Below are 68389 nucleotides of genomic sequence, written 5' to 3' on the forward strand. Positions count from 1 at the left end.
AAACAAATAGGCCGGCAAAAAATGTTCAGTTGTTTATTGTAAAACAAGCTGTGCCTTTGCAAGCAACTGCTCTTATAAAAATAACAATACCAATTTGACAAAAAACAAACAAACATGTGCTCCACATAATAACATAAAGCAAAGTGTTGAGTGTGTGTATGTTCATCTATGTTTGTTTGCGTGTGTGCGTGTGTGTGTGTGTGTGTGTGTGTGTGTGTGTGTGTGTGCGCGCACCTGTGTTTGCATGTGTACGCTCAATTTAGTGGAGACTTGTGGCACATTTGCAGGATAAAGCTGTGGAGACTAACTTGAACAAACTCTTTTAACTCAACTCAAACCACAGTGGCAAAAGAATAAAGACCTGATGCGTGTTAACTGTATTCCCAGCACCAGAGAGTCACAGGCATCAGCCCAAGGATTGGTCTGTGATGTCACCATCATACGGAAGTCCTTCCGTCGGCTACACATACACATTTCCTCCGTGCGTGCCGCTGGCGTCACGTACATATCCTTAGCAGTTCTATTCCCAACAGTTATTAATTATTTTACTCAGGTGGTGGAAGGCCCCTCCCATCTCATCTTCTCCTCCTCTCTTTTTCCTCCCCCTTCTCTCTCTCCCTCTCCTCCTCTTCCTACACGGAGCTGACCCTCCCTGTGGTATCGTCATTCACGGTGTTGATCTGTCCCTGCTCTTGCTCTCTGGTCATCCTGCACCGACACAGGCAGGCCAGCAGCTTGTCTACGGCTCCTTTCCTCATGAAAACATACAGAACCAAGTCCACCAGAGGACTGAACTGGACGAAGATGAGACACAGGTTACGATCAAAAATTATTGAATGTGTTGCTGCTGCCAGGAACCAAATGATCGTGGGCAGGAACAGCAGTGTGTAGTTAAGCAGCACCAGAACCAAGACTCCCACGATTCGTCGTTTCTCCTCAGGGGGGACAGAGATGGAAGCAGACAGAGCTTTGAGGGTCCCAGCCAGGAAGAAGATGAGCAGGGGGAAGGGGAGGAGGAGGGAGATGGAAAGGAAGATGGATTCCCCCAATCCACTTAATCTCCACATCACAAAGTAGGTGACAATGAGGTGAACAATGGAGAAGGCCCAGACCATGAGGGAGACCACCAGAGAGAACTTGATGGTGCGTCTGAAGCGGTACCACAGTGGGCAGGCGATGACCAAATACCTGTAATGATACATAGATAGATAGATTTTTATTTTTATTTTATTTAACCTTTATTTAACCAGGCAAAATCAATTAAGAACATGTTCTTATTTACAAGATAGATAGATAGATAGATAGATAGATAGATAGATAGATAGACTCAGATGATGATGTTTGGAGTAGTTTTATGGTCATTTGTTTTGCCCTTTTTGGAACCAGGGTGAAATTTGTTTAACACAGAGCTGTGTTAGCAAACATTCTGTGTGTTGTGTGGACATACAAACCTACCGGTATTTTGAGTATAATGACCTAATTTACATTTTTGGGTGAACTCAATTTGGCTACACTGCCTGATGGTAATATCAAATAACCAAATATCCACAAACACACCAACCGTAATCATTACTAGAGTGATTCATGCTTTTCAAATGGAGCTATTGCAGTTAAAAGCTGCGTATATCTAGTGAAATTAATTTAATATTGCAAATTGCAATTTATTGCAAAAACAAATCAATTTTTTTCCAATATTGTTTAGACCTAATTAATAGATAGATAGATAGATAGATAGATAGATCGATAGATGTATCATAAACACACAAACACACACTGATGGTTAGCTACCTTTCCAAGGATACACACACCATGAAGCTGACACTAGCTGTTATCCCAATGTAGTAGATATGATAAGAGAAAACAAAGTTGATGTTTCCCCAGGGTGCTGCCTCCCGGACGACCAGGCAGCAGAGCTGGATGAGGTTGGAGACAAGGAGGTTGATGACGTAGATTGGAGCAACATGGCCATCTTGCACCTACAGGAAGAGGAATGGCTTGAAATAGTAGTAGTAGATAGTATTATAAGTCTTTCAGCAAAGTTTTTCAGTGTGACTAGGAGTGTAAACAAGGAAGTGGAGGTGATTCACAACTGCGCAACTGTTTTTCAAAGTCAGTTGGCTGTAGAGAAGATTTGCTCTAAATAATGGCGTCAATATCGGTCTTTTCCACTCACTGTGCTCTATGGAGTAATTTTATGGATATTTTTTCTCTTTTCAGAACTCTAAAGATTGTTCCCAAAAGACTTCAGTTTGTTTGGAGAACGCTGCTATGAAGTTGTGCTGTGTGCTGAGTTTCAACAGGCATGAGGGTGAGTAGATAATGACAGAATTTTCATTTTGAGGTGAACTATTCCTTTAATGAATAAAGGCTTGGATGAAACAATAAGCAATGAAACAATAAGCAGAACTTGACAGAATAAAGATGATTTAATAAAATGCTACACTGTAGTGCTTAACAGGGCCGACACGGTGGATCAGTGGTTAGCACTGTTTCCTCACAGGAGGAAGGACACAGGTTTGATTCCCTGCCCTGTTGTGAGGAGTTTGCATGTTTCCTCCTACATTTCAAAGTCATGCAAGTCAGGTGTATTAGACACTGAACTGCCTGTAGGTATGAATGTTCTAGGAAAGGCTCCGGTCCCCAGTGAATCAGAAAAGGGTTAAGCGGGTACAAAATGAATGAAGGTAGTGCCTTGCCTATAGATAATTAACAAAGACAGACAAATAAATCAATCATAATTCACATACCAGGGAATACAGAGCACAGATGGCCAGCAAGGTCAAAGGAAGGCCGATGGAGATGACAATCCATGCCGTCACATGTATGGCGTTTGAAGAGACAGGCTCCAGCGAGACACCATCGAGAGGCTTCAACTCAACAAAGTCATTGGTGTCGGACTCTAAGATGGTGTTGTTGTACCAAGATTCCATTCTTCAAAGTGAGACCTGTTGTTGGGGACAGCAGGTCAGGGAAAGGTGGAGGGTTTCTTAGCCTCTAACTCAACACTTCTCTCATTACCACCACTAATGCTACTACTACCAGAGACATAGTGGTCCCATATATAGCGTTCTTGTGGAACGAACTTAAGACATGAGGGGGGGAGGGGGGGGGGGGGGGGTTGTTTACCAATCTGCAATGCTATGGCATAATTAGAATCACCATGAATACATCATAAATACCAGAAAATGAAAAGCAAGAAAAATGTCGGATATCAAATCTCTAAAAGAGCATGTGGCCCCTCGGGCTGAATAGGCATTATGCTAGTCACTATTACTACTGTTACTACTGCAAATTATAATAACAGTAATAATGCAGTTAAACATTAATTAAAAGCAGAATTGAAAAACGAATGAAACAGCATATACAGCAGGACTATAAATAGGTCAAAAGAACAAACTACACGTAATCTTTCTATAACAACTGTGTTGTAAGAAGTGACCACATGAAATTTAATGTAGGCTAAATAATAAAACACAAACTTTACGGTTTGAAAGCTGCTGGACCACAACCTGAATGTGTTGCATCTGCCAAGGTCCGCTGTTTCTTCATCTGCATCCAAACAGTCAACCTTCAGCAGTTATAGTGTGAATAATCCCCCACAGCAGCTTCCTAGTTATCTACATCTGCTTCTAATGAACAGATAACAGCTTCTTTGCTAGGACTTGTCAGAGTTGACATGCATTTCCTGAAATACAAGAAAAGCTGATGACTGATTTCATCATATCCATCTTGCTCTGGTACTTGTACTAAACATCCACCTGTCATGTTTAGAAAGGAATTTTATTTCTTTACCTAGCACTTCTGTATCATACAGGATTACTCTGAGGTCACAGGAATATCTTTATTGATCTGTTTTTTGGCACTGTGGCTCTGACCATAGAAACTAATGCCTACCATACATTAGAAGACATTTACTCTGACACTGTCTCACATTTTACAACAATTTGTCTCAAGTCATGAGTTGTTAGTCCTAGAGAGCTACTCACATTTTAAGATTCTGGTAAGACTGAGAATCATGAAGCATCAAGTTAAAAGACTCCAGCAGGATTTTTCAGAGATTTGGAACTAATTCCTTGCTTGCATCACACAGGTTTTCAGTGCATGTGAAGGATTATACAGGCTCAAGACACTGATAATGGACTATGATGTTTGAGTGTGAATGAGGCTACAGCATCCCCCTCCTTCACCATCTACACACACACACACATAGCCTACAACAAACCACACATGCACAACACTCAAGAGAGAGAGATAAAGAGAGAGATAAACTCTCGTTTACTCCACAGCTCTACCAGTTTCTCCTCCAATTTGACGGTCCAACGGAACCGGGATTTACGCTTCCCCGCCAGCATCGGCGTCTTTCCTCCTCTGTCTGTCTGTAGAGCCTTGTCACCTGTCACCACAGGTGTGGATGTCAGCCAAAGACAGCGCTCCTATTGGCTGTTGACAGTGGAGCATTATAAATCGCGTCATTGATCATCACACACCTTCTGAGCAAAGACTAAAGACTTAAAGATAAACTAAGCAATTTTCAGACTACTAGAGGGTGACAGAAACCGCAACACATGTGTAAATGAACCCACAGCAAAGCTGCTGGACCATGGAAGCCCCAAAAGACAAACCTAGTGAAGGACTGTGCATAAAGGCCAATATAGCTAATGTACCTATGGAGAATTGTCACTAGTTACCAGACTTGCTTTGCCAGATATTCCTCCTGCTGAAGGTTACATGTCCCACAATGACAAGTGAAGAGGCAGGTAGCAAGTATATTAGTTGAACAAGTTTACTCGCTCGCTTCATCGATTCCGCCATTACGATAATTTTTTTTCAGGGATGGGATCGGGAGAGCGCCGCTTTCAAACAGTGAGGGAGGAGACAAGCTAGTTTTAAAAATAATGGTCGGGAGGAGCTTCGATTCGGTCCGAGTTTGACAGGTGAAAACAATAGGCCTGCCCGCATGTGTGGCTGTTTCTTTATATCATTATGTCTCAAAAAAATCTCCACATATCATACGTTAGCTTCAGGATTGGTTATAGGGTCTGAAATTTCTTATTGCAGGGTTAAGATAATATTAAACATGTTTGATTTTGTCATAAGAAATAGACTGCATTAAGACTAATAATAATAATAATGACAGGCTTTATTTAAAGATGCAAAATTACAAACAAGTAAACGTGGTTTACAAGATGAAGTAAAACATATGAGCAATAATTAAAAACATGAACAGTAAATGCAGAAGAATGGGCCTAGCTTTATCTTATCAGCAGGTCTTAGAGTCTAAGAGCCTGATGGAGGAAGCTCCATCTCCCTTAGCCTTCAATCTAGACTTGGAACAACTAAAAGAGCCTGAGGATCTCAGGCTGCCCATAAGGGGGTTAAAAGCTCAGAGATATACAGTAGCTATACACTTGTCCATAATGTGCCTTATTGGTGTTCAATAAGATTTTAAAATGAATCCTAAATTTCACTGGGAGCCAATAAAGTGAAGCTGAAAGGGAGGTAATGTGTGGTCTCTTTCCTCAGTTCCTGTTAAGAGTGCAGCATCATGGACTCACTGTAAGAGGGGTGTACACGGAATTACAATAGTCCAGATGTGACAAAATAAAAGCATGGAAAGGTAATTGTAGCAACCCCTCTTGGGCTAATCAGTGTAATTATGAAGATGCTAGAACGCAGGGATGAGATTCAATATTCCTCTAAATATGGTCAAAATCTAATCTGTGGACACTGTGAGATATCATGTGTGATGGATGGATGGACCAACCCGTGATAGATGGGTGGACGGACAAATAAACATGGAAAACAGACAGAGGCCGATCCGTGGTACCACCAACCGTCCCTGGACAAAAAATGATGCTCCCTTTAACTCTGCTCTCACTGATAACAACAGTTATCAGTGACTCTACTCTAGGTGGTGGAAGGCTCCTCCTATCTCTTCTCTTCACCTCCTCTTTTCCCTCTATTTCTTCCCCCTCCCTCCCCCTTCTCTCTCTCCCTCTCCTCCTCTTCCTACACGGAGCTGACCCTCTCTGTGGTATCATCATTCACGGTGTTGCTCTCTCCCTGCTCTTGCTCTCTGGTCATCCTGCACCGACACAGGCAGGCCAGCAGCTTGTCTACGGCTCCTTTCCTCATGAAAACATACAGAACCAAGTCCACCAGAGGACTGAACTGGATGAGGGCGAGACACAGGTTACGATCAAAAATTAATGAATGTGTTGCTGCCGCCAGGACCCAAATGATCATGGGCAGGAACAGCAGTGTGTAGTTAAGCAGCACCAGAACCAAGGCTCCCACGATTCGCCGTTTCTCCTCAGGGGGGACAGAGATGGAAGCAGACAGAGCTTTGAGGGTCCCAGCCAGGAAGAAGATGAGCAGGGGGAAGGGGAGGAGGAGGCAGGTGGAGAGGAGGATGGATGGGTCCATGATATTAGATAAAAGGTAGTTGAGAAAGAGCAGGATGAAGGGGAAGGCCCAGACCATGAAGGAGACCACCACAGAGACCTTGATGCTTCGTCGGAAGCGGTACCACAGTGGGCAGGTGATGACCAAATACCTGTAATACAGAAGATAGCTAGATCTTAGATCGATAGATAGATAGATAGATAGATAGATAGATAGATAGATAGATAGATAGATGGCTAGCTACCTTTCCAGGGCTACACACACCATGAAGCCAACACTGGCCATCAACCCAATCTCATAAATATTCATGGAAATGCCAACAATGTGTCCGCTGTGTAGAGTCACCGCGATAGCTAAGCAACACATCTGGATGAGGTCGGAGACAAGGAGGTTGATGACGTAGATTGGAGCAACATGGCCGTCTCGCACCTACAGGAACAGTGGTAGAAATAAATGGATGACTCAAGCAAGTAAAAATAAATGTCATTAACACAAATTAACTCCAAATCAAACCTTTCTAACAACAATGGGGTTACAGCTAGTTTGATGACAAACTATTAAAACTGTCAATTTCCAACAAGTGATTATGGCTATAGGATATAGCCTGCTAGTAAAACGGATCCATCACCTGCCAAATGTTTCCTCAGTGGGTTACAGTGAGCTCACACCGCCTTGAACCGTCCACAAACAAATGTGTAATTCCAAAATGATCGGATGACAGTTGTAGTCGGAAAGTTATCTCTACTGGATAGTTATTTTGTCTGATAAGTCGGCTCCAAATCGTCACACCAAAGCAACGGGTCGGTAGCCCATGCAAAAAAACGATGTATAAACACTGATATTACAATCACTACTCTGGTCATGCACTACATAGAATTATAATAAGCTAAAACAGAAATACTGGAAAGCGCAGTTAGAACAACAACAAAACCGTTAACCTTAACACATTGCTAAAACATTACTTGCAAGGTTTCATGGGACATAACCTCGAAACAACAAGGTGGTGCCAGTCCAAAAAGATCTTACTGCGACATGTTCAGTGGACTGCGCCAGCAATCTTTGGGTTAGGGTTGGAGGAAAAAGCAATAGTGCAGGTCCTTGCCTTTGTAAATATTTGCAAAGTACAACACTGAGCGGAGCAAGTTATGTGTTACTGACACGCAGACAAGCAGACATACAGACAGGGGCGAACACAAAACCCAGTGTAATGAATGTAGTGCTTGAAAACTACCTAATCACCTTTCACTGCCTATAAAGTTATAGTCAGACAACCAGATAGACATGTACACAGACAAATTAATAGATATCAATCATAATTCTCGCACCAGGGAGTACAGGGCACAGATGGCCAGCAAGGTCAAAGGAAGGCCGATAGAGATGACGACCCATGCCGTCACATGTAAGGCAGCTGGGAAGAAATGCTCCACCCCGACAAAAACTCCAGTGTCGTTCTTAAAGGCGTTGTACAAATCTTCCATTCTTCAGAGTGAGACCTGTTGTTGGGGAGAGCAGGTCAGGGAAAGGTGGAGGGTTTCTTAGCCTCTACTCAACACTTCTGTTACTACCTCCACTACTGCTACTGCTACCAGAGACACAGGGTTGTGTACGTTCTATGAAGTTATGGCGAGAGAAAAAGGGTTGTTTATATCTGAGAGATATTGGATATCAAATATGTAAGGGTGGTAATAGCACTGGAAACAGTGCCACCACCACTACTACTACTACTGCTGTTACTCTAAAGTTAGACCTTAATTAAAAGGCGTTAAAAGCAATAAAACAGGCATATACAACAGGATTAAATAGGTAAAAAGGACTTCTCATAATCCTGTCTATAAAAAATGTGTTCTAAGAAATGACTGCATAACATGTCATGTATGCTAAATAATAAAGCAAAATGTAATGTGTCAAAGCTGGTGGATCACAACCTGAATGTATTGAATCTGCCAACGTCCGCTGTTTCATCTGCATCCAGACAGCCTACCTTCAGCAGTTATGGTGTGAATAATCCCCCACAGCAGCTTCCTATTTATCTACTTCTGCTTCTAATGAACAGATAACAGCTTCTTGGTAGGTTGACATGACTTTCCTGCAATAAGATAAGAGTCCTCCTCCGGTACTTGCACTTAAACTGTACCTTTTCTCCCTGGCTCTCAGTTCTTTACCTAGCACTTCTGTATCATACAGGATTACTCTGAGGTCACAGAAATATGTTTATTAATCTATTGTGTTGACACTGTGGCTCTGACCACAGAAACTAAACTAAACTAAACTAAACTAAACTAACATATATGGACAATGGTTGAAGCAACAAAGTGAGACAAGAAGTCAAAAATCTATTTCAAACATTTCCTGGTAAATTTCCTGCTGATGCAACACTGTTGCAGAGTCCTCACAAAAAGCTGCTCTGTGTATCACTGCCTCAAGAAGAATTAGCCGCAATCAGAGATGTGGACTCGAGTCATTGTGACTTGGACTCGAGTCGATTCGAGTCACTGTTTTGATGACTTGCAACTTGACTTGACAGAAAATAAATTACTTGAGACTTGACTAGGAAGTTAAAGACTCGTGACTTAACTTGACTTGAGACATGATGACCCGAAAATGGTCAACGTTGTCAATGTTCACATTACAAGTGTCTGTAGTGTGTAACGTTACCCGGTATGCGAGCGCACACTGGGAATGGCATTGTCATGATTGGATGACGAACTTGTCAGTCAAGCTCCTCGCTACCTGACATTTTTTTCAACGAGAAGCACTAGTTAGTCGTTACACCCTCCCGCTCTAGACTATTTTGTATTTCTGGTGGTTACACACACACAGTATGATCAGATCTTTATACGGTCTATGGATCAGATCAGATCATCATCATCATGGCGGCCGTGACTGTGCCAAGAGTCGTCACCTTCGGATTCAAAAATTTCACATGTGAAGGAAAAAGTGAATTGCTGAATGCAAGACCTACTCATCAAAGATTTCTGACAGCCAGACTACGACATCAAACTTCGTTCGTCATTTGAAGACTCATTCAGATCGGTAAAAGAGATAAATAGAAGAAGCAGGAAATGAGGTAGCATGGGGAAAAACAGACTGCATGGGTAATTTCTTATCTCTAAAAATGTGTGAAATGTAGATCTTCCTGATTGAACTTTCCCAACAGCTTCTTTTAGTGCACTGAAGCAGCCCTTCATACACTGGGGCAATGCAGGAGCTTTTCCATCTTGTCACTATCCTGCAGTACGTGCAGGAATCTTGCCAGTTGTACACTGACAGTAGCTGTTGAGGGAGTGAAGAGTGTTACTCATTCACTCCCCCCTCCACCCAGGCTTCCCCAGCCGGTCCACTGATTACCTTCTCCAACCTTTAGGCTACTGCTGCCTTGTCCCATTCATATACCTTTATGGAACTGTGAAATAGGTCAACCAAAAAGATTTATTGCTCAATAGAGGTCAACAACAGGCTTGGCATTCCTGTTTTGACACACTTAGATTACTTCATTATGAGCAAGTATTTGTTGAGAACAGCTGTCAATTAATTACATAATATCAAACAATCAAGGCCTTAGAGTAAGACTTATGAGGGTTTTTAATTCTTATCTTCCTTGTCTTCCTCATCAGCCTAAAGTGAAGAGATAGAATAGGGCAAAAAAAAACGGGGTTGTTGCTCATGCTGTAGAAATGAAAACAACCAAATGCAGACAAGGCTATATCAAGTGTACTGTAGAGTAGCTGAGCTTGTCGATGAGTTTAGTAGAAAGCAGTTGTCACAGTTATCCCATCTTTTTTATTTAAAACTTATTTTTGATGGGCAATAAAAAAATAAGTCTGTGATATCTTGTAGGCAAAATGTAAAATGCACCTCCGTCTGGGATTGGCTGAACGAAAAGGAACCAGAACCACTTGTTGATTCCGGTGTTTGTTTGTTTTCTTGTCTGAGTATTTGGATAGCTGAATTTTTCGTTCCTGTGATAAAGAAATTATTATAAATGTGAAAAATACGTACATGAAAAGACAACATATGCAGAGGCACAAGCACATAAATGAAGATAGATATTTATGGGATATAAGACAACTGAGAAAATATGAGAATATGGAAAAATATGTAAATTTACAACATAAATACAGGAAGTGCAAAATGTGCATTGTTAGCGCTCTGTGATGTCCAATCATATACAGTACATATGTTCATATACATACAGGCCATGCATAAGTGCAGAAAACAATTCCTGATTCAGACTGCATAAAGTTATGCAAGTCTTACATGGATTTGAGCTGTTATATTCAGACTTGGACCATTGGATATACACATTGAGGATTTTGGGTGTGCTTTCACTTACGCTTTCACCTATACATTCAAAACCATGGCCTTTGTCCTTCACATCAGTATGGTGGGAAACTGGACCACGGACTTTCCTCCTTTTCATGTCATTTTGCTGAGGCATTGCCTTTAAATGCCATGCACCTTTAATTTAGTTTTGTTTATGATAGTGCACAAAGATTGAACTGGATGGAAATATACTGTAAATCTAAAAAAGATATAGACTATTCTGCATATTTGCTCATAAGAAATTGATTATTTCTTTTACATTAAAACATAACTTTTATATCAAAAGATGAGTTTCTTAATACTTTTTGGAACCCTTCCTGCGCCTTGCTAGTGCTGTCTCCTTTGAGGATCCCTTAAAAACTCTTAAGATATAAATGGCAAGACACATCTGGATTTGCTGTCATCAAATCAAAGTTGCACAGTGTAATTAATTTCAACAATTCATATATTGGTGTTTATTAGTATGCAGATTTCTTTTTTTACATCATGAAACCAATACAGTGTTACATGTGAAGGTGGCCACCTTGATTTACATATTCATATATCTTGCAGGAACCATATATCCTGCATGTAACTCCAGGGCTGGAGTTGGCAGAGTGGGGCACACACTTGAAAAACAACTGGAGCACTACTTCACCACCACTGATGTGCAGACGTGTATTATAAGAAACTATTAATCTCTGAAATGCATCCCATTTACAACTATGTACAGAATGTAAACATTTGCATGTGTTTGACAAGCTGTTCAATTTGGCAGAACTCCTTATTGAGGTATGTCCAGCAAAAGTGAGTGTACAAGGGCGCATGTTCAATATTTATCAGATCATACTCATAGATGGTGGTAGCACAGGTACATATGCATCCAGAAATACCAACTCTTAGAAATATGTGCAGATAACAAATTGTGCAAGCTGATGCATAGATTAGTACAGAGGACTTTTTTTTAGCTTTTATGTTTCCGGTTCTCTTTTGTATTTCCTGTTTGAGGGGGACTATCAAATATCCCTTAGCAGTACTCCAGGCAAATTGAAGAGGCAGACACTAACAGTAACCACTAACAAATGCAGCAATAAGTAAGGCACAGTCGACAAACACAACACAAGAGAACATACTATAAACTGTAGTGATTTTTTAAGCTTCTGAGATTTGCCTTCTCAGCTTATGTGTTTATTTTCTAAAGCCTTGAATTTAACATTGGCTCTGAGACGCCACACCTCTCACTTGAGGCTTCTAAATTCCCATTTTCATTGTCTCTGTTGGCGCCACCTATTGGTGTTAGTGTTTGTGGTGACTGCTGGGCTTTCACTTTAAACACATCCCACTTCTCAGGAACCAAACCTCTGTTAAAGAGCAGAGATGCCAGGTAGGAGAACAGCAATATGGTGGCAAAGGTAGACAGCATGCAGATGGTCCTGACTGGAGAATACTGAACATAAACACCATCCTCAAGAGTGCATCCTGGGAAGTGGAGGAGGGGTGGTAGCCCTAGCAATGGCTCTCCACACAGCAGTCTTAACAACAGCCCCACCAGGAAGCCCATAGCAGCCCCATAACCGTTGGAGATGTTGACGAAGAGGACGCAGACCAGTTGAGGGAACATCATAACGTAAGCGATTTCTCCCCCAAGAATCCAGAATGCCATGACACCGGTGTGCAGGAAGGTGAGTGATGTGCCGGCCAAGCCCACTAACACCACAGCAATACGGATCACCCACTGGATCTCACTCTCTGATGCCTAGAATGAAAGGAAATATAATGAGGAAGAAGCTGCATTTAATTGAGACATTTGTTTTTCACATCCTTCTAACCTCACTCTTCTTCTCTTATTGCTTTATGTTGTGTTATATTATGTTGTACTTTCAACTCTTCTTTTCCCCTCTCTCTTTCTACTACTTTTCCCCAATGCCCTGCTTCTCATTTCTATCTGTACTCTCCTCTACTTCTTTCCTTGTTCCTCCATATCCCTAAACATCTCCTGATATATTTACAAAGGGAAACAGCAGTTCTGCGATCTGTAATCTGTGTTTTTGAGATGGAAAAGATTGCAAAAACTGCTTGTTTTTCCTCACCTGAGGAGAGGAAGCTCTGGTGAGCTCCTACTAAGGTATCACTGTTTTATCTTCTAGTCTCTTAAGCACTGCAGCTTTAAAATTGAAAACTGCAAGTGAGAAAAAAGTAAACTCTTGAGGTGTATACACAATGTCCAAGGCACTCTAAATCCAGTAAGGAGGGAAGAGACTAAAAGCTTGAAATTTTAAAATGTTTTATTATCATGGCTTAGAGCCAACATGGCTCCACAATGAGCAAGTCACAATTTAAAAGTACTACAACCAATCAAAGACTAGCAATCAAGGCACATGCAAAACGTCTGTGTAAAGACAGCGAACTCACTCATTAGACCCACCCATAGTTATGGTACTGAAGCCTTTTTTGATTGAAGTACAAAGATTTTCAAACATTTTTTGTCAAAATAATTGAGAACATAAGGTTTCAGATCACTCCCTGTGATCAGGGCTATGGTTAGGATTATTTGTTACTGGGGCAGTTTCTGAGGAACTTAGCCATTTTAAATGCATTTCTGGCTTGGTTCTAACTGACACTGTATTTCACATTAATTATATCACCTGCCCCCTCGATGAGTTTTTCTCAAAACTTGTAAGAAATGTTCCTCCACTAGACTTACAGCTTTCCAGAATCAAAATTACATCTTTCAGACATTTCAGGCTGGTTCCAGAGCAATGCACATTACAGAGACTTTCCTCAATAAGGTCTCAAATTATATTCTTATCAACAGCAGATTTGGGTGACATGTCTGTTTTAATCCTTCTAGGTATTAGTGTGGCCTTTGACACCATAGAACACAATATCTGAATTGATCACCTGACTTCCTGGGTTGGTGACAAGGACACCACCAAGTGGTTCAGCTTATGTCTGTTTTACAGAACCTTCTCTGTTCAAATTGGAAATTCATAGAAGCAGACACTATCTGTGGGGTTACTCAAGGTTAATTTTTTAATTTTGTTTGGACCCTCTTGGTCACATAATCCATAGACACAAAAACCTTTTCGAGTGCTATTCTGACAATGTGCACCTATACCTGTTCCTGAAATCCAGAAATTCAGGTGGCCTAGCCACTCTTGAATAATGACTTGCTGATATAAAGGGTTGGATGTCTAATTTTTTCTTATGACTAAATAACAACAAATCAGAATAGTATTATTTGGTCTCCATAACAACAAAAATTGAAATCAAAAAGTACATGTCACTCTATAAGATCATGTACAGCTAATTGGTATCACATCACAGATTACCATTTAATTATGAATTATCCAGAATTCTTTACTTTGAACACTTTCAGAATTGACCTCTTAGCTCCTTATGAGCCTAAGCACAGCCTTAGATAACTGAGCAAAGGACTTCATTCCTAAATTGCAGAATCAGTATCCCCCTATCCACTGAGGGCCAAACCTGGTGCTTGAACTTAGTTGCAGAGTTCCTGACCCCTTTCCACTGGGTTGGACCAGGCAAAACAAAACAGGGTAGTCCAGGAACTCAAGCCCCACTACTTGGGCCTTCCAAATCCTCAGGGCCAAAGCTGCTAGCTGTGATGCTTATACATCATCACATTCTATATTTTTTTCAAATAGGGGGTGTTGCTTAGTAACGTCTGTAACTGAGTGCAGCCACTCCTACATTAATGAGCATCTACCTGTTAGAAACTAGGTATGTTAATTCTTAAATCTGCCTTGATTTCAGCTACTATCTTAAAAAAACAAAAACAAAAAAAATACATCTTGCTACACATAGAAAAATAAGACTGTTATGAGTTGGAAACAACTTTTTAGCCTGATACCGTATTAAAACCAACACTGGCCTTATTCAGCTGTCTAGTAAATGCCCCAGTTACTATCACTCGCTTTCCAAGTTTGACACACACGTAAAGGACTAATGTTAAAGGAATAAATGTTAAAGTAAAAAAAACTGCCTTTGCCTACGCAGGCAGTTTTTTTTTACTATAACGCCTTCAGTAGGCGTTTGAATCACTGCCCAGCGATGACACTTTGTTTTGTATGTGAATGATGTTAGCCTCATCCTGCAACCTTCTTCTTTTTTAAAACGTCCCACAAAGTAATTACAACTAATGTTAACGATTATACTGTACATTTAACAGCAGCATTGTCTGCCATGTTTGATGACGAGCAGTTGTGTAAGTTAGTTGTCATGGTTACGCTGGGACCATGTTCAGTAGTTTGTAGTAGTCTTCCAAAGAAAAGCGAAAGGCCAGACGAATTTGGATGAGGAAATGGTTGGAGAGACAGGCAAAGCGGGCTGTCCTTTCTTCAGCAAGAACCGGAGGTGAGAATTTAACTAGCAGATCTGTTTATTATAAAGTTGGTACGCTATCGCTAGCCTAGTGCTAAAAGTGCTGTAACAGACTGTTCTATGTTTGCTATGTGCTTCTGTATGCGAGGTTCTGTGTCCCTCTGAGTTGCCGTAGGGCAGGTTATAGTTGGCGGACTTCCACTGTTGAGCATGTGCTGTGAGTGTCACAATAAAACAGGAAGCAGTTGCAGCTGGACATGCTACAACGTGTCTCATCTCGTTTATTGTTTTTTTATTAAGTTACACAGTTAGGTGAACCCAGAACGCTCGGTTACATTGGTGGCAACGGGGGTCTTCTACGAGCCGCTGTTTGTGTTTCTTTGTACGTGTCGAGCCGTTATTCGCGCTGTTTTATTAGCTTAGCTGCCCAAGTATAGCTAGCTGGCTAACCCCACGCGGAGCTTCAAAGACGGTGCACAACTACATTACAGACATGTAGTGTGGAGACGAGGACCCTTCTAAACCCGGCATGGGGATGTTCGACAGACACTGGCCCGGCAGGGACATCAGGGTTGACCTGCCCACTCCCTTTGCTGGTGACGGGAGCCAGAGTTTCCTCAGCTGGGTGAGGCAGCTGGAGGTGGCTGTCAGCGTGACTACGGGAGGCAGCGCCGTCTGCAGTGGTGAGCTGGCGAGGATTCTCCCTACTTGCCTCAGCAAGTCGGCTTTTCTGCTATGGGACAGCCTTCCTGCTGCAGTCAAATTGGATTATACTGCTGTTAAAGAGAGACTCAGAGTGGCGTTTGGACAGAGACAGTTAATGGACCGCTTCAGGGCCAGCCTTTCGGCTCGGGTGCGCGCTCCTGGTGAGAGCTTGGAGGTGTATGCCGGCTGGTCGTGGAGGCGTTCCCGGACTACAGGGACGTTGCGCAGAGGGAGGAGAAGTTTCGGTGCTTTCTTGCCGGCCTGGACCCGACATTAAAGGCCAAGTGTCCGAGCAGGGTGCCACTGACCTGGAGGAGGCTGTGACTGTGGCAGAGTGATGTGAGAATGCCAGGGTGGCCCTGCAGAGGGACTGTGTGAGTACATGGTCGAGAATCCATCTGTGCGGCCTGTGTCACTCTCTGATGGCCTCCAGAGGGCTGTTGATAAATTAACAGAGGAAATGTATGTTATGAGAGTGGAGATGAAAGAGATGTATGATGAGAACCAGAGACTGAGGGCAGGGAACACTGACAGGAGGGAGCTAGGATTCCGCTCGCCCTCTGGAGGACACTGTACCTGCAGCTGTGGTGAGTGGGGATGTCAGTCTAGGGGCTCCCGTGATGGACACCGTGGTCGCTCTCCCGATTGTGGGCAGTTTCCCCCTCAGGGGGGCTACCTGTTACGTGGCCATCGCCCGGACCGGGGGGTGTCCCCCTCCTCTAAGCCGGGGCAGGAGCCCCCTGGCGGCCCCCTAGTCCGGGGTGGTGTGCCCAATGTGAAGAGGAGCCGAGGAAGCGCGTGTACGTTTCCTGTCGCAGCAGCAGGACGCTGACGGCAGCCATCAGGGAAATGGTCAGTAGCTGGTGTTGAGGCCCAAACGCCAGCCTCTCCGACTGAGGGCCCCTTACAGCATGACATTTCCAAGGACACTGCTAGTATGGACCGTGGTGACCACCCCACATCTTACGTTAGGGGTGTGGTGGAAGGCACTGAAGTCTCCATATTAACGGACTCAGGAGCCTCTGTGTCATTAATTAGTGCAGACTTCCGTATGTCAGTCCCCGCCCTGTGGAACCAGCCCCTGAGAAAGAACTATATTGACTCCCGTGCAGTAAATGGACAAATGTTGGATACGTTGGGCACCATTGAGGTTACCTTCCACCTGGGCCCCACCTGTTGGCAGCACACTTTCCATGTGCTGAGGGAATCCACCCAGAGTGGCCTGGACTTTCTGACCAAGAATCATGCGCTGCTGGACTTGGGGCGGGGCGTGTTACAGTTATGGGATGTTACAGTGCCCCTGCTTCGGGGTGGTGAGTTGGTTCCTGAATGCTGTAATGTGTCCCTCGCTGCTGTCATGACCATTCCCCCCCTGAGTGAGGCCCTGGTGTCAGTGAACGTTCTTTCCCCTGGTGGTGCTGGCTGGCTTGCCACAGACTTTGAGGGGTATCTGGAGGGTTCCGGAGACGGCAGGACTGGTGGTTGCTCACACAGTGCATAGTGTGAAAAAACAGTGTTACATTAGCCCGCATCCTCAATGCAGCCACACCACCAGCTTCTGCAGGCCCTGTCTCCCTGGACGAGTCACCTATCACAGTACAGCAGAGGGCGGAGCTGTCAGAACTGCTGCAGAGGTTTACTGGTGTTTTCAACCTGTCAGACAGAAATACAGGCAGGTGCACACTAGTTAAGCACCACATTAGGACTGGTGACCACCCTCCTGTCAAGCAGCGTGCCTACTGTGCGTCTCCTGAGAAATGAGCTGAGATTGAATGTCAGGTGGCTGGTCTGCTGGCTGATGGGGTTGTGGAGGAGAGTTGCAGCCCCTGGGCATCCCCAGTGGTACTAGTTAGGAAGAAAGGGGGAGAGTGGAGATTCTGCATTGACTATCGTCGTCTCAACTCTGTCACGATCAAAGATTCGCACCCCCTCCCATGAGTGGATGACAGCCTTGATGCCCTGGCTGGCTCGTCCTGGTTCAGCACACTTGACTTTTCAAATGGCTACTGGCAGGTGGAAGTGGCCGAGGAGGACCGAGAGAAAACAGCTTTTACAACGGGCAGGGGCTTGTACCAGTGGCGGGCCATGCCTATGGGTCTGACCAATTCTCCGGCCACCTTTCAGCGCATGATGGAGCTCTTCCAAAGGGTCCTGCCTTGGCACATCTGTATGGTGTACTTGGATGATATTCTGATCTACAGCCGCACATTCGAGGATCACCTCCTACACCTGGAGGAAGTCCTGTCCAGGATACAGCTGGCGGGACATCTGGACACATCTTCAGCTGGAATGCACACCGTTGCCTCTGTGGGGGCGCCGGACCGCTCTCTGTCCCCAGACGGGGCACGATTGGACCAGGTTTGTACCTATTCTCTCTGCAGCAGTGACTCTGAATTGTAGTCATTGCAGCATGAGGACTCAGACATTAGTGCTGTGTTGGCTTGGTTGGAGCGGGGTGCAACAAGACCTCCTAGGAGACTCCTCAGGGGGTCTTCAGCCAGCCTGGGGAAGCTATAGACTGAGTTTAACCTGAGTTTAATTGGTCATTGAGGGACTGCTGTGTCGGACAGTGCTGTCTGCACCCACGGGGGAGGGGCAAATTCAGGTTGTGGTCCCCTCGTCCATGGTGCCGGAGCTTCTTCAGCAGTTGCATGGGGGGCCACCGCTGCACATTTTTCGACTGAGCATCTGTGGGAAAAGGCCAGGCAATCCTACTACTGGCCCTTCATGCTGAGAGACATTAGACAGTGGTGTGAACAATGCAGAGCCTGTCAGACCCGCAGGTGTCCGGTCCCCAGGCAGAGGGCACCCATGGGGGGGTCCCAGGTTAGCCGCCCGATGCAAAGGGTGGCCGCAGACATCCTGGAGCTGCCGTTGACTTTCCCAGGGAATAGGTACATCTTGGTTGTGGAGGACTACTTCACTAAGTTTGTTACCCTGTATGCCCTGCCGAACCAGAAAGCTCACACGGTGGCTTGTTGCCTGTTTGAGGATTATGTGTTAGTGCATGGGGTCCCGGAAGTTCTGCACAGTGACCAGGGCCACCAGTTTGAAGCAGAGGTAATTCAGAGCCTATGCCAATGGTTGGGGATAAAAAAGACACGCACCACTGCCTACAACCCTAAGTCTGGTGGCATGGTGGAGCATCATAACAGGACTCTGATCAATCAGCTGGCCAAAATGTTGCTTTCTCATGGGGGCGAATGGGACACGTATGTGAAACAGGTTGCTTTTGCGTAACACCTCTAAACATGCCAGCACCCGGTTCACCCCCTTCTAACTCATGCACGGACGCGAGGCATGGGTTCCAGCCGACATGCTTGTGCCCTCTGGTGTTCTGGACTCCCGGGGCTCTGGATCCCCAACAGAGTATGCATTGTCCATAGCGGAGTCGGACTTCAGCACGGCCAGGCTTAACTCCGCAGAGGCTCATGAGAGACAGAAACTGTATCATGACGAGGGTAGTTGCCACTGTGCCTACGGAGTGGGCATGCTGGTGTGGCTGAATAACCCCACCGAGAGCCACACGAAGCTGGCGCCACATTGGAAGGGCCCCTATCAGGTCGTGTAGGTGCTGGCTTCTGGTGGTGAAGCTGCACTGACTGCCTTGGAGGCTTCGCTGGCCCCCTGGTGTCCCCAGGTTGGGGATCAGCCTCAGGTTGGAGGATCGGACAATGGACTAGGTGGGGATTCATTGGGGCTTAGGTCCATGCAGTCTCACAGGGGGCGAGTGGTGCGGCCTCCTTCGCACTTTCAGGACTTTGTCATGTTTTGAGTTTTCTGTGGTCTGGCCTTGCTGTGATATGGAGAGGGCAAACTTTTAGGTGTTTCTTTGTGGTTATGCAATGTTTTTTTGGGGGGATTGCATGTTATGTCGCAGTGAATTTATAGCTCACAATTTTTAGCTGCTTAAGGGGTTTGCAGTTCAAGACATTCAGTGTGAACGGTGGTTGCTCTGTTTTTACTGTTTTATTTCCCCCTTACGCTTGTTTTATACGTTTTGATGTTTCAGAACTTCTTTAATTTAGTATATAAAACAGAATCTATCTTCTACTCTATACTGACGTGTGGAAGGGGATGCCAGCCTCTCTGGTGTCTTTGGTCCTTTTAGTGCAGCATTTAGGTATAAATAAGGACAGTATAGTGGTTGCTGCCCATAGGAAGCTGTTGTAGTTACAGGTCAACTGGACCCAGGTAAGATAGTGGACGATTATCCAGGCTAGAGTTCCTGGGCCAAAGTTCTTGGGCTTTTGGCCTTCAGTGGAAAGGTGTTGTCTTTAATATCACTTCTAATGACCTGTTTCTACAGATGTACCTTTGTGTAATTATGTTTCTGTTTCCACTACTGTTCCACTGCTTTGGTTAGTTGGTATAACCTTACCCCTCCTCCCACACCCCTTACCCTAACCAAGGTCTGTATCCCACCCCAACACCAATGGCTATGTTTTTGTGTTTGCCACTGTTCCCTTTCTTGCTTGTGTTTTTTGTTTGTCTTAATTGTGATTCACTTTGCAAACTTCATTTAAATTAGCAATGCAAATAAAGTTGTTATTATGATTGATATGTTTTGTTCCTATTATTTTACAGCAGTTTGTTAAGAAAAGTGACATACGAAATTGGCACGCTTTGTGCACTGATATACAGGCAACTTTTTGGGCATCTCAAATGAGCAACAGTCGAAGGAATTGCATCAAAAGTATTGATTTGATTATATAGGAAAATCTTGTTGCTAGGAAATTTTTAAATTGTTTTTTGACCCCGTATCTCACCTGGTTGATAGCTACTATCAGCGTTGCCCACCTATATTACATAAAAGGTTCCCCCACCCTTCTGATCTATTCTTCCTCTATCTTGCCTTTCCTTTTTCTCCACCTCCTCCTCTTATCTCAATCTCTTCCCCCTCTCCCCCTCCTCCTCACCTGGGTCCTGAGGATCTTCTTATAGATGTTGGAGGAGAAGATGGAGGCTGCAGACAGCAAGGCAGAGTCAGTTGATGACATCACAGCGGCGGCAACAGCTCCGATGCCGATGACGGAGATGTAGGGTGGGGTTAGGTGGTGCAGGGTGATGGGTAAGATCAGACCCGTCTGACCTTGTTCAAGTGGAGACGGAGAGCCATACGAGGTCAGGTTCCAGTCTGATGTAAGGACAAGGACATATCAGCCAAACCAAAGCTTGACGTAATGCCAACGATTCGAACACAGCTCTCACTCCAAGTATATAGGCACCAAATGGCTCACAGCAACAGCCCAAGCACCATATTCTCCTCCAAATACACAAAACACATGTAGATAGTATTAGCAAATTTCCATGACCCCTTGATTATCTGCGAGAGGGTAAAAATCTGATCTACGGTTGTGAGACCAGGACGGAATTTGCATTGTTCCTCCTGGATCTGAGGTTCGACAGTCATCCAGAGTGTCCTTTCCAGCACCTTGGCATAGGGTTTCAAGGGGAGGCTGAGCAATGTGATTTCTTGATAGATGGAACACACCACCTGTCTGCCAATAAAAGGCACTGTTCCAGAAATTCACAGGATATTGAACTGACTTGTCAACCACAACAACCCAGCAATATCCAGAGCCTTTAGCATTTCAGGACTAATCTTGTCCACCACCAGTGGAATAATCTAGTCTGGGTGCAACAAAGATTCATGCTTATTTGGACCAAGTACTAATATTCAGTTTTGTCTGCATTAAGTAAGAGAAAACTGTTTGCTATCCAACCTTTGGTGTCACTGATAGGACAGAAATCTGAGGAGCCTCAACAGGCTTTGCTAATATGTAGAGTTGTGTCATCTGCATAGCAATGAAAGCCGATGCCATGTCTACAGATAATACCATCATCATGCGGTAGCATGTGTAGGGAGAAGAGGACATAGCACCAATCCCTGTGGAATGCCATATTTCCTCCATGAGACGTTTCATTACTTTTTTCCTAGTAGGAAAGGAGTAGGTTTTGGTTAACTGTATCAAAAGCGACACTGAGATCAGTAAGTATGAGAAAGAACTTGGAGTTACAATCAGCTGCTAAAAGAAGGTAATTTAGGACCCAACAAGAGCAGTCTCAGTGTTATGACTGGGTCTGATACCAGATACAATCATGGACCATAGCACCACAACTATACCTGTTGATGCAGCCACTGCTCCAATCAGCACAGGAGGGATTCCAAATGTGGGGATGAGGAAAGCTGCAGCGTAGCATCGCATCTTGGCCGTGGCTGAGGAAGAAGCTGATAAGGTCCTTTGGTGGAAGTCCTGAAAGCCGAGGTCTCCTATACTCTTAAAATGAAACAATGAATGAAACAAGGAAAAATAGATTTCTGGAGGCAATGATATATAGAAGTACATACCATCGGTCAAACTTGTGACAGGAAAGTCACCACTTTGAATCCTATGGCTGGCTTGGAAAATCTGAGCTGGGAAAGTGAGTTGGTATCGCTGTCCCATTCCTCAACAACTGCAATAAGACTGCCTTTGAGCAAGACACTTGACCCTCAGTTGTTCAGGTGGAACTGCTCTGTGGCTAACAGTGGAAGATTGCAGTTGTACTGGGCAGCTCTCTGATATGAATGCGTGTGACTACAAGGATGTGAAGCAAGGTGATGCTGACAGAGAACATGAATGCTCAGCAGAACCACTTCCTTTGTTTTTTTGTTGTTTGTTTTTAATGAAAGTTAAAAAAAAAAAAATCAATGTTGAATACTGCACTCAGTAGATCTGGGGGTATTCCTGCCCCTGGGATGAGATTTTTCAAAATACCCCAAAATCAAAAAAGAGTAGTCTGATTATTTGAATCACAACAGACATGGTCAGATTAGAAGTACAGATCAGGACACACTTTCCTCTAATGTGGTTGTTTTCTCAGTGCTGCCTACGTTTTGTTGGGACTGCAACTCTGTCATCAATCTGGAGCCTAGAAATGTTATCAGAGATGATCTGCCTAAGCAACACTAATGTTGATACATTATTATGGTAGGGTAATAGAGTAATAGAAGGGTAATAGAGTAATAGTTGAGTAATAGAGAGTACAGTGAATCATTATGCCCCTCAACATTGCAGTGTAGTAGTACAGGGGACTCGGTCTAGAAATATCTCAGCATTTTTTTCAGTCAAGGACTTGTGTTACCTGTTCTCATGTGTTTTAATTTTGTGCTATGAATCATTTTGTAAGTGTAGGAGTCGCCTTTGTCCATTGCTGCACATCTCACGTGGAATGGAGCTTTATGTGCTAACGGTTCCCATATAACAGGTTAGAAGTCTTGAAGGATATCATGCTTTTAATTACCTTACCAGCAGTAAAAAATTATCAATCCACCTCCAGGCTCTGTCTGCTTTCAGCGTACCGACCCAGGGAGCCTGGAAGGTGTTGTTGAAGGACGTCTTGGTGATGGCCAAGGAGGCGGGACTCATGAAGAGGAAGGGGACGCACAGCCACTGTGGAGAGAGTTGGAGTATCCAGCTCATGAGCAGATGTACATAGAAACAGGAAGGTAGGTAGATAGGTAAATAGATTTTCTTTAGATTGTTAATATTTTTTCACCTGAGCAAATTAGAAATTTACACCTTTGTGTTTTTATCATCATAGTTTAGCCATTGTTTCTTATGATTATGTACATATTGTGATTATGTACATACTGTTGTGTAAATAACCTAAATGAATGTACACTTATATACATGCAAATATAGACCAGTTATTCAAGTTCTAATTTTTTTTTTTTCAGTTTTAGGCATCCTAATATAAAACGATGATGCAACTTACCAAAAAAAAAGTCAGATATTTACCTAACTTTTTTTTGTTTTTCATAATTCAGATATTTATTTCGTCTGTGGGTTGTTTGCAGCCAAAAACAAATTCCCTGCGGTGCTAACACAAGCTTGGTTTATAAGCACATTAAATGGAATAACTCACCAAGCTGATAAAGATGAGGATGAGCTGTATGATGTCTGTGTAGGCCACAGAGTAGAGACCTCCCAGCAGTGTGTAGGTAATAGCCACTGCAGCAGAGATCCAGATGCTCACAGTGTAGGACAAATCCAGAATCACACTCATGGTAACACCTATGAAACACACACGCATATGAAACACACACAGGACATACACACATGGACACACACCCGGACACACACATGGACACACACCCGCACACACACCCGGACACACACAAGCATGCTCACACACAATGCACATGCGTATCTTTATACGTACACAGTCACGTATGTATTGATTGTTCACACTCAAAAACACATGCATACTCACATACACAAACACACCCATATGCACGTACAAATCCAGATGCATATTCTTACCTAAGCTTATCAGTGTTGATGTCACCCAAATAATTTCTGACATAAGCGGTGCCACAGACAGAACTCCACTCAGTACGTTTCCATACTTGATCTGGAAAGGGTCCATCATGGTCACATACTTTCTGTCTCTCATCGGCTCAGCAAAGAAGAAGCCACCTTAAAAGGGAATGTAAGAGAACTGCATTTCTGCTCTGTCCTTACAGTATTTAATTCTTGACTTCTTTTTTCATTCATCAATCCATCTCTTCATGTATCCATTCATTCCAGCCACCAAGCTTCATGTCCATTGATTGCGGATGGACTAGTGCAACATCCCACAATAAAAAATCTAAAGATGCATGCGGCAATTACTTGTGTGATTTTTTTTCCTGCTAGTCAGCATGACGCTTATTTTTTGACCCATTATCTGAGAGACAGTTAAAATATACAGTGTATGACAAATCCAGAATCACACTCGTGGTAACACCTATGAAACACACATGCATGATACACACAAAGGATACACACACATGGACACATGCTCATAAAACCTAAGGACACCAATGGTATAGCACTCTCATAATTTGCCTCGCAGATATACAGTAAAGTGCTGGATATTACAGATCTTTCTACAATTTAAAGCTAAACTGGACAACTTTGCATATTGGTAGCTTCAAATAGCAGCAAGAGGTAACTGAAAATCTCAAACTTCAATACCCAGAAATAATATAATGAGATGTTGATAAACTGCACACAGCGCTTTCATGTTTACCAACTTAGCCAGCTGTGATGCTTTATACCTTTATATTCATATAAATGAATGAGAGAGGCAAAAGATCTAACATTGGGGAGTTCAGAATTCTCTCAACAGAGAACTCTCTTGCCTTTGTCTAGGAGACATTATCAAGTTTTGATTCATCACTTCCTGTGGGCAGAGAAGTGTACATACTGCCAGTTGCATAAAGCTAGTTTAAGACTAGTCTAAGCTTTAGGCTGGTCTTAGATTCTCAGGTTGGAATAGTCTAATTAAGACTGTCTGTAATATTACAATTGACTTATTCTGAGGTAGGAATGTTAGCCACCTTCCCCCCCGGCTAATCTTGAGTTAAGCATTTTGTTTCTATGGCAACGAGTCGGCCTAAGTGTCAGAGTGGGACGTTTAAATACTGTAGCTGTTACATACAAGATGCCAAATCTTTGGTTTTTGGGAAGAGAAGAAGAGAGCGAGTCTTTAGAGACAGAAACAACCCATTAGAGATCTACAACAACCCAGAAGTAGTAGGAAGAGGTAAATATAAATGTCTATAGCAAGTTTGATTTAAAGTCACATTTAAGTCTAAGACCAGGTCTATCTTTATGCATCTGGCCCCAGACACCAGAATTTCAATTGGATGAATAGGGGAAATCTATGGGGTCACATTTATGGAGGATGGGACACTCTTCTCTATTGCAGCCCTTTCTGATTTAGGCTGATAAGATGGGTGTATTTTTACATAAAAATCTTGCCTAGTTCAGCTTTACTGAAACCAAATCAGAAATACTGTAGCCCACCCAACTCCTTTAAATTGATCCACCATGAATTAAGTACTCTACGTCTCTCTATGTGACCTCTACATACTCCTTGGTACCCAGCAAGCGACTGAAGAGCGATAGCCACGGGTTCAATGAAAAGCACAAGGAGAAATATTTTGACCAAAAGGTATTAGTCTAGACTGAAGCCAAGCTTAACTCTCTCTCGAAGACAGCTCATTGGCTCATTGTGACATCAATCTCTGTAATCTGCTCAAACATGAGCACCATTGTTTTTCACCTCCCTTTTATGTTTTACTTTTACATCTCTTGTCCAGATTTTATATCAATTGCTTTGCTTTCATTGGTTTTGCTCCTGATTGTTTTTTGTTTTGTTTTGTTTGCAATTGTGTGAAAAGTGTTCTATAAATGAAGATTGTTATTATTTGAACTTTATTATTATATTATTTGAAAGTTTACCACTTTTTGCTGCTAGTACTTTTTCCCACAGCGCAGCCAAGGGTACCACGAGTCAAATTCAGGTCAGGCAGTCAGTCAGTCAGTCACTCAGTCAGGCAGTCAGTCAGTCAGACAGGTAACGCTTAGTGAGATGATGCGCTTCGTCAGATGGCCTCTACAGGACGTTTTTGACTGTGAGATGCAGTGTTTCCCGTACAGAGGCACAAAATTAAAAGTTGGTCACTCTATAGAAATAGATCTAAATCGATCTCTAATGCACCTGATGTCGCATCACATCATGTCTGTAATTTGGAGATGTACAGACAGGAGACCAGCAGCATTGAACTCAATCCACAGAGTCTCCCGGTGTGAAAACAAAAGTGAAACTTACTGTAAGATTCCACAGTCAGTAACGGGGATTTGCAGACAGTAACTTGTCTTCTGCTGCCCTACAAACTTTAAGCATCGGTGACTTTAACGTTACCTTGTGGTTTTTAAGTAACGTTAGTGGAATTAGGTATTTTAACAGTGTTGCAGTGCTTCAGTGCAGAGAATTGAACATGCGCCGTGGGTCTGTACAGGATCTGTGCTTGTTTCCCTTCTTGTTGTGTTTTACTTGCTTTCAAGTATTTTTTCATGTAGTATTTTGAGATTTGCTTAATAATATCATATAATAATAATAATAATGATAATAACAACAACAACAACAACAATGATAATACTAGTAGTATAGGTCTTTATATGTCTTTATTTAACACCGCTGACAGCCTTTTGAATCCTGGCCCTGCTGTGTTCTTGCTCCAGAAATGTATGGGTTAAAACCAAATCAGGGTTTCTCAATTATTTGCATGTCACCGATTCCCAAATAGACACACATTAGGCTACAGACCCCCATTTGGTAGGATTTTGTCCCAAGGGCCTTCATATGGACAGACTAATGTTGTATATTTAGTAATATATTAGTGTATTGTATAACTGTCTACACCGTGCATGTGAAGTTAACTGGTGAGAATGAAACCAATCATAAGAATATTCATTAAGTGGGATAATTTTGTAGTTAATTAAAATATAGTGAAATTAAAGTATTCCTCTTGTTGCCGGGGACCCAGGGGTCCCTGGGGTCCCTGGGGGGTTTCACGGGGTCTCCTGCTTTAAGAACCACTGGGTTAAAAAGAGAATCTTACCCACGATGAAGGCCACAGTTGCTGCTAAGGGCATTACAGCCCATATTAGTCCGAAAGTCGGATCATACACTGCCTCTGCTGTGCCAATGATGAAGCTCCCTCCAACCCAGGTGGCTGCATGGTGCACACACACACACACACACACACACACACACACACATGCACACACACACACACACACACACATGCACACACAGACAAATTTTCACATTTTGCATTTGCAATTGAAATTCTCATCAGTTATACAAAATCAAGCTTATGAATATCAGGAAAAATAAGTGTAAACTCCCATCCAGTGAGTTTGCACTCAGTGTGTAGGCCTACAGTACTGCAACACCAAACGCCTTCTAAATGCAATGATACAACCCGAAAATATATAATCCATAATCAGGGCTGACTGATCGACTAAGGGTGTGATCACACCCACGGTTTCATTTTCAGCTGCAGTAGTGTTTGGTTGGAATGAAAGCCTGCAGACAATTTGGTCACAGTGTTACATGATGGAAAACCACTGACCTTGAAACTATTGTTCACATAAGTTTTCAGGTCGTAAATACTGGACCCAGATTTCTCTGATTGCCTTACCTGTTATAGTAGTATAGCCTATATCACCACAAAAAATACCTGTCCAGTAGGGAATCATAATTCACTTAAAATAAAACAAACAAAATGAACATTTGTCATCACATAGGCCTAAGTCATTTTGTGATCATAACTCTTAAAATGCCATGGCAGGACATTGCTACTTGTTGAATTTTTCATTTTCCCATCACTATAATCAGTAAGGTGATCAGGAGCAACCAAAGTACAGAAAACAGTAATCATGGCGTCTTGATGGGCTTCAAACCAGTGAACACATCCTCGAAAACAACTTAAGCACTCTCATGTTGTTCTGACAGTTATTCCCACAGAGAATGTGTGCAGCATAATAATATCCCAATTACCGCTGCACAGCCCAACACTGCATTTACTTGAAAATACTGTTCACTTCAGCTTTCTAAATAAAATGAACAAAATGAACAATTTTCATCATAAATCATCTTGTTGATTTTTTTGTTTGTGGTTGACATTGTTTGGTTTGGTAACATACACTCAAATGTATCATCACTAAGTGGATGTGTGTTAAATTGAAGAGGGTGATCAAGAGCAACTAAAGCCTAGAAAACCACAGTTATGGAGCATGAACACTTCCTCCAAGTTGCTTTGAACCATCAAGCCTTTCTCATGACTTTTCCCACGGGACTTGAATGCAGCATAATAATAACCAATTGCAGCCGCGTATAGCCGTGCCGCTCACCAGTTGTAGTAAAGATTCCCACTGCCAAGCTGATCCCACGGTTGCCCAGAAGGGCCATGTCTACGTGGTCCGCCTGCGTCCTGTTTCCATCCTTTTTGGATTTGATGGAAGCCCAGATGCCGATTCCAAGCACCAGCAGGTAGAAGAGGATAGTGACCACCAGGCCTGGGACGTTGAGAGCCATGCTAACCGGAGAGCAGAGTGGCTGTAGGGAAGAACCGGGCTTACTGGAGTCTGGAGGACCGGCTGAACCTGAATGACTAACTTGCGGATAGTAGAAGTCAGGGGAGTGGCAAAGAGGGCTTTGAGTGTGTGTGTGTGTGTGTGTGAGTGTGTGTGGGTGGGTGGGTGTGGGTGTGTGTGTATGTGTGTGGCCGGGGGCGGATGGTCGGGCTATAGGCGTGTGCTGACTGACGCGTGCGTAGCCTATAGGACATGATATGACTCGACCATCCTCAGTTTACGTCCGTGCACGGAAAAACAAATCAACCCCCTTCCCTCATAGATATGTCTGGTTTTGAATATGTAGGCTGTGTGCTGTTTGATTTTGTTTTGTGTCTAGCATTGCTTGTGATGTTTCTGTGGTAAAAAAAAAAAAACAGCAGTCCATGTTCAAGAAAGTGACAAAAACTGTTTGTTTCGCTGCACAATAGGAGGTGCCTGTGCGCTCCACCTTTACGCATGAATGTATCCAACAGGCCAAACTGAATATGTAGGCTGTATAGTTATATCATGACGCATATAGGCTAGTTATATCACTTGATACAAACCTGCATAACTACATAACGTCTCAACGTCATTTTCGGCAGGAAATTTTTTGCAAACTTTGCGCTCAGCCTTTGCGCACGAATGTGTCCAATAGGCCGAAATGACCGAGAGAAACGGATAGCCTATAGTTACATCATGATAAATATATGCGGTTATATATTCATTTACACAGAAAGGTGTACAAGAAAAGCCTGCAGCATCATGAAGGAGGACTCTCACCCCTTTCAAGGTCTATTCGACCCGCTGCCTGAGGAGTATCAAGTCCAGAACCACCAGGTTCAAAAACAGCTTTTTTTTTTCCACTGGGGGGGCATAGGCTTACATAAGCACCTCAGCACTCGGACGCTTTGATGTTTCTACACTTTAATCTTAAGTGTAGTTCCTAAGTTTGTTGCTCCTATTGTTCTATGCTTGTTTCTATTGCTTTGTTTTAATCTACTGTTTTTATGTTTTGCACTATGGCCCCGGGGGCACTATATTTCGTTCCTGCTTTTTGCATAACCTGTAAGGAGAGGAATGACAATAAAGTGAACTTGACTTGACTTATAGGTATGACCTAGAGAGGGCTGGAGTCTAGGGACATTCAACATTGATAGGTGAGACACTGGAATTAGGGAGAGTGAGACGGCAGATTCCACAGAAAGCAATTTATTCCAGCTTGTACATTCTCTTTGACTTCGTCAAATGGGTTCTGTATAAATTATTCAAACGGAGGATTCCATATTAACAATTCAATATATTCGCTCAACTTAACACAAATAAGTTATTTAAACTCAAATTCTCAGTTACAATCTTGCATTAAACAGAGTTAAACTAATTCCTAAACACACAAGCAATGTTATCAGTTAAACACTCGAATTTGCCATGAATGGAACTATACAAACACATAATATTTTCACAAACTAATAAGGAATGGAATAATAACTCAATAATCTAAAGAGTGAGCAATACACAACAATATACCCAATATATTATTCACTTCAAACGCACTAAAGCAAGGACAACGGGAAGACAAGACTGGACAGGTGGAGGCAAACAGAACAATGTCTGTCAATATCTTTGCCTTTTTTTTATGCTGGTTTAATTGCAGCCAAAAAAATCCTTATCACAAGATGGATACCCCCACATACTCTATCTATTAATCAATGGATATCTTCCTTTCATAATTTATTGTCAATTGCATCTGCAAATAATGCTAAAGGAGAAACATTAGAGGCTATTAAAAGAGCTGCTGACCTGGTGATATCCTTTATTTGATGTAGATATGTGTATGTTCTTGTACGAGGAAGGGCGAGACTGAGGGTGTACATGCCTAGTTTTGTGTACAATTATGATATGTTATACTAATATGTGTATGAATAGATGAACTTCCACAATTGCAGATAAGCAACACTATCTGTATTATTTGTGAAACGGCAAGAGGGTGTGGGAGGCGGAGTGGGCAAGGGGATGGCTCCTAGAATTAAGAAATAAAGTTTGACTGCCGGCCGCTGCAAAAATGTAACTACATCTATTTGGGGCTCAGGTCTCCTTGATTTCCATGACAGAGCGGTTGGTGATTCAGTTAGGCTAATGGCACTGATGATAAACGTAGCTACTGATATCGGAGAAGTTCATTTTAATAACCTATGAGCTATTCAAATGTTTAACTGACGGAGACTTGATGCGCTGCTGCAGACTAATGATCTGAGGATAAAATGGCCAGACGTGGAGCTAAATAAATCCCACTATTAATATAATATCACTGTGTGGTGTTGGACATATGTGAGTTAAAACTAAATGCACCCGTATAGACACTTAGCCTTCTTATTTCCTTTATAAGAAACTTCCTCAAATGCTGCCTTCAAATGCTCTTCCTAAAATCCTAATTCCGGTTTCTTAAAGTCACAATGAAACGGCATTTTGAGAGCATCTCGCTTCCCTAATGTGATGTATTGAAACAGGATGTTGGGTCGGGGCATAACATGGGGGAGGATCATTCAAAAGTGTAAACCAAATGCCGACTGGTACAGCATGAAGTCTCCATTAAAGATACCTTACACTGTTTTCCAGGAAGTAAAAGTAATGGATTTTTTAAATATAAAAATACAAGAAAATTACAATTTTATAAATTTTTTCACAAGATGCAACTCATTATTACAATGTTGGGCACCTCTGCTTCAGCTCCCTATGTTATTCTCTCTTCACAAAGCCATGAAATGCTGGAATATGCTAAGTATGGCTAGCAATTTTTTATTTGTTTTCATTGCAGCTTCAAAACCCATCAGAATCCACCTCAACAAGTCAAGTCCTATAGGCATTCACTCTTACAGTCAAAAAACCTTCACCTCCCACTGTGTCATAAAAAAGTAATCGGATTACTTTTTTGTGGTAACGAGTAACTTGACGCGTTAGTTTTGCAATGTAATCAGTTATTAGTTACTTTCTCAAACTTACATTTCGCTCCTTTTATTTTTCTTTCAAATGGTTAACTATTTACTGAACACAATAACTAATGACTGTGAAAATGTACAGTATATATATATATAATAAGACTATGGTAGTAGTAGTATTACTTGCATTAATTTGCATTATTTGCACTGTCACTATAGTTATAGCCTACATTACCTTTAATAAAGTGCTATCTTATCTATCTTATCTTATCTTACCTTATAAACTGCAGAACTTGGAAATATTCACATTACTTTGAACTGATCAAAGAAAAGTGTAAGAACATTATTGTTCACTGTAAGCTTAGTTTTCACTATCATACCTAAGATTTGAATTGAAAGTTTGTGAGTGCAGTCTGCCGTTTATTTTGAGATCAGACCTGATCAGTTGGTTTCCTCTGTGATCTGCCTCTTTACTGTGGAACCAGAAAGCTGCCTTGATGTTTTCTTTAGACAACAGTAGATTGATGATTTCTATACAATAAGTGTGATGACATCAGCAGAAGACGTATTTTAAAGGCATGATTTTAAATGAGTAACGTGAAAGTACTCTAACGAGTTACTTTTAATAAAGACTAACTTAGTAACGTAACTAGTTACTATTTAGGGGAAGTAACGAAGTAAAGTAACTAGTTAGTTTCAAAAGTAACTTTCCCCAACACTGGTCATACCTCAAGAGGTAAATTTTCAATTCGATAGGGATCACAGTTTGGAATAAATGTAGCAGATCAACCCCCTACTTGAATGCATTTAAAATAAAAATAAAAGAGGCTTTAATTTCTGACAGCTGCTAATGCTCGTAATACATTTGATCGCTTACCTAATATCTTGGAGATTAATATGATTTACTAGGTTTTGTAATGGAGTATCTTCCACCTTTGCTCTAGTAGCCTTGAACACCCTGCACACTCCACCCAGTCTTCATGTTTATCTGAGCAGTCACGTGGACAGGAACCTTGATTGAATGTGGATGTGAAGAGTAGAGTAGAGGAGGGTTCAGTTACTGCTAAACAATTATGTTCATGAGGTTGGCAGGAGAGTATCTAGTCTAGTTCATTTATATAGCCCTTTATTACAAGCATATCACATCATATAACATGTCATATACATACTACATACAATATATTTACGCATTGTTTACTACATGCTGTACTACATCATATACCATATTACACACAAACACAATTCCCGGTGGGGTGCTCACTTTAAGGGCCGGAAAGAGAGAGAGAGCGAGAGAGGGAGAGAGAGAGAGAGAAAGAGAGAGAGATGAGTGGGCGATGCCCCCACCCCTTGCTAACGGAGCATCAGATGAGCCAATCAGACAGCAGTATAAGTACAGAAGCATTAACGAGATAATTACCTCAGAATTCTGAGAAAAGTTTTCATGGGAAAAAAAAAAAATTCTGCTCTGTTTTTCTGAATTAATGAGATATCTCAAAATCCCAAGAGAAGCTCTCATTCCTACTTGCAAACATGTCCCGCCTGTTTAATTTAATCCAGTTTTATTTTGCTTTTGGTTTGCAACAATGGGAGATACTCGTGTCTTTAAGTAATATAGATGGTATTGCAACCGTAGGCTACTCCACGCAGGTGAGAGCTTCTCGCAGGATTTTGAGGTATCTCGTTAATTCAGAAAAACAGAGCAGAATTTTTTTTCCATGAAAACTTTTCTCAGAATTCTGAGATAATTATCTCGTTAATTCAGAAAAACAGGGCAATTTTTTTTTCTCAAGTGAATGCATTACGCTTCTGTAGGAAATGAATCCTTCCAAAAGAGAGTGGGGCAGGCCAGGACAGGCCCGTGAAGCTGAGGCATGCCTCGAAAAAACCCCAAATTACTGACCTTTTCTGTAGTGCAAGCACCAACAGCATTTGAGCTCAGTGCCTCTCTCCTACACTTTCCCCCATCCTGAAGGGAGGTAAAGGACACTGGCCTCAGTGCCTCTCTCTACATGCCCACCCCTTTAATTGTTTATAGTTTATTATTATTAGACATTAGTTTATTATAATTTATTGCTACCTGGTGTTTGTTAATTTAAATATTTATTGTTGAAAGTTACTAAATTAAAGTGATAAAAATGTCAATGGCAATCCCTGACTGATTTCATCTGTATTGATATAGATGAAATCGCCTTTTAAAATATAGCCCTTTATCATGATGCACTAAATGCACAATATAGCAGCCTGTATCTGTTGTGGTCTCCTCACAGTGGTGGTCTGCTGGCGACAAACCGTATGTAGTACTAATTTATATATACTGTATAAATATTGACACTAAGTCTTGCTGTATTTATGTATGCATCAGTGGGGTGAGGATGGTGTGGAATATTCACAGGCTGGATGTGGGCCAGTCTGGCCCAAAAAGTCCAGGGCCATTTTCTTGTCCCAGTCTGTCCCTGCCTGCATGTCTTTGGACTGTGGGAGGAAACCCATGCAAAGACAGGAAGAACATGCAAACAGAAAGGACCGGGGAGGAGATTCGGGGAGGGGGGGCATCTCCCTCACCACAGACTCCAGCCTGAAACTGAAATAACCACAAGGACGCTGACTGTCGCCATGCAGTTGCGTTACCACAAATAAAGCAAAGCCATCTTTGCCATGAACAGACAAATGGAATGGTTTATCATAATCAGGCTGCCCAAGGACTGGTCCAGATAGTAAAACTTCCTTCAGTTTGCAGAACGCATCCTCACACTGTGGTGTTCATGTGATAGAGTCACTAGGTGAAACGTCAAATCATGAAGAGGAGAAGTTACAGCAGAATACTCTGGCACCCACTGTCTGCTAACCCAAGCACCCACTTGACCCTCCAGACTTTGGTAGGCCAAGGCAGAGAAGAAACAGCAGAGCCTGTCGTCCATCAGGCTACGTTTCCACTGAGAGACAACATGTAAAATAAATAAAGTACAATACCTCCTTTTTGGCCAGCTGCAGTTTTTTCTAAGGGCGAATTCTCACCGAATAAACAATATTAAATGTTAATATATAAACAGGTTGTTTGATATTAAATATATGAATGAATAGTTTTTAGTCCAATAGCCATTACAGAATAAGCCGGGAAATTACAGAAAATAATTTCAGCACAGGGAAGAATTAGTTCTTTGTAATCTATTATGTAATTATAAGTTAATTTCATTATGAATTATTTAATTGTTAGTTAAATCTACAGAGTTAATATGTGTTTCAGTGTGATAGTGTGATTGGATTTCTCACTTTAAACGATCCGCTGGGTTCACTTGGTAGTGCTCTCTCAGACCACCTCTTGGACCAGGGGGTTTGTTTGGCGCACATCTGAGTTCAGCTGCAGCATTCTCACCTAGCAAGAAAATATGCAGAGTAGTGAACAGTTTAAAGAACAATTTTCCCTTTTTAGGTTGCTTAATTTAATTATCAGAGGAGGATAGATGCTGAAAGCTATCCAGTATTTCACAAGGGAAAAAAAGAAAAACTTAGATCCTCAGAAATAGACATAATAATAAATTTATATAAAACAAATATGTTTTTTCCTATCCTAAAAATGATCTTGCCACTTCCCAAAATGATCTTGTTACACCCTGGGGGGTCCCCACCTCCACCAGGTTGAGAACCACTGATCTAGTCCATGCATACTGTTCACCCTCATATGTGAATGCAAAAATTAACACACTGTCTGGATGCACAGGCACAGAGAAGAAGGCAGAGCAATGGTCAGCGGAGGAAAAAGTACTTTAAAGTTTACTTAAGTAAAACCATAGAAGTATTAGCAGTAAAATGTGCTTAAGACTGGTCATTTTCAGAGTGTTAAATTATTGAGGCATTAACCTGTAAGAAGTATTTTAATGTTGTAGGTCTAACTGCTCCATATACTGTTGGTGAGTTCAAACTCTAACAATACAACATTATGAGCTTATTGTATATTTTGCATGTAAAACCTTATTCTGTAAACTAACTAGTAACTCCAGCCATCAGATAAATATAGTGGAGGAAAAATATAAAGTCTCACAAAATGGGGGCGGCTGTGGCTCAGGAGGTAGAGCGGGTCGTCCACTAATCATAAGGCCGGTGGTTCGATCCCCGGCTCCTCCAGTCCGCATGTCGAAGTGTCCTTGGGCAAGATACTGAACCCCAAATTGCTCCTGATGGTTGCGCCAGCACCCTGCGTGGTAGCTTGCCGCCATTGGTGTGTGAATGGGTGAATGTAGGCATATTGTAAAGCGCTATATAAAAAAATGCAGTCCAAAATAGAAAGACTCCAGTAAAGTTCCTCAAAACTTTAGAAAACTAAAGACTCAGTACCTCAAAACTTTACTCAAGTACAGAACTTGAGTAAATGTACTTAGTTACTCTCCTCCTCTGGCAAAGGTCAATTACTGAGAACCAGCAGCACTCAGGCAGAACACAGCAGCAGACAGTAGCAGGTTTTAGCCACAACAGCAGCAGGAGAAATAACACAATCATTGACCTTGAGGAGATCCTGCATGAAGCACCAACTTTGTTTATCTTCCTTCCTCACAGGCCAGACAGGCATCTTGCAAAGGCTCTGGGGTTTATCAACACACCCTGACTGAGCTTCAATTACCAGCCAAATTCCTCCTATTTTTGTGTGGATATTGCTTTTCAACAGGGAGAGGCTTGTGGGAATCGAGTTTAATAATCACAGGGTCAACCTCCATAAGTCCTACATAATTTCAATGAGTAGCCCACAAGCATTCAGCAACAGCTCGCATGCCTTTGATTGGATTTTCACAAAACTTAAAGGACTGATGTGTGTCATTGCTCCATCCTGGCATTTTTTAAATTACACTGATTGGCCTAAGGGGGGCGCTACAAGACCATAGACCATTGTAGTAAAGATCCCTATTTTCTTTTCTTTTTCCACTTCCTTTCCTCACCTACCTCACTTCCTTTCCTCGCCTTTCCTCATCATTAATTGGCTCTTGACCACACCCTTTGTCACCCCTCATTTACCTGATTGAGTTCACCTGATCATTCCTTATTTGAAGACTGCACTCCCTCTCACCTTCGTATGGGGTGGCAGTTTTGGTAAGGGGTTTCTTACTCTTTAGTTCTTATCCTTAGTTCCTTGTTAGTTTAACTGGAAACTTTATTTATTATTACTTGAAGATGGACATGCAAGCCTAATTTGACCTATTTGTGTTAAGTTTTTAATCTTGTATTTGTTTTCTTTCAGATTCAAGCCCATGTGTGTTTTTTCTTCCTTTCATGCTCAAATGCAATTCTTTGATTTGGAGAAATTAAACCTTTATTCAGAGGACTTACGTTTCCTGGCTTCTTTCAATGCATTCTGATCCGATGCCCATGACGATAGACAACTTTTTATTCTGAACCTCCTACTTTACAACCATTGAGCCACCAGGACGCCCCTGTTCAGCATTACACTGATCAGCCCAAGGGGGGGCACTACATCTTGTGTTTGCACAGCCATGTGTCACGCACAACATCCCAGACTCCACTGATCTGATTTTGACAAAACTTTGGGAAATGATGCATCTCACCGCTGCATTCATTCAAAAATACACTGATTGGCCGAAGGGGGAACAACAATTACAGCTCAAACTGTGTACCATTACATGAATGAAATGCGAATTCTGTTTTTTAGGTGGGTTTTCACCTTAAGTGTTAACAGAAGAGAAAAGTCAAGGAAGCAAATGTGGGTCCAAATGTGTTTTTGTGGTGGTGGCACACCACTGCTGAGTGAAGAGAGATGAAATACTGCACAATACTGTAGGACAACTAACACAAAGAGAGAAAACTGCAGATTTTAGACTTCTCCACTTTATTGTCACTCATTGTATTCAGAGGTCAAACAATGAGACAAAAAATGTATATACTGCAAATATCACACGGCAAATGAATACAAATATTATTATTACAAAATAAATATCTTCCCATTTCTACAAAGGGTCGTGTAACCGCTATGAATTTTGACTTTAGGGTCATAGTCAGGAAAATAATTCATTTTCAGAACGTGTTAAAGATAAAATACAGAACAGAAATAGAATAGAAATTGCTCAACCCAAATATACATTTTCACAGTCCTAGGTGTAAACAGTAACAAGCAACACTGACTTCTCCAGGTATGAACTTCTCTATCATCCTCATGAGGAATGAAGTACACTGTGTCTGATGATGATACGATGTTGTCTACAGTTTGCTGTTGGGGTTTTGAGGAATCCCATTCCCGCCACTCAATTAACTAAAAAAAATGAATTCTCAGATCTCTGAATTTCTCTCATAATTCTGACTTTGTATCTCGGAATTCTGATTTTTTTTTTTTTAAAGAATCTAAGACATTCTAAGACAAAGTCAGAATTAGGAGGAAAAAAATCCTAATTCTGAGATATTAAGTTAGCATTGGGGGAAAAAAAGACCTCACAATTCAGTCGTTTTTTATTTTATTCAGTGACGGGAATGGGCTTCCATAGGGTTTCTAAAAGTATAGGACTAACAAATGAAGATATGCAAATTTTCTCTTTCCCTTCTGTTTGTTTACTCTGACAACGTTCAGACACCCAGTCGATTCTGCGCTTCCCACTTGCAGTTTCATACATGCTGCGGGATGGCAAAGGGGCAGCAGGGTGGCCTATAGGGGGCCCTGGAGGTTAAAGTCCTGTAACTGGAGCATCGCAGGTTTGATCCCCGCAGCAGACAATATGCCCATCTTTGTTGGAGTGTTCTTGAGTGAGACACTGAATGTACCCAGTAAGGATTTATTTCGAGTTACGGGTGTTCGGCTACTTTAGTGTCTTTAAACCAAACATCGACCAGTAAGCCCGGGAATCTCCAAGGAAAGCCAATCGACCGACACTCTCCTCACTCCTACCGTTCTTCAGAAACCCAATGTGCTCAATCCTACATCCAAAGATCTAGGCAGATCTACAAAGAGGTCTTGGTACAGCAGGAGAGGGTTAAGTCATGGATTGTGTGGTTCTTGACTATTTTTTACCCTTTATTATGTCTTCTCATCCTCTTTCATCTGACTTTTCCCTCTCCTCTCCTCTCCTCTCCTTATTTTTTTTTTTACCCAAGCTTGATTCAGTCCTTGATTTCTTCCTCTGCTATGGCCTCGTCGTCCGGCCTTATCCCATCTCCATCTCCATCATCACTCCCCATCTCTGGTCCGGGGCTTGGCGGCAGCAGCTCCACGTCTTTGGAGCTGGTGGTGCTGGCGGCTCTGGCGATCCTGGTGAGCGTCTGTTCGTACGGCGAGGGCAGGTAGACCATGAGGAACACGCCGTCCGTCACGTCCTGCTCCGAGCTGGAGCTGGGGAGCTGGTGCTGCCCCCTGCTGCGCCGGAGGGAGGACAGCAGCTCGCAGTTCCTCTCCGGGTCCTGCAGGTCCTCCAGGGCGATCACGTTGGCCAAGCCCAGCTTGCCGTCGAAGCTGAAGCCTCGCCTGCGGCGCCAGACCAGGAAACTGAGGACGCTGAGGAAGAGGAGGAGGAAGGAGACGGTTGCGATGACGATGTAGGTGATGGATCCTGCGCTGAAGATGGCCTCCCCCGAACCGCTCCTCTGGTGGCCCTGGAGATAAAAAAAAAAATCAGATTGGAGAATTATGTGTAATGATTCGATGTTTCTTGAAATTTCAAATTTGTATTTTAGATATTTAGCTGACAGTCCTATCCAGTGCAACATACTATAAGCACAAACTGCAGAATAAATCAACATTCATGAATCACTACAACTGCAAGTAGCCTGGTAGGGGAGACTGGGGTTGGTTTGCACCCATTAGCTGTCATAAAAAATGGAACATTGTTATATTTGCTCTCTTCACTTGCATTAATCAATTCTGTTTTGTGTTTTAGGAAATCCATCACTTTATTTATACAGCACTTAAGAAGAAAGCTTTACAGAATAATTTAAAGAACAAAGAATAGCAGATATGGCTTCAACATTTTTTTGTCGTTGCGCTCATGATAGAAACCTGTAAAATCAGATTTGGACAGTGGGTTTGTCATTTAGTTTGTCAAGTCTAGTGCACTTCCCATTAAAGATGTTTGGCTGGATTAGGTAAGATTAGAGAGTTACTAATGCTGAGGTGAGGACAACTTTTCACATGTTGAAACAAAAATAAAAGTACATACCTCCACTAAACATATTACAGAATTGTGTTTACAATTTCCCATTTGGCAGACACTTTTTTCCAAAGCTCAGGCTGCAGGATAGAGCTGACCAGTTGAAAATATGTGTTGTTTATAACAGAGTCCATGGCTCTGTGCCCAAATATCTTTCTACCCATTTCCCCTGTGTATGAAATACTCCTGATCTTGCCACCAGGGGGGAGCGCTACCAACTTTGTTGCTTTCAGGTTCAAGACTTGCATAAAGAAACTTTCCTGTACTCAGCTGCCAACCTTTGGAATAATCTTCTGACTTACTTAAAACAAATTAGTGCAGCAAATTCATTTAAAACTGCTCAGTTGTAGGGGAGAATGTAGTTCTTAGTGCTATTTTTGCTGTGATTGTCTCTTGAACATGATGTACAGTTACTGTATTGTGTAGAGGCAGGCAACTTTAATTCTTGTCAAATTTGCCAACTTAAATGAAAATGAAGATTTCAATGATGATGATGATGTTGATGATGATATAAGCTATATTTATGGTAACACCACCCCGACTCTTCTGTAATCCTCTAGGTAGCCTATTCTCAAGATGTCCTTTTTAAATGAAGCATCCTCCTGTAGCCTACTTTCATAATAATAATAATAATAATAATAATGATAATGATAATGATAATAATAATAATGATAATAATAAACGTTATTTGTATAGCACCTTTCATACAAGAAATGCAAAGTGCTTTACAACAAAGAAATTACATGCACCAAGTGCTTCACATAAAACTTGATAATGATAGTGAAAATAAGATAAAGAGGAGAATAGAATGCATCTTCACATGAAAATAGACATAGAAGGAGAATAACATAAGATGGAAAATAAAACCCACTGAATAATAATAGTAAAAATATGAGTCCATAACATAAGATGGAAAATAAAACCCACTGAATAATAATAATAAAAATAAAGTTAAAAGATAGAGTACATTCTTATTGATTAGTAGGCGAAATAAATTAGTAAATCAATCAAATAGGCTAAAGTTTGGAATCAGCAATATTTTGATATAAAAGTTGAAAAATGATTGAATCTAAGAGAAAAGTGTATCAACAAAGTTTGTTGTTCCCTCATAAAGATGCACGTGGGAAACTACAAATAAACAAGACAAGAGTCTAACGGCCCCGCAACGCTTAATTTTTTGGAAGCGTCTCTGCCGGGACTCGAACTCCGGTCTCCCACTTCAGAGTCTGCGGTCTAACTCCCTACGGGCACGAGACCAATAAAGTGGTGAACAGGGCACCGACCGACTGGCCCTCCACGGAGCCCCTGCTGTCGCGGGGCTAAAAACAAATCCAAAAACAAAGGAATATGAATATCCCTAACCCGTTATGTCCCTAACCCTAACCTAAAGGGCAAACAGCTCACACAACTCAGATTAAACTACCGAAACGTGTCGTGAATCTTGGGTCAGATTAATGAGGCAGGTCCTTCAGAAATGATATTCACACTCAAAAGCATGAAAAGAAGTAAAACTATGAAAAATAATAATTTTAATTGCAAAGAGCGTGGATTGGTATGACTATAATATTCTTATAGGAAATAGGATTAGGCTACTATAGTTGCTTATAGTTGATTTTTTTTAATGTCACCTGCACATCTATATTTTTGTCATGCATTCATGTTTAGAGCCTATGCCTTATATGTTGTGGTCAGTGCTCTGCTGTGGATGTGCATGCCGTAGGCTTAAGTCCAAATTTTGTTTTATAATGGAGAGAAATGATGAAGCAAAAAACAAACAAACAAAAAAAAAAACAAGGGAGCATTCAGGATATGATTTATATTTATTTAAAGATATGGCTTCCAAATTTCTGGCAATTGTTGGTGCAAATTTGCTGGCCATTATAATAAATAAAACCTGCAACATGAAATTTGAACTTACTTTGGCGCTTGCCATACCTTGCTATATCATCGGTTTTATAGCCTATGGCCCAAGTCCTATTGATGAGATGTTTAGTGCATGTAGTCCAAATAAAGAAAAAAAAAATATTTGGAAACCATGTTTGCTATTCTTTGCCCTTTAAATTATTCTGTAAAGTTTTCTTCTGAAAAGTAGCCTATACTACATAAAGTTCATTATTATTATTATTATTATTATTATTATTATTATTATTATTATTATCATCATCATCATATTCCTTTAAAAAACAAGGGTGCTTTCAGGAGGATGTGTCGGGTTTTTTTTGTTTTTGTATGGCTGATATTAGGCTATATGGCTTCCAAATACATTTCTGGAAATTTCTAGTAGGTTTTCCTCTCCATTATCATGATAAAAACCTGCATCTTAATAACATAGGGCTATGTGCGCGTTCACCTGCTGGTGCGGGACAGAGAAATACATCAGTAAAAAGTTGATTCGCTGAGTACACGGTGTACTGTTAGTGAATAAATGTCCTGGAGCAGTAGCTATATTGTGCGGATCAACTTTTCACTGAAAACCTACAACTTGCCATATAGGCTACCTGTCCGCACCCGTTAGATGAACTCACCGGTGCCTGTCTGTCGGTGGAGGGGAGAGCCGAGGGTCCAGACGCCCAGTCCAGAGAGTCCCTGCCTGCCGGGCCAAACTTCATCCAGCTGCTCTCCAGCAAAGACCGCATGATGGGAAGACCGAAGCCCGGCCGGAGCGACGGGCCAGCGGGGCTGAGAGCGCACAGAGGAACGGTGAACGATGAGGAGGAGAGAAAGAGGAGAGACGGATGTGGACGGAGGGGGATGAGGAGGCTGGCAGCGCAGGTTCAGACTGACGGCAGGGGCTGAAATAATCACCCTGAAATAAATGTGAGAAGAAGGAGGGGGGGGGAGAGAGAGAAAGAAATGAGGGCAGCAGACAGTCCGTGTGTCCAGCGGAGGGAGGAGAGACGTCACTGGTCCTGCTGGGAGGATTTACAGCTGCTGCTGCCCTATAAAGTGTCACCGTGACACGATGTGCTGCTGCTGCTGCCGCCCGCTGGGAGCCTCAACAGCTGGCTGGGGCCTGGAGGTGCGTGTGTGTGTGTGTGTGTGAGTGTGAGTGAGAGAGAGAGAGAGAGAGAGAGAGAGAGAGAGAGAGAGAGAGAGAGAGAGAGAGTGTCACAGAGTATGTGTGTATGTGTGTGAGAGAGCTTGTGTATGTGTCTGTGTGAGTGTTTGTGAGAGAGAGAGTGTCACAGAGTATGTCTGAGAGAGAGAGAGAGAGAGAGAGAGAGAGAGAGAGAGAGAGAGAGAGAGAACTGAAAACTATTTGTTAATGTCTGCAATGTTACTGCAGTGAAGCACTGTATTGCTTTGGCAACATACACACAGAAAAGTGTAAAAAATAAAGGTGCAAACTGGAACCGAAAATGGTTCTTGGGAGTGCTGCCATAGAAGAACCATTTCTGGTTCCACAAAGAACTTTCAGACCAAGGTTCTTTAAAGCAGTGCTTCTCAACCTTTTTCATATCAAGGACCCTAATGTAGTCCACATTAGAGCCACGGACCCCCATTTGATGAGATTTTGTCTCTCGGACCCAAATCTGAGAATATATTTATCATTATTGGATATGATTTTGTCCAGAATTCCAGGACTATCTGTATTGTAGGTAGAGAGATAACTGTGAAACTATGATCAAAACAGTCATTCTTCTACATTCTCTAATTGTGTTAACTTATAAATGAAATAATGCTGAAGTTTAACAATTCATCAATTTCCTGGGGACCTCCTGGAACCCCCTCAGGGACCACTGGTGGTCCCCGGACCCCACGTTGAGAACCACTGCTTCAAAGAACCATTTCTGCTCTCCTTTGCGTAGACACCTGCATTGTGTTTTTGTTTGCAATTGCACAATATAAACTATGGAGGGGTTTGCTTATTTTCCACATTTATGCCATCACTCACCATCCAATAACTAAGAAGAAAGGTCTTGAAAGGTTCTTAGTGGAACCAGTAATGGTTCTTATATGGCAGCACTCCCAAGAACCATTTTTGTTTGCTGCAAACTGGCCTGATTGGAAGAATTTCAGTATGTTTTTTCCAGTTGTGACACGTTTCCTGGAGTTAGTGTGAAAATGCCTGGAAAAAAACTAAGGATTTTGGAAAATACAATAAAATTCATTTATTTATTTGTCACAAAAAGGCAGTGGAAAAAAACGTTGCCCAAAGTGTCAGAGAAACATGAAACAGAAAAGGTAGGAAACCGTATAATGCACAATACATCTGTTTCTTGTGCATTATATGGTTTCCCACCTTTTCTATTTCAAATTTATTTAATTGTAATATTGTCTTCATTAAACATGTTTGATCATTTATATACATATAAAAAGGAAAACTTGAACTTCTATAATCGGACTCCTTTAAACCCTGCCACAGCTACATATCCCAGAAGACACTGTGTTGAGTTCTTAGTAGCTACACATCTCTACAGGTGATGGATATAAACTTGAGAAATGACCAGATAAAGCTGATGATAGACTGATGGATCCTGATTTCTCTGACTTCCTCAATTTTGACCTAAGAAGTTGTTTTGCGGGACTGTTTTCAGAGCTCAGAAATGTGAATGGAGTGCTGAGGTGACCGAAAGAGGCATCGAAATCTCATACTGTAGATCTGATGTTGTAAAAGAGTAAAACAAAACAAACATATAAGATAAACTGCTTTATTGTACAACACAGAGCAGAGAGGCCTGCTGCAAAAGCGCATTGAAATATACCAATGAATAAACCCATACAGTAGGTGAGAGATATACAACTGTAAGACAGAGCTGAGGAGAAAAGGGGAGCAGCCCGAACACGTTAGAAACGTCATGAATAATGATACAGATGCTTTTTTTTTTTTTTTTTTAAATATCAAAAGCAGAAAAAAATACACTTTTAGAAATCACAGTCACAACAGTAGTGAATAGCTGACCAGGCTGATGCTTCTTCACCAAGACTCCAGCCAGCCAAGGAAAGCATTTAGCCATATGATGACCTACATGACTATCTCTCTATAGAGCCTGGCTTGTATTCAATTCAGTCCATTCAGTAGTTTAACAAACCGCATGATAAAACATCAGACAAATACGTCTCTCAAACAAGCTTACACTTCATACATCCTCTCTAAACAGCACAGATGCTCAAACTATCAAGGGACTATCTTCTGAGATAGATGAGCGTATCATTATTACCAAGATTGGGTAGGAACAACAAATTTTGCCTAGTTGAATTGAAAGTTTACACGGTCATTTTTGCGTTGAATGAATTTCATCACAGTCTGGGCCCTTGAAACCTGTTAAAACCCAGTTGTCCATCCTCAAAAATACACGGACGACAGTGATAAAATCCTCATCCATGCACATTTTGCAAAATGTGTTTTTTTTTTTTAAGGCAGCTATGAATACAATAGTTTTCGATCAAAAGATTATAACCAGTAAAATGTACCAAGGCATCTGTAAACAACATCTAAACAGCAAACTCTCCAATTAATTGATAATCGATTGATTGTAAGCTTTTGTCATTTGGCCGGGAGAGATTCCCCTGTAGCTAACTGGTAGTTTCTTGGTTTCCATAATGTGATTCCAGCTTGTTCCAGCAGTATATGTTCTTATGAAGCCCACTATCATGTGATCTTCAAACACTTAGCCCACTTTTTAAATTGTGTCAAATATCTGGGTCATGTATAGTCTTTCCCTCAGTGTGAAACAAATGGACAATGTAGTGTTTTGCCTCGTGTCAAAGCCGCTTTACCTACTCCTACGCAGCAAGCTAAACAGTCAGACAGTTATTTAACAAGCCGGTCAGGCTGTCTCTCAGCCGGCCAGCCAGTTACTCATCCGTCAATAAAAGTATTTCTGATCAAAAGTTTACAACCACTAAAATTCACCTCAGCATTTTTAAACTTGTACTCAATACGTTCTCCTTTGTCAAGATCCTTCTGAGCAGCAGGTCAGTCACTCTCCACTTCACCTCCAGTAATATAATATAATCCCCTCCACTGCACATCAAGACACCAGACTGTTAATTATTTTACTGTAAAATAATAAGAGAAGCGCTCTCACTAATTCTCCTGCACGCAGACAGGGAAAGAGCTCTCAGGACGGCGAATCAGAAAGCAATCAGGTCTGTTATGGGATGTCCTCCCGCACAGCCGAGCACAAAGCTAAAACCACAGAAAGTTCAAACAGATTTTCTCATAAGATCATTCTGATGATGCAACACGTGGCACTGGATTTGAAAAAAAAAAAAAAGAAAAAAAAGGGCACTCATATATTGAGTTATTCGGCCTCGCAGACCCCAGCACATCAAATCTGCTTAGATTGAAGATGAAGTTGTGCTCGTGATGATCTTCAGCGTGCCACTGTGCACACAATCACTACAGTCACCATTCAATCCTGTCTTAATCTCAGCCCTACTAAAATGTATAATATACATTAGTAGTAAAACTCAGAAGTACAGACAAAAGCCATAAGATTTATCTCATCTTTGGAGGTCAGCGTAATAAAATATCCATTATATCAAAAACACCCAACTTCATATATATATATACACATAAACTAATTCAAAAAGATTGAATGCATAATAATCATCAGCATGGCTCAATGAAAGCCAGGCAGAGGATAGTGCAACGAAAAGTAGAAAACCTCTTTCTCCCAGCTGTTGGTAGAGAAGCATTGTGCGCCACTGACACATCAGCATGGCAGGAGCTGACAGCTTTTTTTTAGATGAGAAATGCCGTCGTGGACTTAACGCCAAATAAATCCTTCCCTTTCCTGGTGCTGATCACACTGATGGGCCACGACATCTGTGTGCTGTCCGTTCGCCGTCCAACAGAAGGGAATAAGGACAAACGGGGACGGGTCAGGGACGCATGGATGGGTTTAGGAGGACGGGGCGGCGAGACAGCGGAGACCAGACAGGACAGGGTGGCGGGACAGATACTAATGCTGCTTTTCACATGGCGGAAAGTCGGAAGTCCCTACTTCCTACTGGGAAAACTGAGATGGAACGGACTTTCAAGTCGGAATTCCAAGTAGGAAACTCGGGCAAGATTTCTCAACCGCGAGGTTTCTGAGATTGCAGCTATCTGACGTCACGTCAACATGGCGCCATACGCTGTAAAACGCTACACAGAATTACTTTTTAACATGTTTATAATCCTCTAAATACACTTAACTTTGATTTTTAGTAATGCGTGACCTCAAATCCATCAAAACACCTGTATGGTAAATGGTTAAACATATAAATCTGAAATGTAAATCTGGATTTACAGTTGCTAGCGTTCGATGCTAACTAGCTAGCTAACGTTGACAAATACCAGTAACATAACATGAATAGATAGAAAGGACACTTCCTTCACAGTAATTTTCTTTGGTCACCTAACATGGCTTCCACAGAGTTTTGATAAGTCATGCAAATGAACATTATTGTTTCATGTGTGGACAGAACATGAGATTCAGGGAGTTAGAATGTTCACCACAACTGACACTGGAATGTTCATCCAAATGATGCTGTTGCCATGGTAACGCATCGGCGTTCTGAGCATAGAGATATAACGCGTTGTTATATCTCTATGGTTCTGAGTCTCATGCACCAAATCAACACTGGTTTCCGTGACAACATTATAAAACATTCTATGGCAGCCATTGTAAAGTGAACCAGACAAATGACCATTCAAGAGAGTAGACATGAATGGGAATGGCCGTTCTATCAATTCAAATTCTATGGCTGTACCACTGGAAGGCATGGATGTTGGATGTTGGATGTTGGATGTTTGAATTACGACCTACCAGGGAATTTCCACATTTTCACTTTGAATGTACCGCAGCAGAAGACAGTAGCGTTCTGGTTCTCAACCGGTATCCTCTAGTCAAACCAGTCTGCTTTGAGATTTTGCTCAAGTGTAAAAGAAAAAAAAAAAAGATTTCATGAAATTTGCCTGTGGTCATACTTTTCCCCCCACTAAAGTGAATTCCTCTTGGCCACTTCATCCACTTAGTAAATTGTGTCAAATATTTAGGTCATGCAGTTTTTCCTCCACTGTCAAACAAGTCAACAATGTAGCACATCACGTCCGTCAAAGCCACTTTATCGTCTCCCAGCCAGCCAGCCAGCCAGCCAGCCAGCCAGCCAGCCAGCCAGCCAGTCAGCCAGCCAGCCAGCCAGCCAGCCGGTCACTCAGGACAGACTGGGCTGGTCAGGGTCAGGAACGAGGCCAGGAGGATGGGATGGCCAGACGGATACTAAGACGGCACAGTAGTGATTCACAATGGTGTTCTGCTCAAATATAAGGGAAAAAGTTAAATGAAATTAGACTGCAAATATAACTTTTTGTCTCACCTGCCAAGGGCTCATAAGCTAAAAAAATTTTACCTGTCAAGAATAATTTTTACCAGACAAAATAATTCATCAAAATGTTTCATAGAAATATGTCACCCTACCGGTTTTCATTGTTATTTTGTGTATAGAATCAGGCAGCCAATCGAGAGCCTGCTTTGTACAAGGCTGTTATTTGATCTGCTGATGTTCAGAGAGTGTACGGTGTTCAGCAGGGACAAAGTTTATGAATAAGCAAAGATCAAAGACGATATAAAACCAAATGTTATGTTATGCTGGCTAATGTGGCGGGGGAGCCTTATTGATTTATCCACCGGCTTTTGTCATTTGGTGGGTGGGAATTTTGGACCCTGCCTGCACACTTTACCATATCAAATTTCAATAAATCAATAGCTATCTCTTTTCTGTAATATTTAAGGAAAATTGTGACTTGCCTAAACATGCTGTTTTGAGCTGCCACTGGTGGTTTGGAGCGGTTTGAGTTATGTTGTTGCAACAAAATGCGAGCAATCAGCCAGGCTTCCCTGGAATGGCATCTGAAATTGCAGGTTTGGCACAATTTCAGAGAGAGAGGGAGAGAGAGAGAGGGAGAGAGAGAGAGAGAGAGAGAGAGATAGAGCAAACACTGGTCATGGCATCTGAGAGAGAGCTGGTAAAGAGGAGTGAGCGAGCAAATGAACGAAGCAGAAGAAAAAGGGAGTGTGCCAGCGGAGAGTGAGTGAGTGCAAATGAAAGGGAAAAGCCCTCAGCAGCTGTGGAGCTGGATAAATAAAAAGAAACGAGTAAATCTCCTTAGCAGCTCCAGATGCCCGGCCCTCTCCAGCCTGCCTGGTGTCCTCAATATGGTCCAGGCTGGTAAAGTTAGTCAGTTAAAGACTCCCCTCTTTCATTCAGTCATTCAATCATAATCTCTCCTAAAACTCACTGCAGCATGAATGGAGGTCAGTCCAGATTCAGCTGATTCTGTTGTCTAATTACAAACCAGGAAACAGAGCGTAACTGTACTGAACTTCCTTTGCATGTGCTGTTTTAAAAAAAACAACAAAAAAAACATTGTAGTCTTTACAACATAAATAAAAGTCAGTTCAGATTCAGCTCATTTGATATTTATAAATTTGCTAATTATAGGATGCGATCACACATGCAGTTGGTTTTCTTTGGTCTAAACCACAGTTGAAAACTTTGTTGCATTGTTGTATTTGGTTCATCTGGCCAGGTGAGAACAATGGCATTGTTTGTTGGAAATTAACACCAGGCACCAACCAAAAGATGGCAGATTTTGGCTGATGGTTGATGGCAAGTTTTGTTTAAGTCTACAGAAGATCTATTGTCTTCAAAGATCCAATTCAGCAAGTAAAAATGTCTGGTGACTGACATGACTGACTGGTGAAATATTTGGATTCACCTGCCACTGTGGCAGGAACGGCTAAAAGTCCATTTCTCACCCTGGATGGGAGAAAGAGGAGGATGACATGCAACAGAGGTCCATGAGTGGGATTCAAACTTGTGACGTTGTGAACACATGGCACATGCCCTGACGTCTTAACAGCTCAAACAGCATTACACACTGGCTTCTATTAGAAACACTACTGTTGCTAGTTGGAAGCGGTGGAAAGCCTTTCCTCCCCACTTTGTGATTACTAACACAGACCACCGATGGACACTTTCATCCAAAGTGCCATACTGTACCATGAATACATGCATATTTAGCATGGGTGGCCCCAGTGGGAATCAAGCCCAAAACCCTGACAGTGTTAGTGCCTTGCTCTTACCAGTATTGATGTGCAAATCTCAGGGCAACAAAAAACAAAAAAATAACTTCATATGGCACAATATCGGATAGTATCAGCACATATAAATTGGTAAGATTTGAAAAATAATTAAAAAAAATATATGCTCAATATGATAAATGTGAAATATTTTTAAATGATAAAGCATTTACATAAATAAATCTACATCAATAGTACATAAACAACAAATATAACATATATAGTAAAGCATGGGCCAACATGAAAATACACATATGGTATTTTGGTGAAAATAAATACATGACAGATCCATTTTGGTAAAACGCTCATCCCAGCAGGTTCACCTAAGACTGAATGAGAGACAAAGAGATTCACTTGAAGGCGAATGAGTGAATGAGGGTGAACAGTTTTTAAAGCTGGATATAGCAAAGCATGGCAGAGACAAACAATCAAGTTACAATCAAACCGAACGCTAGCGCTAACACAGATTCTCATCAAAGTTCTCATCGTACTTCCCTTCCTCAAATAACACCAAGTCTCCGCTGGCCATGCTGCGGCCTGGCTGGACCGCGGCTTCGCCAGTAACAGGATAAAGGAGTGATGGTTATTGATCCTGATTGGAATGTTTCCTGTCGCATTTGGAAAAAACACAAGACAGCGTTTTTGTTTTAATAATTAGTGAGATCAAATTCGCATTCACAACTTAAAGTGGTAATTTGCGAGATTCTTGAGTTTTGATTTTGGCGACATCTTTGTCACTCAGCCTCACTGTGGTGTTTCTGCACTGCACTTCCCACAGATCACCTGTCAATCAAACGGTGTGGGTGGGGCTTGGATTTTCTGTTGATGCAGTTTGAGTTTCTCTTTTCTTTGTCTGTTCAGCCATGGTGGCTATCGCTGCTCATGCTAACTACCCAGTTCTTCTTCTTCTGTTTATTCCAAACTACCAGACAGCGGGTGTTTAGAACAGCAAATGGAAAAGATTTAATGAACTGGATATAGGTTGACAGTGCTATAGCAATCGGTAGAAAAACAGAAATATATTTATATAAAAACGTCAAAACATGCCATTGAGAGAAGAACACTGTCATTTCTTTTCACTGTTCTCTCACACTGGTGCCAAAAATAAACGTGGATTCTGGGTGCGCTCATGGATTCATTATTTTCATTTTCCAAACATTTTCTGGCTTGTTGGCCAGACTGGCCATCCCACCGCTGGCACCCAGCCAGGCTAAACACAGCTACTGGAGACAAGGCATACACGTCCCACAGAGGGCATGTTGGCCAATGATATGCAACAGTTCCCAGTTGCCCCAGCATTGCTGCTTTAATGGTATAGGAACATCTCGTTGTCGGGAAACATCTGAATACAATTTTGACCCTGGCTTTCACTTTGCTGCCTGTTGCTTGCCCGTCTCTGTTTTGGTCAACATAGACAGGCAAGCAACAGCTCTCTTCTTTGGTGGTTCAAAAACAATCAGAAACACTTTGGCAGATCTAACCTATTCTGTCCTATTCGTGTTGCCATAGCTGAATATACTGATGTGATGGGAGGAGCCAACTTGATAACCACTATGAACTACCTGCACCCAGCCAGGTTTCCATGAAGGTGCCCACCCTGGTTTAACAAAACAAATCACACATCACAACACAGCATTATTGTAATGACAGTACTGCTTGTGGTAACATGCTGATCATGGACCAAGACAGCCCAGTGTTTCCCGCCCAGGTCAACTGACAGCTCGCAGAGTCAATTTCTGTTTAGGATTAATTTCGCTGCCGTGATGCATAAAGCTGGCGGATCTTGCTGCTGCACTTCTCAAACAACAAAGATTTAATGCTGCTAAGTGCCAAAAGCGTGTTAGTGAACTACAATGACCATAATTCATTGCACCTATGGCGCAGCACATCAGTGCTCCTTGGAGAAGCGGTGAGTCTGCCGACACAAACTGAACGGAGAGACGGTTTGAAACGAATCACACGGAAGTGTAATAGTCAGCTAATGTTGCAATGCCATCAGATTATACTAGATTCAAAGACTTTAATGCCTGAAAAAATATGAGTTACCTGGCTCGCTAAATGAAAGGTCAATAACAAGGCATCAATAACCCCCCACCCCCCCCCCCCACCCCCCTCCCTCCTGCTGTTGAAGTAAACTGACAACCTGTGGGAAACACTGCAGCTTTTATTATCTTCTAATACCGAGGGAGAGTTAAATGATCCCGGACCTCTGGATGTTTGCAGATGTTTGCATGTGGGTGCAGACATAAATGTGCATGCGCATGTGTATGTGCTTTCCTGTGTGTATGCATGTATTTGCGTATGTGCAAATGCATGACTTCCACCCAGGAGCAAGAGGCAGGAATGGCACATCCACAAGCAATCAATCATTTTCATTATACACAGAATCCTTCATAGACCAATGAAATCCTTCGTTCTTCCCTCCACATCTTTCATCAGCGAATCAAATCATTCAATGCGATGTCAAACAATGCCATAGTCATCCCATCCCACCTCCTTTCCTTGCCGATCAATCAAACATTCCACTGCTGTCACATGACGATGCCAGAGTCTACCAATTAAATTCTCCCATTCTCCTTCGCATCCCCTCATCGGCCAATCAAAATCCTTCATCCTTCCACCGAGCGGCCACGCTCTCACACAACGGTGTCAAACGATTTCCACCGTACCGATCAAATCCCTCTGCATCCGTTCGCGTCCCTCACCGACCGACCGCGGCCTTCGCCGGCGCTTCCACGCAAACCTCGCGATGACGTCACGCGATGATGTCGTAGAGCCTGCCGATGCGGCCCAGCCACTCGCGCAGCGCCTGGCGGACGCGGGCGTCGGTCACGTGGCAGGAGAGCTGGCTGAGGCACGGGTAGAGCGCCGGCTGCAGCGCCAGGAAGGAGGGGTCCGACAGGAGGAGGACCTGATTGAGGAGAGTCAAGACCATGTTGGTCCACGCCTGGATGGGGGGGGAGAAGATTTTGACAACTGAATACACAAAACACACATAGTTGTCAACACACACAGATATTTGTATTACTACGCTTGTGAGGTCCTTCACTGATGACATTTATTTCCTAACCTCAAAGTGTATCCTTTACCTTAATCTGTAATTAATCCAGTGGTGGAATGTAACTAAGGGCATTTACTCAAGTACTGTACTTAAGTACAATTTAGAGGTACTTGTACTTTCCATTTCATGCTACTTTATACTTCTACTCCACTACATTTCAGAGGGAAATATTGTACTTTTTACTCCACTACATTTATTTGATAACTTAAATTACTTTGCAGATTTAGATTATTAATACAAATTATAAATCAACTAATAAATTATGATATATTTTTATAGGTTAAGCTACCCAGCAGCATATAAAGTAATTAACATGTATTAATTAACATTAATGCAACATTAAAGCGATGAACACATTTATGCATCAATAATTATAGTCCAGTAACATGATATATATGATTCTGAAATGGTCCATTCTGCATAATGACTACTTTTACTTTTGCTACTTGAAGTATATTTTGATGCTAATACTTTTGTACTTTGTTTTATGTAAGATTTTGAATGCAGGACTTTTACTTGTAACAAAGTATTTTTACACTGTGGTATTGCTACTTTTACTTAAGTCAAAGATCTGAATACTTCTTCCACCACTGAATTAATCCTATTCTAATCTTAAACCTAAACCCAAATCCTAATCCTAAACTAACCTTAATTTTAACCCTTACCCTTTACCTAAACCTGGTCCTAATTTGAACTTTAACCCTAAACCCGAGTCCTAATGCAAAACTACCCCCTTCAAGAAGTGAGGAGAAGCAAAATGTCTTCACTTTGAAGGATTTTCCTCATCTTACTATCCTTGTGAGGACATTTGGACATACCTGTATCTGAGCCTCAGAGTCCCTCAGGGAGATGCTGTGAGAGCTGATGGTGGAGCCGGAGCGCGGCCTCTTCTCCTGCCTCAGGACCTCGGGCCCTGCGCTGACAGAGTGTCTGAGGGGGGGCCCCTGCTGGTCCACCAGCTGCTGGGGCCTCTGGGGGGGCCTCTGCGGCTCCACGGGGCCCCTCCGCTCCCCCACGCCGCCTCCTGCTCCTCCTGCCCTCCCCTGCTCCTTCATGAAGAGGTTGACGTGGCTTTGCTGCGGCTGCTGCTGCTGCTGTTTCCTGCGCTTGTACTCCATCATCAGCTTGCTGATGGTTTTGTCCGCCGCGATGGTGTACAGTTTGTTCCCGGCACTTTCCCACCACTCCTTTCTCCTCCCCGGTCCGGCCCCTCCGACCACAGCGGCACCTCCAGCGCCTCCAGCACCTCCTCCTACTGCGCTTCCTCCTACACCAGAGTCTCTCCTCTCGCTTCCGGTCCGGAAGTGGTGCGGCAGGCTGCCTGTGCAACTAGATAGATAGATAGATAGATTGACAGATAGATTGATAGATTGATTGATTTGATTAGATAGACTGGCTTCTTTCTAGCCCTCTCTCAATAGCATTAATATTACCAGTCTGGAGATTTGGTAATAATCACCTCAGGGCCGCAGCAATTTTATCCCATCAGGAACAAACATGTCAGTGATTTTCTCTAACTACCCCAGCATATACACTCTATTAGGTACAGCTGCTCGTTAATGCAAATAGCCTGCTCCTCGAAACAGTGAATCATGAGGCAGCAACTCAATATAAAAAGCATGCAGACATGGTGAAGTGGTTTAGGTTTTTGTTCGACCGAACATCAGAATGGGCGAGATGCGTGATCTAAGAGACTTTGTCTCACTGTTGGTTCAGCAGCTCAGAAACAGCTGAGACACTACAGTCTGTAGAGTTTACAGAGAAAACAGCTTGTTAATGAGAGAGGTCAGAGGTCAGAGGTCAGAGCAGAATGGGAAGACTGGTTCAAGCTGACAGAAAGGCCACAAATGTTCCAATAACTTTACAACAGTGGAGTGCAGAAGGGCATCTCACAACACACAAGTTGTTGGCCTTTATGATAAATGGGCTACAGCAACAGATGACCAGCCTTTACTAGATACTGTAGGTGTACCTAATAAAGTAGCTGGTGAGTATATATATATATAGATATATATATCTATATATATATACCCCGGTCTGAAACTACATACTATATTTTGACTTATATGTTGACCTCCTGGGTTCATTTTAATCCCGGCCGAATTGACATCTGGTGTTTCAAGCAATTACCGATTTGCAGCGATTACCCGGTTTCTGGATTACAAGGGCCAAATAACCAGTGGTGGGATACAGCAGCTCCATATCTTTACAAAGACATGGAGCCACTTGAAGAGAGCTTTGCCTGTTTTGCTTTACTGTGGGTGTCATGTCCCTGGATTAGCAAAGAAACAAATGGAGCAACAAATTGTTTTACCGTCTGAAAAACGGACTAATTTATTGATTAACGATGACCGTGGAAAAATGAAATTACGGACCTCCCCTGGAAATACTAATGCCGTGCGGAAGGGGCTATAGAAAGATGAGGTACAAATTACTTTAGATAGATCAGGCAGATAAGTAAATATAGGCCTCATTTTAAACACTGCTGGTTCAGCAGGTGCAACATGGTGTACATATTGTAATATTAGGACAAGACAGATATGAAATGAAGACGTCTAAACGTATTATATTTGTTAGTGTTTGTTCTCCCTTGTTATAGTCTGTATTTATGCCCTTTGTTGCTCTGTCAAACATGAAAAACCTATTCTATAAAAGTGCTTCAATAACAAGAGGCAGTTGAGCTGCCTAATGTCCTGCCATAATCACCATGATATGTTAAATATTAGGGCTGCAACTAACGATTATTTTCATTGATCGATTAATCGATTAGTTGTTTGGTCTATAAAATGTCAGAAAATGGTGAAAAATGTGGATCAGTGTTTCCCAAAGCCCAAGATGACGTCCTCAAATGTCTTGTTTTGTCCACAACCCAAAGATATTCAGTTTACTGTCATAGAGGAGTAAAGAAACCAGCTGGAATCAGAAAATTTGTACTTATTTTTCTTAAAAAATTACTCAAACCGATTAATCGATTATCAAAATAGTAGATTAATGTAATAGTTGACAACTAATCGATTAATCATTGCAGCTCTATTAAATATAACCAGGTATGCTAATGAGCCATTAATTAAGCTAATTCATGCATTAGTAAGTAAATATTCCTATGTCAACATACTTGTCTTCACATAACACATGGGTGGTATTAATATGACCTGTGTGTTATAGTAGTTTCAATAAAATCATGTTTTCTTCATTAGTATGCAAATCTATGCAGCAAGGCTTTCCAAAATCTAACAGATCATCTAGTTCCATAGGGGGAACCTGTGGTGTCAGTATGAAGTTGACACAGACAGACAGATAGACAGACAGACAGACAGACAGATAGACAGGCAGACAGGCAGAGAGACAGACAGACAGGCAGACAGACAGGCAGGCAGACAGACAGAGAGACAGGCAGACAGACAGACAGGCAGACAGACAGACCGACAGACAGACAGACAGAGAGACAGACAGACAGACAGACAGGCAGACAGACAGACAGACAGGCAGACAGACAGACAGACAGACAGACAGACAGGCAGACAGGCAGACAGAGAGACAGGCAGACAGAGAGACAGGCAGACAGACAGACAGACACCACCATGACGACAGCACATCCTTCATCCTTCATTCCTTTCATCCATAAATTAGTAGTGAGGTCAGACCTGAACCCTGGGCTGGGCGTGGGCGTCTCTGCTGGGGACGCTGCGCTCGTCTCCGCCACCTGACACCTGTATCCCCCTTCCTCCGAGGGCGTCCCCCGACCCGAAAGCCCCCCCGCCGACGTCGGGGTGGACGTCTCCGACTGGAAGAGCGGCAGGAAGAAGACGTGATCTCCTCCTCCGGCTCCCCCTCTCAGCAGCGGCGTCTCCTCCAGCGTGCTCTCCAGGTCCAGGTGCATCTGGATGTAGCTGTTGCAGAGATCCATGCAGAGCTTGTGGAGGCGTTTGACCAGCCAGGCCCAGTCGGCGCTGCCCAGCGGCTGCACGCTGAGGGACGGGATCGGGGCTCGCCACTGCTGCCGCTTATCCCGGCCTCGGGGAGGGCTGACCTGCCGGGGAGAGAGAGAGGGGGAAACGGAGAGAGAGAAATGGGGAGAAAAGAGGACAATTTCAACCTTCCCATGACCGTCCTTGTTAAATTGGAACAAACTAAGAGGAAATTGGTAATCACCGGAAAAAGGAGGAATGCTAAAGTGGTAATTCAAATATATATTTTTTTTATTATTTTGTCTCCATCTTTGGTGCTAAGCGTTCATTGCTGTGGTGTTTCTGCACTGCATTTCCTGTCAATCAAACAGTGTGGGTGGAGCTTGGATTTGGGTTGGATTGATGCATTTTGAGGATCTGTAGGTCACGCTCTTTTCTTTGTCTGTTTAGCCATGGTGGCGATCACTGCTCATGCTAACTACAAAGTTCTTCTGTTGATTCCAGACAAACCGAAAAAGTAACGTGCGTCACTTTCTGTGTGGCAGAGATTTTTCCCAGGAAAGAGCTACCAGACACCGGCTGTTTAGAACAGACAATGGAAAAGCAAAGCTAGAAGCTGTGTGTATGCGTGTGTATTTGTGTATCACCTGTGCCGTTTCTTCAAAGATGTCTTCGTCCTCTGAGGAAGCAGAGCCAGGGTGGGAGGAGTCAGAACTCCCCTCCTCTTCCTCATAAAGGATCCTCTTCACCTGATAAAATTAAAGTTTAAAAAAAAAAAAAAAAATACAATTAAAAATTAAAATAAAATGTTAAAGCAAATGAATGAGAGTTTTGACACCTAAATTCAACACTGAAATGGTTCTCCTTCATAAATCACTTAATGAAATGCTCCAACAAGTAAATTTGTGTGTTCACATAAAATATGGTGTTTAAAGGGAATAACATTTTTACAAGAAACTAGAATAATCATCAAGAACATTGTTGAATCAATCAATTCTGAGATACTGTAGATAGACATACAGACAGATAGATTGATTTATCGTATATTACCCAATACCTGTTTCAAACATATACAAAATACCTTTTCTAATGTAGTTGCAGTTTTATCATAAAAAAAAACATACAGCCCCTACCAAAAACATCAAAACATGAACAGAAACTAAATAAAAACTAAACTAAAACTAAACATGTAAAAAAATAAGTAAATAAATGAATGAAAACTGAACTAAAACTACCAAACCCACACTGAAAACAAACTCAAATTAAATAAAATTTGAAAAAATAAATAATAAAAATTCCCAAACTCTGCCTACTCAACACCCAGCCGTCGTTCCCACCTGCTGAGCGGTCATGCTGTCGGCCTGGCTGAGCGTGGCACACAGCAGGGCCTGGAAGTACAGGTTGAAGCTCATGGCAGACTGCCGGTAGAGGTTGGCTGCTCCACACACCCCCGACACCTTCATCAGCAGGTACTTCAGGCCCGGCCGGGTGTCAAAGTCCCGCGCCGTCCTGCCGAAGAACAGATCAACAGGTTGTGTGTATATTTTTTCCTATCCCATAAGTCATCTCACGACCCCCCAATATTATCTTGTGACCCCCTGGGGCATGCCGACCCCCAGTTTGAAAACCACTACATAAGAGGGTGTTCTTTACTGTGATTATGGCTATGACAGTGATGCAGATAAATAAATAAAGTATTATGGCTTTTACTGTATATAACGATTACCAACATTTGAAAAGTTTTCTGTCTGGATACAAAACAAGAGAAAGCAAAAAAGCTCGATAACTAGATCCCTAGTTACAACAAGAGTTAGCATAGCAACCAATTCCAGTTTTGATAAAGCATGGCTAGCTATAATAGCACGTTATAGAATATATGGCTGTTACAGACATTGGCATATGTTACGTCAAAGCAGTGTAGAAATACAAGAACATAAAGAGAACTACTATTTGAACAATAAGACGTAGCATCATCTGCATACAGTCAGTCCTAGGGTAGTAACCTGTAGGAGTCCAGCAGCAGATCCAGAATTATGGCTAAGTTAGTCATAGAGATGTAGCGCAGGAAGCCCGCCACGGGCCGGCCGGGGTCAGAGGTCACAGGTGTCACCCTGTCGTGACCTTCAGGCTGCTTGACGAACTCCTCCAGCAGGATGTCATAGAGGTTTTGGAGCAGGACCTGGTGGGACAGCAGGCTCACCACGATGGTCCGGAAAGGGATCCTGCAGGGATCAGAAACCAGAACTGTGGTCAAGTCATGTCCACTTCAATCAGTCTCTATGCTGACGTGAAATGCATCACCAGAAGTCAGATGAGAGAAGAAACACATTCATAATTACACTGTCTGTGATATGATAATTGAAATGCTCTAGAAACAGCAGAGTGTAAATTTAAACTTTCAGACTTTCCGACCTTACAGAAGAACCAAATACATATTCTCCTCTTATTGAAGTCCAATTTGATTTATCAAGACTGTCTGATGAATTTTTGTAATTCTTTTAATACTCCATAGACCTTATTAAGAGCTTTTTTTTTAGAAGCTATGGAACGAACTTTTGCTCAAAATGCCACTGACGCTATTCTGGCTCCAAGCTTTCAAAATGATAGTAGCATTGATTGATTCCTCTCTTGATAGTTTGGATCACAACCGTCTCATATCAAAGGTTATCAATATCTGATTTACTATCTTCTTCCTTGACTTGACTGAAATGACAGTGAATCAAACTGAATGAATCCCGTCTTCCTGCTGTGCTTTTTGCTTTCTTTCAGATACAGGCTGTCTGCAGGACAATTTGCTGCACAGCTTTTCTGCTTTTGCTCTTTCTGTTCACTGGTTTGGGTTATTATATTATTTCTACAAACCTCATGTTAACCCATGCAAGTTCATCACTAAGAGGATTTTATCACATCAGGCCATCTATGCTTTTATCAGTGTCATATTGTCGCAGCTTTTGCTGGTTAAAAAATGCATTGTAAAGAACATCTGTTTCTGGGAAAGTGTATTATCAACACTGATTTAAAACATGACCATATTGTCTTGGTAATCCTGGAGCGCGTGATCAAAACACTGTAACTCGTAGTTCAGTGCTTTATGTACAGATGGGTCTTATAAGTTTTCAAGTCGAAGTAATGGTTTGGAAATATTAATCTAGATGAGCTCTGATTAACCATCTGGCCCTGTTCTTTCTCAATGTAAAAGGTAAACCTTGGCATATGGTATTTTAGTACTTTTTCTCTGTGAGATGCTACAATAAATGCATGTCATTATTCATTTTTCTTTTTTTTTTTTTTCTTTTTTTACAATACCTTGATAGAATTAGGTTAGAATTTGAACATTTGCATCTTTTTTTAGACCAACACAGTTAGACACAGAGCACCAGGTCAATCAAATTCCCCCATTGCTCTGTGTTCAAAATTGCTTTAATCACCAATTACTATACATATATCTCTCTTAGTGACATTGGTGCAAATTGACTGTAGTGTAAAATTAAACATAATACAATACGTGCATATTGACACATGGTACAGAGACAACGGGACCTCACATACAGGGCAAAGCAGCAGTGCATGGCATACTATGGAAAAGAGGCTGCATGTCACTTCATACATACACTCAGCACTCTAAAGCTGTGTACGTTCGAGCAGTGTGTTGTCGCACCGATGCACAAAAAATGGACATTTTGCAGGTAAGTGGATATGTTAGTATGGCTCCATACAGTGCCATATGTGGGCATTTTTTCACATTGTTAAAACTGATAACCATGGTACTGATGTCACAGAAAAAAGTCTTACCCAATTTTCCTGTTAGAGCAGCACAAAGACAAAGAAAGAGAGAAGTTAATTTAGTTGCATTTTTGCTTGAAATCTTGTTTACTTTTCTTTGTTTTGAAGATTTTGCATGTTCCTTTGTTTTTGTGTTTTATAGCTCACCTAACCTCCAACAGTACCGAGGGAGGGAATACAAATTTACATTTTAAGTCTCCAAATTAGCTGTAAACTAATGCGAATGTGTTTTCTTGTACTTCTTCCTTTGTGTAGACCCACAAATCCTCACAAACATCCGGCCAATAACAAAATACCCACATCATCTTTCAGGGTTAGGTGTTTGCATTAGGGTTAGCATTAGGGTGATGTAGTTGTGGTTAGGGTGTGGGTTAGAAAATGAATGCATGTCAATGGGATGTCATCATGAGTAGAGCAAAACGAGTGTGTGTGTGTGTGTGTGTGTGTCAGATAGTGTTGCCCACCTCTTCTGAGTGTGTCCATTGGACTGCTGGTCGGAGGGCAGCTCGATGATAAGAACGCAGGACTGAGCGTGCTCAAAACCCTCCTTGTTGTTGGGGGTCTTTGGAGAGCACTGGGTGTCCAACATAAAGACCTGGGGCAGGAACAGGAGTCCAGCAAACAAAAAGTTGAACTTTTACCATAAATAGATCTGTGCACTGCGTAGTCCACTATACAATGCACCTGTCCTGTATATAGTACAGTGGGATGTAACACTGACCTGCTGGGCCATAGCCTTGATCCTCCAGTACTCGGCCTCGGCTGAGGGGGAATGGGTCGGAGCCGCGACTTTCACCTCACAGGCGTCTCCGGAAAAACTGTCTGAACCGCTCCGAAAACACGCTAGAAGGTTCTACAGAGAGAAAGAGAGAGAGAGAAAGAGAGACAGAGAGAGAGAGAGGAAGAATTTTCAATTTAAGATGGCAAACAAGTGGATGGATAACAAGTTTTCAGACCAGGCAGGATGGAAAATTGACCACCGGCCACCAGTCAAATGCTGCTAAATTGGCTGCTCAGTTTCTCTTCCTTGCTTTAGCAGGTCATCAGACATCATTCAGGCCGTTTCCTATCATGTATTGTCTATACATTCATGGCTGGTAAAGTGGTGACCCAACTGTCGCTAGTGGATGAAAATTGTAGTTTTCTGCCCACAGTATGATACAGTTTCACACAGTAATACAGTATGCATATATATATATATAGACCCTGACCTGAATGCAATGCATTTAAAAAATCAGCTTTTACATAAACCCAGTCATAGGTCATATGTTAATGTGTCTGAGAGCATAAGCTACATGTTAAGGATTGACTCACACATAAGCTTTATGTCAAGGATTGTCAGTGTCCTACAAAAGCCCTGCATTTCAAAGAAAGCAACTTCTCAGATGATTGATGATTTTTTTCCATTGTGTGTGGAAAAATGCAACACTGTGTGCTCGCCAACACCTATTTATTACTGTTTATTTATTTATATTTATTTATTATTTCTATTTTCTATTCCACGGATTGGATAACTGTAATATCTTGGTGGTTGGACACAATGCAATACAAACAAATAGACACAATCAAAAATATACTACATCTTTGCTCATGTCGGGTATAAAAAAAATGGAAAAAATGGACATAAAAGGTTTCGGCAGAATATCAGTGACATCACATATGGGCTGGATGCAGCTAGTGGGTCGAGAAACAGGCTTGTGATTGGAAGTGTGCTGGTTCATCAGTGCAGGAGAAACACTGACTCTCTCCTTCCTCCAACAAATACTGTCCAGCTTCCCTTGAGCTAAGCACTTAGTCACAAACCGCTCAGTCACAAGACTGTGCTTGTGTGAATGTGGTGTGAATGTGTGTAACTGAATGAATGTGAAGCAGGATGTCACTGAAACAGAGCATGCATCAGCAAACCCTTCCCAGGATAATTCAAGGTTAATTAATTAACAGGGAAAGCTGCTGTTTTCAAACTTACTGTATGGCATGTTACTGTTAGAAGTATGTGATGTATATACATGTGCGTCAGGAAAAACTGCATGACATACTGGTTAGACAAAGGTTAAACCTCTTCAACCTTGTATATAAGTATGTAAATATATCATGCTTATTTACATGGAAATGTATATAAAATGATGCACAAGACATCTATATTTTTTCATTTGATGTAATGGTGCAGCCATGGAGAAAGGCATCTTGGGGTTGAATATTTCACTCAATATACGCGTGCTATAGCTTCAATGAAGCATTGGAACAAGCAGATACAGAATATAGTACGGAAAATTTTTTTCTAACTTTGAAGCTGCTTGAGGGAAAATTTAAGGGGAAAATCAGAGTTCAAGGGGTTAAATAACAATACTCAAAACATGCAATAAGCTCTCAAAAGCTCTTATATAAACTGCCATAAGTCACATACAAAAATCACTAAAGGCATGATGTGCCATATAAAACAATAACCTTAGCCGGGACATGCAACACAGCCACAACAGCTGTTGCATAAACAAAATCACAGCTTGTCAATGTGACTAAGAGCATGTTGAGCTATATGTAGAGATGTCTGATATTAAACCAGCTGAGAACAGAGCCACATACAATGAATTAAGCCCAAAAAACTCCTGGTACACAGCAGGGATAAACACAAGCATGATCAGCGTACACCATTGTCCTTTTATCTGCCTTTGCACAGTACTTCATCTTTAAGTTCAATCAAAGTTTGTTTATGAAATGCTTTTGACAGGTTCATCACAAAGTGCTTCTCCAAGAACGAAAGCCCTAAATACAAAGTATACAGACTTAAAGAACAAAGCAGAAGCACATCACAAATTTCCCCTTCTGTATTTTTGTTACTTTGCTACCTAAACTCACTTTTTTTGGACAAGCAGTTGTTAGGTTATGGCTAGCTGACCTAGAAACCCATTTTCACAGTTTGAGCATTTAGCTGATGCTCTCAGGCGGAGTGACTGAACAATAAGTGCAAGCACGACAAAACAAAAATTTAAAATTATATTTCCAAACTCAAAAAATAAGCAAAAGAAATCCTACTGTTACCATGGAAGACAAAGTAACTGAGTCTGTTGAATCTTAGTATTTAAGAATGTTATTTGCTGACTGGCTGTCCTTCAGTTCACATATTCAACACCTTGCTAACAAAATAAAGCTGAAATTGTGATTTTCTCTGCAGCAAATATAGAAACTGGTCGCCACGACTTTTATGCCAGTATTTGATTGTAGCAACATGGTATATTTACATGCCTCTTCCCAATGTCTTTGGGCCTTAATGTCTCCACAGGGATTATTAAAGTTTCATGTTATTTTAAAATCCATAATCCTTAAACACTTTAATAGTGTTAAGATGTACACTGCATTTCATAATACAACAATTTTGTAATAGTAAAGACATCAAAACTAAAATAACACAAATGGAATTATGCAGCGACCAAAAAAGTATTAAACAAATCAAAACTATCTTATTAGGGTTAATTAATGCTTAATAAGCATTAACTAACCCTTAATTAACAGTTAACTAATGTGTCTTGTAATCATTTACTAATGGTGTTCATGTTAACTAAGGTATTCATTTATACATTATTTAATAGCCATTTTATAAACTATTAAATAATGTATAAATTAACACCTTAGTTAACATGAACACCATTAGTAAATTACACATTAGTTAACTGTTAAGTAAGGGTTAGTTAATGTTTATTAAGCATTAACTAGCCCTTATTAAGCATTAACTAACCCTTAACTTAGTGACCCTTATTGTAAAGTGTTACCATACTGGTTATTGTCCCATCCAGGTCAGCTGCCATGTGAGTACTTTTAATAAACTTAATAATAACTTCATAAACTTTTTCCCCTCCTCCTGGCCGCTCCCTGACCTCTGACCCCTCTGGTGGCATTTGTGTCACAGTGGGATGTGTGAAGAAAAGCCCTGATTACAACATGTGTACTGTGGTGACTGAAACACTCTAAAAAACAACAACAAATAAACAAAAACAACAACAACAACAACAACAAACAGTCACAGGCCATCAGCTCTAGGAAATGAAAAGGCTTTGGGTTTTTAGTTGTGGTTGTTAGTTTACTGCAGTGAATAATCCACAACACACACACCATTCTGACTCCATTACTTACAGTGACACGTCATATATGAATCCTGCTGTCCATACATACATTCGTGTTAGCAAAGATGGCCGTGGTCACATACACACACACACACACACACGCTAAGAGAGGCATACACACACACACACACCCTCCTTTTACACCTTTCTTTCTCACAAACGGAAACACACACACCTCTTTCTCCATTACTCTCTGTCTCTCTCTCTCTCTCACACACACACACACACATACACACACACACCTTTCTCTTTCTCTCTCCTTCATTCACCCTGACACACACATGCACACACACACACACACAGATGTGGCTCTAAGCTGTAAAGCTGATTAGATGCAGCCAGCAGGCAGCTGCCACAGCGCCGCAGGAACAGAGGGACACACAACATCCACTAATAAAATGCCTAGCGATGTCACCTCTAGCTGAAATACACACACACACACACGTGTACACACACACACACACACACACACACACACTAACACTACCAGGGTTAGGGGTTCCATTCTCTGTGTAGCTGACTGGGTAGAACATGGGTTTGATTCCCACTGGGGCCAACCTTGCTAAAAATGAACATCTGAACTTGTCATCAGCCGTCAACAGCCAATCAGATTCTCGTGCTTCTTTGTTTTCCTATAGACATTGTAAGTCTGACGCCAACATCTCGCCACCAGCTTGTTAGCAAAAATACTGCTTAGACTTGAAAACAGTTACAGAAATCAAGCGACCCAGTGCCATTACAGAGATAAACATACATACTGTAGGTAAAAATGTACCAACTTTGAAAATCCGGCATTACAGTTTTTTACAATTGGTTACAAGCATGTCTCAATGCTAGACTCACTTTTTCAAAACTCTTCACACTGTTAGCACAACAGAAGTCTCTGCAGACTAAACTGTGACTGACTCTTGCCTTGCTTTAACATAAAATGCATTGGTTTAACACAAAATACATTCAATGACCACAGCTTTCAAAATTCTTGAATTCTTTTCTCACTCAAAGTCAACCACCAGCAGAACCATGTGTATCTACAGCCCATTCTGCAAATGCTTACACACTCTTTTCAAAACTTACATTTACAGTTCAAAACCTAACATACATTCAAGTGGACAGCAAGTTGCCTTCCCATTCCACTGAAATACATTCAAAATCCTAAAAAAAGATGGTTATGGAGACAAATAGTGAAAGATTATTGATTGAAATTATGTAAATGAGACCAACAACAGGTGATTCCCATCTCAGTCCCATCTCATTACCACCTGTACAGCAGGTGTGATGTTGATGAAAACATGTGGCCAAACGCAGGAGACCGGGTGGACTACGTAACATGATTTGTATGTTTTTGTTTTTTTGTTTTGTTTTTTGAGCAAACTATTACAGTATTGGCTTTTGTTTTCCTTACAGCAATTTCCATTTACTCTAGTTTATTTTTGAATTACTTTATGGCCAAAAAAAAGCACATTGAAGCTTTTCCTGTTTTCCTGTTGCATTCCTATGACTTGTTCCTGTAGTATACTGTAGTACATTCTATAAAGAGGTACCATTCTTACTGTATTTTGTAATGGGAACTTTGTTTACTGTAAAATAAGACAATGTACACATTTCTTATACAATTAACAATAACAACAAAAAATATATATACACACAACAAAAAACTAGAGAGCACAAAATGATTTACTACATCAAAGATTGCCATGAAATGACATATCTACTGTAATGCTGCCTGTTGTTAGTGTTTTTTAGGTAATTGTATTATGAGTGACAAAGTATGCAGTGTTTTGGTAGTTTTGGTGCATTTTGGGTGTGAAATTAACTGTTGTGCCAAGGTGCGTGTCGGTACGGACAACAGTGTGAAGAGTTTTGAAAAAGTGGACTCAGTATTGAGAAAAGTTTGTAACTAATTGTAAAAAACTGTAAACGCAGACTGTGACAGGGACGATTATGTGAAACCCCATTCATTTTCCACATAGAGAAATCACTGTGGAACCGTAAGTCCATATTTGGACATGGCTGACATCATATATGAAGATTTGACTTGCGCGGTCTATACTGATGTGACTTTACCTGATGTACAACAACATGGTGAGTGTAAATATTGATACCCATCGTTTGGATCAAGCACGTCATACTTAATACATACATAATTACTTTTAAAAAGATTTTTTACATGTTGTAATGTTTATTTTCAAATTCTGCCCCTACAGTCTACATAAAGTTTTACAGATTGAATCCGCTGTAACGCAACTGCAGCTGTAACACCTGTTGACATTTTCTCGCTAGATGAATCAGAAAGAAAATGCTCCAATCACAACAACACCCGCCTCCTCAACACTGATGCAGCAGTGATGAAACCTCTTCAGCCACGACTGCATTCTGATTCTGAGGTTCAAGATTCAAGATTCAATACTTTATTGTCGTATCAACAGAGCTGATTGGAATTTGTCTTAGTGAGCTCACTTAAACACAGACAAACACCTAGAACCACTCACTTATAAAACACATAATACATAAAAAAAAAAAAAAAAGTATAAAACAGATAGATAACATCCAAGCCATAAAATAATCGTAAAAGCATAAAACAAATGGGTTGAATAAAATAAACTCCAACACATAAGAACACCATGGGTAAAACACTAGCACCTGTAGGGGAATCAGCAGCAACATCAAACAACCAACTAGATAAAGTGCTTCAAGTGCGTAAGTGCATAATAAATAAAATAAAAAATAAAAAAACATCTGTCTTATTGCACAGTTATTTAAACCTACCAAGCGGCCTGCACTGCTAGGTTTAGAGTGTTAAACAGGTGGACAGCTTCTGGATATGTGCTATTCTGGAATCTGGATGTTCTGGTCTTGACACTTCTAAGTCTTTTTTTGAGAAGGCAGAAGATTAAAAAGGTTGTTAGCCGGGTGAGAGGGCTCCTTTAAAACTTTAAGGCCCTTCTTTTGTAGTCTAGCCTCATAGATTTCCGCTAGGGGTGGGAGATCGCATCCGATAATTCTGGATGCAGTAGGGCTGGGCGATAATTCGATATTATCGTTTATCACCTTTCAGTGGAATCATATCGTGATGATATGAAGATATTTTAATATCGTGACACACATTTCTGCTGTCTAAATTGATGATGACAAGCAAATTTTACATAAAAACTCATAAAATGCGGTATGGTAGGAATATTATTTGAAAATTTCAGTTTTGTTTGACATCACACCTAACTTCACCATTCGGTTCAATGAGATGAACATTCATCTGATTATTTAACGTGATTTTGCATACATGAACCATATTGTGATATATACTGATAGAGAAAAATCCTTATGATTATCGTGATATTGATTTCAACCATATCACCCAGCCCTAGGATGCAGTACGTACAACTTTGTCCAACTGTCTCCTGTCCTCAGCTGACATGCTGCCAAACCACAGGTAGGTAAGGATGCTCTCCACTGCTGCTCTATAAAACTGCATCATACCATTCCTGGATATACCACATTTTCTCAGTTGTCTTAAAAAGAAAAGTCTCTGGTGTGCTTTCTTGAGCATAGCAGTGGTGTTATGGAGATTGTCACTCCCAGGAATTTGTAACTGTCCACTTGTTGAACTTCAGAGATGCTGATGCCCAAGGGTAGGCGGTCCCCACGGAGGTTTGATAAAAACAGAAAGAGGCAGTGAAGAAG

General features: G+C 41.7%; 3 protein-coding genes across 3 annotated transcripts; all 3 read right to left on the bottom strand.

Annotated features, from left to right (window-relative positions):
* Nucleotides 1-632: 632 nt before the first annotated feature.
* Nucleotides 633-2930, bottom strand: LOC139656202 (G-protein coupled receptor 4-like). Its single transcript, XM_071533705.1, has 3 exons — nt 2748-2930; nt 1789-1976; nt 633-1188 (listed from the first exon to the last, which is right to left on the bottom strand). The coding sequence occupies exons 1-3, from the start codon at nt 2928-2930 to the stop codon at nt 633-635; spliced, it is 927 nt and encodes a 308-aa protein (XP_071389806.1).
* Nucleotides 2931-6009: 3079 nt separating this feature from the next.
* Nucleotides 6010-7883, bottom strand: LOC139656203 (G-protein coupled receptor 4-like). The gene is made up of 3 exons (XM_071533706.1): nt 7731-7883; nt 6650-6834; nt 6010-6556 (listed from the first exon to the last, which is right to left on the bottom strand). Exons 1-3 carry the CDS (start codon nt 7881-7883, stop codon nt 6010-6012), a joined length of 885 nt encoding a protein of 294 aa, XP_071389807.1.
* A 1371-nt stretch (nt 7884-9254) lies between these two features.
* LOC139656204 (high-affinity choline transporter 1-like) lies at nt 9255-28677 on the bottom strand. Its single transcript, XM_071533707.1, has 9 exons — nt 28494-28677; nt 27197-27310; nt 24066-24221; nt 23668-23816; nt 23049-23192; nt 21884-22037; nt 20676-20893; nt 11950-12463; nt 9255-9307 (listed from the first exon to the last, which is right to left on the bottom strand). Exons 1-9 carry the CDS (start codon nt 28675-28677, stop codon nt 9255-9257), a joined length of 1686 nt encoding a protein of 561 aa, XP_071389808.1.
* Nucleotides 28678-68389: the final 39712 nt, after the last annotated feature.

The sequence above is a fragment of the Centroberyx affinis genome, unplaced genomic scaffold, assembly GCF_046629955.1.
Source record: "Centroberyx affinis isolate AG114_WGS23_722 - 3 ecotype Tasmania unplaced genomic scaffold, CSIRO-AGI_Caff_v1 ptg002406l_1, whole genome shotgun sequence".
Lineage (NCBI taxonomy): Eukaryota > Metazoa > Chordata > Actinopteri > Beryciformes > Berycidae > Centroberyx > Centroberyx affinis.

What these genes read in the sequence shown, in the direction of transcription:
- LOC139656203 (XM_071533706.1), bottom strand. Translation starts at nt 7,883, where the DNA reads ATGGAAGATTTGTACAACGCCTTTAAGAACGACACTGGAGTTTTTGTC. An exon ending in TCTGTGCCCTGTACTCCCTG is followed by an intron (nt 6,835 to 7,730) that starts GTGCGAGAATTA and finishes CTGTTCCTGTAG; the next exon opens with GTGCGAGACGGCCATGTTGC. An exon ending in GTGTGTGTAGCCCTGGAAAG is followed by an intron (nt 6,557 to 6,649) that starts GTAGCTAGCCAT and finishes TCTGTATTACAG; the next exon opens with GTATTTGGTCATCACCTGCC.
- LOC139656204 (XM_071533707.1), bottom strand. Translation starts at nt 28,677, where the DNA reads ATGGCTCTCAACGTCCCAGGCCTGGTGGTCACTATCCTCTTCTACCTG. An exon ending in GGGAATCTTTACTACAACTG is followed by an intron (nt 27,311 to 28,493) that starts GTGAGCGGCACG and finishes TGCACCATGCAG; the next exon opens with CCACCTGGGTTGGAGGGAGC. An exon ending in TGGGAATTTAGAAGCCTCAA is followed by an intron (nt 9,308 to 11,949) that starts GTGAGAGGTGTG and finishes TTGAATCCGAAG; the next exon opens with GTGACGACTCTTGGCACAGT.
- LOC139656202 (XM_071533705.1), bottom strand. Translation starts at nt 2,930, where the DNA reads ATGGAATCTTGGTACAACAACACCATCTTAGAGTCCGACACCAATGAC. An exon ending in TCTGTGCTCTGTATTCCCTG is followed by an intron (nt 1,977 to 2,747) that starts GTATGTGAATTA and finishes CTCTTCCTGTAG; the next exon opens with GTGCAAGATGGCCATGTTGC. An exon ending in GTGTGTGTATCCTTGGAAAG is followed by an intron (nt 1,189 to 1,788) that starts GTAGCTAACCAT and finishes GTATCATTACAG; the next exon opens with GTATTTGGTCATCGCCTGCC.